General features: G+C 38.7%; 1 protein-coding gene across 1 annotated transcript; it reads right to left on the bottom strand.

Annotated features, from left to right (window-relative positions):
* Positions 1 to 6787: 6787 nt before the first annotated feature.
* fam20cb (FAM20C golgi associated secretory pathway kinase b) lies at positions 6788 to 58303 on the bottom strand. Its single transcript, XM_079845710.1, has 11 exons — positions 57040 to 58303; positions 56438 to 56613; positions 55261 to 55339; positions 19549 to 19641; positions 16585 to 16700; positions 14986 to 15166; positions 11337 to 11446; positions 11149 to 11230; positions 10993 to 11052; positions 8017 to 8494; positions 6788 to 7098 (listed from the first exon to the last, which is right to left on the bottom strand). The coding sequence occupies exons 1-10, from the start codon at positions 57555 to 57557 to the stop codon at positions 8248 to 8250; spliced, it is 1662 nt and encodes a 553-aa protein (XP_079701836.1). The 5' UTR covers positions 57558 to 58303; the 3' UTR covers positions 6788 to 7098; positions 8017 to 8247.
* Positions 58304 to 72089: the final 13786 nt, after the last annotated feature.

The raw sequence follows: 72089 nt of genomic DNA on the forward strand, positions 1-72089 counted from the left end.
TTGCCATCAAATTTGCATATTCCCTTGTACACCCTGCCAAATCCTCCGGATCCAATCATCTCTCCCACGTTATAGAGAGACTCAAAAGACTCTGAAATTTAAAAAAAAATTTGAAATATATGAGCTTGCTAGATCCTTTGTTTTATTTAAAAAATATCAGTGCTGGTTGTGACAAGAAAAATAATATTAATATGGGGAAAATAATATTAATATTCTCTGAAAACAAGCCGTAAGCCTTATTTTTTGTGAAAAACAAGATGACAATACTGTTTAAAATTATGTTGTAGAAATAATGACTGGCGATTTCCCATCATTTGGCTCGACGTCGGAGTGATCTGACGCAGGTGATGATGGCTCAGGATCAGTTAAATTCTCATCTGTAAACAAATCCAAAGTAATGGAAATATTTCCAAGCTCTCCGCATGACTTCTGCTTAATGACTGCATAAATGTCCCAAAATCTTATTTCACAATATTAATAGTCAAGATATAGTTATTTTCTTGTTATATCTGATCTTTTTGGCTTCATTTGGCCAACTCTGGCACATGTGGCTCAGTTCTGGTATTGGCAAAGATAATATGGGCCATATCTTAAAATATATTTATATTATATTAAAGCTGCTGTCTGTAACTTTTTTGTGTTCAAGATTTACAAAAATTATATAATGAGAATGTACAACATGAATCCATCTTCCAAACCGTGTTTTTGTCTTATCCTGAATCATTATGGTACACTTATAATAAGTGTTTATATTGGGACTATTTCAGACCGGACTGGTAGGAACCGCTGCGGAGGAGCACAGTCCCTGCGTGACTCTCCATAGACATAAACTGAAAGAAGTAATACTGTAATTCTGTAATACTAGGCACGACAGCCATTTTAACAATTTTGTGTGTATTTGACAATTCAAAAGCAATAAGTTGTGAAATAGAATTCTATTCGGGATTGTATGCTGTCTGAGAAGCGGCTTTCTGTGCGCATATTTCGGGTGTGTGTCAGACAGAGCAAGTACCACTGAGTTCATGACTTATTGAGAACGTTTTGCTAACATTACCATTAAATTAAGAAAACGTTATTTCGAAATGTTCCCTGAATGTTCAAAATGTCCAGTTTTGTAAATGTTTCCAAAATGTTTTAAAGGAACATTCTTTTTTATAATTTTGCATTATGGGAGTGTTCATTTTGAATGTTCTGAAAATGTTAGACGAATGTCCAATTAAAATACTTCTAAAAAACAAATAAAATTTCAGCAGAATTTTGCTGAGCAACAGTAAATGTGACCGGACATTAACATGATAAAAACCTTAAAGGTCCCATGGCATGGATTTTTTATTTTATTTTATAATGTATTCTGTGGTGTACTTATATTGTTAGTATGATTTTTACATCATAAAATGTCATAATTTAGAAATAAAAGGCATTATTTCTATATTGATGTTTACCCTCTGGCTGAATACCCTGTTTCAATGGGCGTGTCTGCTGTGAGACTTCAGTAAAAACGCCCACTGTTGTGATTGGCTGACATCTTTGCATTTGAAATGAGTATTAGATGTTATAGCGGAGGGGGCGTGGTTTAACGAGGTCTACGAGCCTGCCAGAGAGACGGATGGACCTGAGTTCACTTCTCATCAGTTCTCTCAGCACGTCTCAGTTCAGTGAACTGTTGTAGTTACTAGCATATACTTCAGGTTATTCGTTTATTTCTAGTTGGAGGGACTGTCACATATGTCAGAAAGTTAGTAACTTTAGTAAATTATGGATCAGCGCTGACTCGAGACGCGAACCGTTTAGAACGATTCAGTCCGATATGGTGAACTGGTTCGACCGGTTCACTAAAAAGAACCGGTTCAAAAGAACGATTCGTTCGTGAACCGGACATCACTAATGTACCAGAGATGGAGCGATTGCTAACAGAGTTATATTGTAACTACCGAGTTGTGAGAGCGCTGTCAGCGCAAGTTTATTTTGTTTGTATCTGAGAGTTCTGAATAAACACGAGTCCCAGTCACGCCGAGCCCGTCTTCCAACTTTGTAACACATGTAATGTAGCATTACAGCTTTCGAGATGAACGAGGTACGAGTAACTCGTAAGAGTAAGAGTTAGATATTTTCCTATCATATGAAAAGCGTCAGTGACGCATTGAGTACACAGCGCAAACAAAGACACAACAGCGCAGTAATCGAATGTAATCCAGTTTATTGTGGGGATAGCTGGCTAGCCTAGCCCGGATACCCCGCGCTTACCCCCCTTCTGCTTAATCTCGCGCCACGTATGGTGCCTCCGCTGTGGGCGAGATGCAGTACTGGGGGTCGTGATGTTGAAGGCCGACCGGTCAGTGCAGCCCGAGCTTCGGCGTGCGTGAGGTTTATCTCTAAAGATGTGCCTCTGCCGATGTTGAGCAGAAACTCACGACTGTATGCACATTTTAGAACAGATAGACGCGACGAGGATGTACAAAAACACTGACTCACAAGATAGAAAACACCGTTCTGCCGGGAGAGAGAGAAGCCGCAGCACGAATAATAAAGTTCTGTGTGAACTTGAATAATTAGCTACACATCAGAAATCACTGATCACAGATCAGAAGGAACTGAAAAAAGACTTATTTTCATTTGTACATCCAAAAACTGAGAAACTGCCAGCATTCACTCGTTCACAAGCCATGATCTCTCGAGGACAAACAAATATGGCACTCGCATGGGCGTGCCACATTCTCTGGGCGGAGGAAAGGGAGGTAACCGTTCCTGTTTTGACGTCATAACAGAAAAATTCAAGATCAGCTCATCTTAGCTGTCATTTTCTCAAAGGCAGAGAAAGACAGAAACTCGATTTACACCGATCAAAATTTCTAGCCACTTGGGGACAATATTCAGGCTAGGGGAACTCATATTAATGTTCAAAAACCTCATAAAATGAAAATGTCATGCCATAGGACCTTTAAGCAGTTATGCATGAAATAGCAAAATCTCTGTCTGTACACTGCACAGCCTTATTTCAATCTCTCACCTGTTGAGATCTGTTCACAGGAGAAGCCTACATTGCACCCTGAGCAGTTCGGCCATTTGAAGTCTCTGTTGGCTCGACAGGACCTGGCAGCGGAGGGCACAGAAACCCTTTGAGGCCGTCGGACCTGCCCTATTCGTTTCGGTTATCCGATCCATCGCCACTCCTCCTCCAAATGACGTTGTACGAGCCTCTGCTGCTAAGGGACAAGGATAATGATGACATGATGCTAGGTGAAGAATCTGTGGAAGCAGTTCTCCTGGATCTGGAGTCTGGGAAATTTCAAATCAGCCATTGAAAATAGAAATAGAAACTGAGCCATAACTGTTTTATTAAAAGCCTATTCTGACCCCTGCAAGAGCATTTAGATGAAGTGGATGGATGTCCATCATCTGAGCTCTGTTGGCTGCCGCTCTGCCAGTGGACACAGAAACAGACAACTCAGACATAGACAGATGTGCTAAATGCCTAGGAAGATCCTGGCTCTGTGCCTGGGTCAGGTCTGGCAGCGGATCCTGATCACGGTCATCAGAACAGGGTCTCCAAATTTCCTGACCAGCCATCTGAGAGAAAGCAGCTCTTCTGGATCTGGAGCAGCCTGAGGCTGGAATATTTCAGACATCACATAGTTAGTAATGTTTTAATAATAATCAATAAACAATGTCAGTGATCAATTACAAATATTGTTACTATAGTTACTCAAACTGAAAAACGAAGCACTCACCTTATACTTATTCTATTCGTGTGCAAAATCTTCATTAGCTATTAATTGCGCATAAACGTCCACTTTGCAAGGCACTTACAGTCATTTCTTCTGTTCTTTCCAAAATGCGTGCAAAAAGACACAAGGGAGGATTTAAGTTATTAACAGTTTAACTAATCTGCGCTGTCATGTGCCGATTCGGACTGAAATATTACGGAGGTAGAAATGTTAGGAATACTGTATGGTAATAAAACAAAATCATAAAAATAAAATTAACTTTAGGCTATATGAATAAAATAAAGTTTCAAAACTTTGACTTCACTTTTCTGATGGACGTCAAACAACGATAATTTGCCTCGCTATTTGATTCTATATCTAAACGCCTATATTTTTTAATTGAAGGGGTGTCAATAAACTGAATTAATTGATTGTAGTAAGCTTAGGGGCTATGATAAATATTTGAGGCTTTGCATATTAAAAATTCCACGAGTGATAAAAACATGAATTTAAAGGTGAAGTATCTAAAAACAAATTCCTTTAAATGTATGGTAAAAAAAAAAAAAAACACACAGATGTGGTTGCCAGAAATTTACCCTAAATTAAGGTATAGCAACATTTTAGCTTTTACAGATTTAACCTAATTTTACAGTAAGAAACCATATTTCATTAACTGATATAATGTTAATTTACCAACCTATGGAAGTACTACTATCTGTTTTGTAGGCCTACCTTTGTAATACACTGATAACCACCAAACATAGTGGTGAAGAGAGTCACATGATGAATCAAAGCTCATCTCAAGCACTTTTCCACGAGCTGAGAAGGTGCACAGTGTGATACACACAAACACTGAACACCATCATGTAGTGTTGTAGTACACCAGACCGCTCTTAAGACCATTTTTTGAAGGTCTCGGTCTCGACCACATTTGAACTCAGTCTTGGCCTCAGGATTTTATTTCAAGACCGGTCAAGAAAACAACTGCTGGGATATTACTAAATTGCTGGTGCATTGTCTGATTGATTTATTAACATCATTAATGCGATTAGATGTAAAACGTACTGCTTCAGATGCAAACTTACTTCTAATTTGATTGATTTATTATGCTGGTTCAGAAATTAATGAGAGATTGTGTCAAAAATGTCACCAAAATTAAATCAAATGCTCACAAAATTCAAGATATTGTTGCAAAAAAGTACTTGTATGAGATTTGGATTTTTATATTATAACGTGATACAATTAAGTAATATCACAAGAGCAAGAGAACTGTTTTCACAAATGTGAGCGACTGCAAATATGATAATGCTTTTATGCAAACATTCTATATTTAAAAAAACAAACAAACAAACAAACATTATTCTCAACATTATTTATGCATTTGTTTACCAATACAGATGCATCTTCTGTACCACCTCTGCAGTGCAAATAATAATTTTGAATGGTAGCAGCTCTATATAGTCTTATTCTAGTTATATTTATTGAAAAATAAGTCATTTCTCAGGCGGTAATGTGTGGATCTTTATGAAGTGAAGGAGTGCTGGTCTGATCTAGGACTTGGTCTCGGCTTAGGTGGTCTTGACTGCAACACTATTTAATACAATTATGAGCTAAATAACCATGTCATATTAACAGCCTAGAAATCTAATCACTTTACATGGCCTCTACAATACATTTTTAAGATCAAAAGTTTATCAAAAGTCTATGATAATTACACTGAAATGATTCAAAAAGATTATCTGTATACAACCATTTGCTTAATCTCTGTTTATTGCACCATAACCAAAGGGAAAAACTGAAACAAAAAGTCCCGTTAAGAGACAAAATATGACAGCAACAGCAAAACATACTGGAATCCTTTGAAAATGTGAAAATACCAACTGTAGGCATGAAGAAAACAACAAAAAGTATGAAATTGCAATGTAGCCATAGTATAATAAAACACATTTATTCTGCTGATTACTCTCACATCTCCACAACCGAGTATTCAAGTATTTCTCTAATTGCACAGGCACTGGATTCACATGGTATTTACAGAACGTTTTCAGCAGTTAATAGAAATGTGTTTTGTAGTACAACAAAGGCTGTAGAGAGCTGGACATAAACACCCACATCCTTCCCACCCTGAACTAAAGAGACAACGAATGATACAATGTACATGCATGTCTACACATACGCTGGAGCATTTCATATTTACAAAATTATACTAAGATCGATCAGCAAAACTAACATGACCTCTGTGCTACTGCCGACGACTTAAAGTGGTATTCATGTGTCAGTTAACTGTCATGTACTGTTTCTTTAAGGGCTGTGTCATTTCTAAAACCTTTCTATGATTATAAATGGACAAATGTTTTTTTAGTGTGGTCAAAAAATGTGGGAAAGCCAGAAACAGAGGACTAAAAGATGTGTATACCATCCATTAGATCTAAGGAACATCATTCACATACTCATCTGAGTACAACAAAACATTGTTTCAAAATGCTGTTTTAATATCATGAAAATTCTAGTCATTCGTAGATGACATTATTTAATCAGCATCCTTGTGCAATTTAAGGGCTAAATTAATAGGTCACATGTGGGTGAAAATGCAGCAGTTACTGACATTGTGGATAATTAATATTTGAATGTTGAATTTTTGATATTGCCTTAAATTTCACTGAAAACAGATCTTGATGTGCAGGTAGAGTAGGCAAAGCCAGAATGATGCCAGTTCTTAAATGTTAAGGACATTTCTCTGAAATGCAGTAAACCATCAACTTTTTTTCCAACATATACTGCACATTGTTACGCATCTACTCGCTAGCACAAATACTGCAACTTTTTTAACGTACCAGATGAATTGACCTCTGATTTCATGTAACAGAATGTATGAGAGGCATGTTTGGAACAATAAATATGAAACTCAATAAATAACCTCTGATCAGCTATAACATGACAGATGGGACACTTTTGGGAGAAAAATCATATTTCACTCAAAGCTTTTTGTCCTAAATGAGGTCAAGAAAAATACATTACTATTTGAACGCACATTTCCTCTTATTCCTCCTTGTATGGAGAGCGTATAAAGAATTGTATTTAAAGACATGAAAGTCCACATTTATTCAGACAAAGGTGCACATGTCATGTACAGCGGCGAAAGAGTTTGTGAAGATGTAGTTCCTCAAAAGTTTGAACCTTCTTTAGCTGCAAATATTTCAGCCGAACATTCGCTGTAGCAGTTGATCTGTCCTGCACAGCCTTCGCTCATTTCTTAAAAATAGCTGATATATCTCTAAAGTTCAAATACTTCCCCAAAGGGACAGCAAATAATGGTTAAATGATGTTCTGCAAAGACATGGAAATATAAGTGTTTTTGTTATGTATTTAGATCCGTTATAACAGTGGTTCTCAACTGGTTTTGCTTTGCAGCTCACATAAGACATTAAGTGACAACACAGGTCTAAAGTTATTTACCATAAAAAAGTAAACAAAAATATAATTTTTCCACTGAAAATTATTATTAGGCCTAACAGGAACTGCATAGGCCCAATGTGCCAAATTTTTAACCTGATATAGGTTGAAAAGGAGAAATTACTATTTTAAGCGTCTGTTTTATTTTTTTTTAATAAAATATATAAATAACAATAATAATAATAATAATTATTATTGCATAGACCAATAATATTCCAAATTATATGAATAGGAAAATGTTGAAAAAACAATAAACAATAAAATATTTATTTGTATAATAATGATTTATAATTCTTATTGTTTTTATTATTAATATGTATGTGTTTACTTTTATTATTTGCATTTTATTTTATTATAAGCTGCTATAATAATAATAATTGTATATAATTATTTGGATTTAAAGGTGCACGTTGTACATTTTAGCGGCATCTAGTGGTGAGCTCACCACTCAACCCTCCCTTTCGAAGCAATAGAGAAGCTACTGTGGCCGACACAGGACATCATCGTCTGAGACAGCAGGGAGTAGCTAGCGCTCTGTAGAGAAGTTTGTCCGTTTAGGGCTACTGTAGAAACATGGCGGCGCAAAATGGCGACTTCACTGTTAGGGGACCCGCAGTGTATGTAGATAGAAATGTCTCATTCTAAGGTAATAAAAACATGACGGTTTGTTATGGAAGGTCTTTATACTTCACTGAAAATAGTTATGTATATTATATTGCATTTCTGTCAATAGATCCTCATAAATTACACACTGCACCTTTAAGTGTAGTTTTTTTCTCCATCAGAACAAGTCTGTGACCCCATTTTTAGGTGACGCTGCACCAGTTGAGAACCACTGCTTTATAACGCCGGCTGTTACATGTGAAGATCAGCTTACATTTTGAATCAAATAAATGCAGGACTGCTTTCTCTGTCTACTGTGTGTCCTTATTTTAACACATGGTCCATTGGTTGAGGAATGAGTCTTTGGAATTCACTGAATTCAGAAAAGTTTATCAACAAGAGCATCTCTTGCAAGACGTTCATGGTCTATAGAGCTGCGGTGGGACTTCAAAGGACCCGCCGGGAGCAGCTGATCAGTCTGTGCCCACTACCTCTGTGGGACTGTGCCCTCTGTGCCCAGGTCGTCCTCTACTACGTTACTGTAGCCCTCCTTCTCAATGCAGTCGGTAAGTACTTGGAGCACCAGACGCAGCCGGCGGTCCATGGCCTCCAGATGAGGCTTAATGAGGATGGGCGTCAGCGTGTCAGTCTGTAGACTTTCCTCCATCAGAGCACTCAGTGTGAACTCCTCCTTAGCCAACAGCTGAAGCCGTAAATGAGTGGACTTCTTCACCCTGAGTCAAACAGACCAGTCAGAATCACTAATCAACAACTACAAAGTAATCAGAACATTTTGTGTGGGTTTTAAAATTAGGACTTCAATTGATTAAAATATTTGTAATTTCATTTAAATCACATAGTAATCTATAATAACAGTTCATAGAAATTATTTATATTTATAAATAACAATTTCAAATCAATTAAATAAGTAAGGGATAAGCAACGGCTAACTGTAGATTAAAAAAAAAAAACACCAGGGTTTTTGATCATTTTCACAAAAATGTAATGGCCATAGAATATTTTTTGTATGAATATCTGAGCATGCAATATATATACATATATAAAAAGCCTTTCTTTTCCTCTTTCTTCCCTTTTCCCCTCCCTACTCTAGCCTGTGCTACACTGAGCAATGTACACGGACTCAGTATTTCAGGCACTTGTTGCGCTTACTCGACTCTTCATGACCAATCGCTTCCTGTACTCCCAAGTTGTAAGTCGCTTCGCATAAAAGCGTCTGCTAAATACATAAATGTAAATGTAAATATAAAAAAGAGCAGACCCTCTACTTAAAAAAAAAAAATTAGTTTTATTCTAGCGTCATGCATTCCTTTTTTTATCAACACTTAAATACGGGTAAGTTTCATAAAAAAAAGCAACATTTTGAACAAAAAGCCGAGAAAATCAAGTTTTTGTCAAAGACTACATCCAGATCAGATTCAGAGCGATGATCAAACACAGAGGGAGTTTTGATTTATATTATGTTTAATGTTGATGATCACGTTATTTTACATATGCATATGCAGATATTTTACTTTATACAGTTTTAAATATGGATATTTTTCCTACACAAACGCATTCAGAAGGCCTTTATTAACCCCCAGGAGCCGTGTGGAGCAGTTATAAGATGGATAGATGCACTTTTATGGACTTCAAAAACGAGACAACAATTCACTGCCATTATAAAGCTTGGAAGAGCCAGGACTTTTTTAATATGACTCCGATTTTATTCGTCTGAAAGAAGAATGTCATATAAATCTAGGATGACTGGAGGGTGAGTAAATCATGGGGTAATTTTCATTTTTGGGTGAACTAACCCTTTAATGCACACCTTCCAGCCAATCAAAATCAGGTATTTAGACAGATCATGATACATAATAATATAACTTTTCCTGCACTTTATGTACTTAAAGGGTTAGTTCACCCAAAAATTAAAATTCTGTCATTAATTATTCACCCTCATGTCGTTCGACACCCGTAAGACCTCCGTTCATATTCGGAACACAAATGAAGATATTTTAGTTGAAAGCTGATGGCTGAGAAAGGCTTCAGATAGGCCTCCATTGGCATTCAGTACATTTATTCTCCCAAGACCCATAAAAGGCACTTAAAACGTCGTTACAAAGTCCATCTCACCACAGTGGCTCTACAATAATTTTACGATGCGACGACAATAGTTTTTGTGCGCAAAAAAAAATCTAAATAACACCTTTATCCAACTTGTTATTGTCTTCCGTGTATGCCTCCACGACGCATTCGCGAGAATATGACGTAGCGCCAGCGTTCGGGAATCCATGAAATGCACACTTAAGCCCCATTTTGAGAACTACGCCGAGACCTAAAGCACGATCAATGTAGAATCCAACAGCTTAGATACGCGTGTCTTCCTCTGCTTGTAAACAAATCGCTTCTGGGTCATGTGTCCGAACGCCGGATCTGCGTCATATTCTCGCGCATGCGTCGTGGAGGCACACACGGAAGACAATAACAAGTTGGATAAAGGTGTTATTTAGATTTTTTTTTGCGCACAAAAACTATTGTCGTCGCATCGAAAAATTATTGTAGAGTCACTGTGGTGAGATGGACTTTGTAACGACGTTTTAAGTGCCTTTTATGCGTCTTGTGAGTGTAAATGTACTGAATGCCAATGGAGGCCTATCTGAAGCCTTTCTCAGCCATCAGCTTTCAACAAAAATATCTTCATTTGTGTTCCGAATATGAACGGAGGTCTTACGGGTGTCGAACGACATGAGGGTGAGTAATTAATGACAGAATTTTCATTTTTGGGTGAACTAACCCTTTAATCTTACTTTTTTCATTCATGTTTGAGCAAATAACATTGTGTTTCACAAATTGGTGATATTTTATATTTGTTGAACTTTTAAAGAAGTTCCAAACGTAGGAGCCTAATCGTTCAGTTCTATCAATCATCATTATGATTGCGTCATTGCGCCGCCCCAGGGTACATTTTTCCAGCATCCCTCTAACTCCCCAGCTCCCCTATTCCTCCTATTCTCCCATTACATAGTACCATTAGAAGGGGTTGAGCTGATGGGCAGGCGAACTTATGAATTGATCATTAATTTCTACCATACAAAGTGAACTGGCTTTTGTTAAATGCCACAAACACATTGACACGTTAACTTTGACAGCCTTGATCTGAACAACTTTTGGGGATTCTTGCAGTGACATGACACATACTGAATTATAAATAATGAATAATTCTAATACTGACCTGCAGCACTGACTCAAAGGCACCAGTATGGAGAGCTCATCGTGAGAATATTTACCAAAGCTGGAGATTAAGAGACAAATCAGACAGAAATTACATTTGTATTAATTTAAGAAGCTTTTTTCATTGACAGTTGAGTAAAAAAAGAGAATGTCTTACCCTCTTCCATTATCAAGGTGAATAATGAAAGTTTCATTTCCAAATTTTTCAAAAGTCTCATAATGATGACGATCCATATTTCCTGTGAAGATATATAAATATTAACATTTATTAAATAAATAGCATTGATTAATTTCAGCTTAAGTTTTGTGTTCAAGTACAAATTATGCACTTCTGTGAAATCTTACCCATGAGGAAATCAAATATGGTCATGTCCATGATGTCCAGCAGGCGTGTGCCACTGTCATAGGGTGGCGTCTGCTTCACCTCTTCACAATAATCTGGATCCACCTCCCATCTACACACACACACACACACACACACACACACACACACACACACACACACACACACACACACACACACACACACACACACACACACACACACACACACACACACACACACACACACACACACACACACACACACACCTTATTAGCTAACCCTAACACACGCTCTGCACAAAGAAAAAAGTGCTGAAGGTCACTGTAATGAGACACTGGAGGGCTATCATGATAATCTGAGATGATTAGAATTGAGCAGACAAAACATGCTGCATGTTTAATACACTACTATTCAGGTGTTTTGTAATGAATACTGTATGTCCTAAATTTCAGCCTCTAAATCACTTATTTCCACACTGTTCCAATGAAAGTGCTTTATGTGCTGACAGCTTTCTGTCATTAATTACTCACCCTCATGTCATGCCAAAACCTGTAAGACCTTCGTTCATCTTCGGAACACAAATGAAGATATTTTTGATGAAATCCGCGAGCTCTCTGACCCCTCCATAGACAGCTATTTAATGAACACTTTCAAGGCCCAGAAAGGTAGTAAAGACATCGATAAAATAGTCCATGTGACTCCAGTGGTTCAACCTTAATTTTATGAAGCGATGAGAATACTTTTAGTGCGCAAAAAAACATAGCATAGGAGACTGAGACTGACACAGACGTGAAGAAATTGTTGAATAAAGTTGTTATTTTTGTTTGATTTTTGAGCACAAAAAGTATTCTTGACGCTTCATTAAATTAAGGTTGAACCACTGGAGTCACATGGACGATTTTAACAATGTCTTTTCTACCTTTCTGGGCCTTGAAAGTGTTAATTAAATAGCTGTCTATGGAGGGGTCAGAGAGCTCTCGGATTTCATCAAAAATATCTTCATTTGTGTTCCGAAGATGAATGAAGGTCTTAGGGGTTTGGAACGACATGAGGATGAGTAATTAATGACAGAATTTTCATTTTTGGGTGAACTAACTCTTTAAGAGTGCTTTCACACTAGCACTTTTGGTGCTCACCCAGGTCGATTGATGTCAGAGTTCAGGTTCATTTGAACGCAGTTTTCTGAACTCGGGTGCGCATCCGTAAACCATACCTAAGTCTGCATAAAAAGGGTTGTCTTGGATGCGTTTCCTGTGAACTCCGGTATGGTTCGCTGCTGATATGAAGGCAATTATACTCAGAAGTGAACCACTATTGATGAAATATGATTCGATAAAACTGTTTTCACTCACTTTCCTGACAAGCGTGACTAACACACTGCAACCAGAGAGAGAGAGAGAGTATATCTAATTTCTGCTCATTGAACATTTGCAGTACATTCAAAGAACAGACCGTTATGTGCTGCCACTTTGAAAACAAAACTAAAGGTTCAAAAATCGAAAGTGAGGTGAGCAATGCTATGCATTTTGCCGCCTTCTACTGCAGGGTTAAACAGCAGCTACTTTGAAGATGCAATTGCACTGCGGTAGGTCTGTCGCGATAGTCAATAAATCAATTAATGGCACGATAAAAAAAAAAAGAGCTCGATAATTTTTCCGGCTGCGATAATTTCCAGCGTCCGTTTTATATCCATTTTTGCCGAGCGTTACATTATATGATCACGCTCTTATGTAAAGGCTTCTAAGCGCGACAAGACACAAGAGAATGCGCTGTATGTCAATGTCGTGTGTGTGTGTGTGCCAGTGTCCTGTCTGTGTGGCTGCTCATGTCAGCTAATCGAGGGACACTCTGACACACACACACACACACACCCACTCGACGCACAGACAGACTCGCGTCCTGCTCACATCGAGTTCTCTTTTGCTAATGAACAAACAATAACAACAACACAAATAATTATTTATATTCTCATTTTAGGAGTCTTAAATTAGTTAAATAACGTCTTAAATTAACTTAAAGAGTTGTGAGGAAATGAGATGTGCGGGACAGCGCATCAGATCCGCGACATGTTCGTCAGCGGTCGTTCTTAAAGTGACAGTAGCACTGATGATGCCTGTCATTAATGTTCATCAAAGAACAACGGGAACAGAGAAAATTGTAGGTTTAATAATGATTAATCTATATTTCATTTATTATTTATGCAGTTAAGAAAGGTGTTTGATAACTATTACATTTCTGTATATGTCTAACAGGGAAGGCACAGGTAAAAATAACATTTATTATAATGGGTTTATGTAAAGATTGTTTTAAGTTCACTTAAATTAAAAGTTATTTTTTTAAAGCCTAATAAATGTTGAAATTGGGAGCTTTCAGTTATACTGTAATGTAACGTCATTAATGTTTCATAGAGACATCAGTGATACTGGCCTTCATTCATAAAAACATGACAATACAACACATATTTAAAATACGCTGTCAATAAATAGTTTCTACATTAATTTGGAGAGTAACTGAAATTATTACAATATCAAAATATTAAAAAAGTATTAATCGTGATTAATAACAGAAAAATTTGATTAATTAGTAAAAAATTTTAATCGATTCCCAGCACTACCTAAAACACAATCATCCGTTGCAGTTTTCCAGCTGTTTATTCAAGTGCATTTTTTTGTTAACAGACTGAGAGTCCACTGCTTTTTTTGTTTTGGTTGTTTTGTTCATTTATTGTGGATATTTAAAATGCTTTCCGTTTTCAGTGTTAAATAGTCTTTAGAAATAAAAGTTTATTGATCTTTGAAAAGGTGTACCTGCATTATTATGCCATTATCATTATTTAAGATGAAAATGGTCTCAGAACGACAATATTATCGTTTATCGCAATAATTTCTTGGCCAATTTATCGCCCAGCAGAATTTGTTATCGTGACAGGCCTACACTGCGGTTCAAATAATATAATGTGAACACAATCCAGCAGGGGCAGCCGGAGTGGGGTAGCCTAGAAATCTAGACGCACCCTAGCGGCAACAAATCTAATTTGCCGCGAGTGTAGTCTCGCAACTCTCGGTAGACATGCGAGCTGGAAAAACCAAACTCTGGTCAGGCCAATCACATCGTGTATTGAGTCGGTGGGCGGGTTTAACATAATGACGGCACGTCACGGCAGAGTTGCGGCAGTTCCGTGTGCTACTCGTAAACGAAGAAGCTGACGAACGGCGGTCTTTCGAATCGGCTTTGGATGCGAGTCCGCGACTCTGGAAGACTTGGAGTTAAGCTTTTCTTTGAGAAAAGAACAAAGAACGGCACTGAAGTCATTCTTAAGAAAGGAAGATGTGTTCTGAGTTTTGCCGACCAGATACGGCGAAAGTTTAATCTAACAACTACTTCACGTTGCTCTCTGGTTGGTTGTAGCGCTATCCTATTGTGTGCAGAGGGAATTTGAAAGACAACCGTTTGTCCCGCCCCTCGGATTGAGCCCTGCCAATGGTGAGTTCCAAGACCCAACATCTTGATGTGGATCTGGCTTGTCAGGCTAGGAGGGGGGAGCAATCGAACTCTGGTTGGGACCAGGCATTCGAACCAAGTGTGAAAGCACCCTAACACTAATTTGTAGATATATGACTGTTTCTTGGGTTGTATTTCTCTAAATGGCATATGCAGTGTATTCCTCACTCTGCTTTCTTGCGTTTGTGATATGATCGTCTCCAGGGGTTTCTCCAGGTCCTGCGCTTGGCCAGGGCCAGGTCGGGCAGAAAAGCTGCTAAAGAGCCCTCGATCTGGTCAGGTTTCCCACACAGAGCATGCTCAGTGGAGCAGTAGTACGAACATTCGCCGTAGAAACAGATGTTATTGGCTGCAGGGATGATAGAGCGTAATAAAAACAGACAGACAGTTCAGTATATTTAAAATTACTGCCAACATTAATTTTGTTTAATTGACTGTATTTAAAGTCAACATTAAATCCAAATGCATGTTCCTGGCATTATTATGCACAATTTCCAGAAATTAAATGTTTTAGTAAAAATTTATATGTATTGCTGTTTTGGTATATTGTTTTATATAAATTAAAAATAGAAATGATCATGCATCCTCCATTAACATTTAGTGAAAAAATGTGCCTAGATTATTTTTTAACTAGAAATGTAATGTGGTGTACTTGCATTAAGCATTTAAAGTCGACTTTACAACACTGGCTGTTTGGTTCATCTAACTGAAAGGAAAAATCACATGCAGTTTAAAAGCAAATTAATATTGAGATCAAACAACATTGTTGAATATTTGGTTTCACCTGGAAACCTATCACATTATTGTATTGGTAGTAAATAGTATTTCACATTGAATTTAAATGATGATTTTTCTTTTAAAATTCTGTGGCAGCATCAAATAACATTTAATCAAAAACTATTTTCATTGTGACATTGTTAATATACACTAGTTTGTGGAAAGATTTTGTTTCGTGAAAGAATTTTTATTCAACAACAATGCATTAAGTGACAGTAAAGACATTTATAATGTTACAAAATATTTCTATTTCGAAAGAATGCTGTTCTTTTAAACTTTGTATTCATCAAAGAATCTTGAAAAAATGTATCACAGTTGCCACAAAAATATCAAGTAGCTGTTTTAAACATTGATAATAAGAAACGCAAAATATATTTGTGAAGGATCATGTAACATTGAAGACTGGAGTAATGACTGCTGAAAATACAGATTTGCCATCATATAATTATTTTTTTTTTAAATAGAAAACAGTTATTTTTTAACTGTAATAATAGGTCTGTTTCACAATAAGGGTAATGTACATATCTTGGGGATAGTTCACACCAAAATGAAAATTCTGTCATTTTCTCACCCTCAAGTTGTTCCAAACAAATGTATACATTTCTTTGCTCTGTTGAACACACAGAAAGATATTTTGAAGAATGTGGGAAACCATTGACTCCCACAGTATTTTTTTTCCTATTATGGAAGTCAATTGTGCTCCAAAGCAGTCTGGTCACAAACTTTCTTCAAAATATCTTCCTTTATGTCCAGCAGAACAAAGAAATGTATACAGGTTTGGAACAACTTGAGGGTGAATAAATGAAAATGAAAAATTTGGGTGAACTAACTCTTTAATTTTAGTCTATCAAGGCGCTCATTTAGCTGAAGTTGGTGTCAAATGAGGTCTCACTTGACAATGAATTGACCAACAGCGCCATCTACTGGTTGCCTACAGCAGTAAGAGAAAAGACAGAAGTGATGAGAGAGTGACTACTGGATGTTGAGTACCTGGTGAAATGAAAAAGGTTCTCCATAGTTTTTTGTCACGGGTCACATCTCTGATCTCTTTGGTCATATTCACCAGTCGTCCAGTCACTGGCGGGACTCGGCGGAAATCCAGGATCCTGGTCATTAAGACACATTAGTTAGCTTTCACACGAATACCACATACAGAATGTTGAAGATAAGTAAACCTTTTGCCCCCCCAAATATGTACACATTTGTTTAACTAAATTAAAACATGTACAAATAACCAAATTCATATAGAGAATTGTGGGAAGAAATGATGGGAGGTAAAATAGTTAATAACTTTCACCAGTAGGAGGCGCTCAAAGTATACTACATTATGTGCACTTCATTGATTGTTAATATAAATCACTAGTCTGTCAAGGGATGAAGCATTTGTTTCTTATTATCAAAACCTTTTTATTTACTCTATATTTCATACTGAGGAAATAATACATTATTTGCAGAATTTACTGTATCTTTGACGGAACTGACCTTGCACAATGCTGAATTTATTACTGAATGTAACAAATGTGTGGGCTTTCTTTCTGACTGAACTAGTTGTGTGAGTGGGGCCTGCTCATCCATGTTTTAAAACATAATTCACTCTTCGTGCAAGTGTAGGCTCTCTGCTGACATGGCGACTTAAATAAAAACACCCTGAAAACAACTAATGGACGGGGCCTAAGGGATAAAAGCACTTGAAGCTACTAATTGCCCAGTCATGCTGACAGAGATGACAGAGAGAGTTTGTGTGCGGGAGCGTTTCCCTCCCCTCTCACTGTCCGATGCATTACTCTGTGGGAACTGTGGGGCAAATGAAAAGTTGTCCCTTCAAACCTCTCTTCTCCCTCAATCCAGTCTTCCTCCCCAAAGCCACGCTACAATAAGCGTTTCCCATCAACTAAAATCAGATAATTAATGGTACGTTGTCAGATATAGTAGTGGTGGGCTTGCGAGGACAGAGAGGCCCACTGGGTGATGGCGCTTTAAAATAGAAACAACAACCTGCACTTTTGTCTAACCCAGATGAACTTTATTTAGAAAAGCTGCTGTTTTTTTCATGTTCTTGGTTTGCGCTTTCTACCCACACACATGCCTGTGTGTTCTGACTAGATTTTACTCCCGGCCAGATGTGCAGAAGTGAGGCGGACCAGGCCGGTCTGGGCTGGGCTGGGCCTGCTGAATGATTATATTGTGCCCAAGACTCATGCTGGGTTCAGTCTGACTCACGCTCACACTGCCGGAGAGGAGGATCAGGGTACAGACCCGTGCCGGCTAGAGAACAGCACAGGACAAGACAACATGCCAATCATATGTTGGGACCTTCAGATCTTTATGTTTGGGCCTCCTCTCCCAAGAAACAATAAATAGACTATTTTATATAGAATATCAAACAGAACATTACACTCCAAAAATCATCTTCTTAATGAGTATTTGTTTCTAGCTATAATCAGCATTCTTAAAAATAGTAAAATAATATTTAAAAAAATATATATATATCTGAGAAGCAAAATTGTGTATAGATAATAAGACTGAATATAAATATTTTTTAACATGTATTTCTTATACTATTGTTAATATTTATTTATTATATCTTATTTGATCAAAAATACAGTAAAACAATAACATGAATAAATATTATTAAAATGTATCTGTTGAAACCGTTTTCTTTGATAATATTTTAAAAAATGTATTATTTATATTAAGAAAATATATTCCTCTGATCTCATGATTCTTCAGAAATTCTAATATGCTAATATATGTCAGCATTCTTTAGAAAGTTCAAGAGAACAGCATTTCTTACTAACATTATACATCTATTTACTGTCACTTTTGATCAAATTCAGAATCAGAATGTGTGTTTTATTCTCCAAGTGTGCACAAACACACAAGGAATTTGGAATACATACATACACAAGAGAATAGAGAGAAAGAATTAAATAAGTCGAATTCAATCAAAACTTAAAGTGAAAAAGGTGAAGGTAAAAAAAACTTTAAAAAACAGATATATAGATATATAACTATATCTATATAGAGTTGATGGAGTTTACTTGAAGTTCACATAAAGTATTTTATATACTTAATATACTGTATAAAAATATTATGCATTTACATGATAAATATTCTATTGCCTAACGCCTTGTTTGCATAAACATCATAAGGATTTTGTTCTACTTCTGCTACTACAGCTAGATAGTAGCAGGAGTGCTTCCTTGCTGAGTTTATATTATATAATATAATAGACTTTTTTCTCATATGTTTTTTGTCCAGTGGGCCTTCTCTTCTCTCCCCTTCTCTTGTTTCCGGCTTTGCACACCCATCACAATGATGGGGAGAAAATGAGATGAGAATGGAAATAAACCATAATGGCAATAAATCCCAGAGTCTCAGATCACAATCGGGGAAAATCTGACTCATATAGCAAACAACCAATAAACTCGGCTGAAATGAGCTGACAAGGACAGATGTACACGGGTTGTTGCGGCTGACACAAATTAAAGCCTCTCAATCACTAACTGACATTCATCAGAAGGGTAATCACCTATAAGCAGACATTGTTGGATGGAGCTCGATTGGTGATCAGATACTGACGGATGTGTTTGTGTTCATTCAGAGTGAGTCATTATGCTCTCTCTGGATTTGGTGTTTATGAGTGTTTAACTGCAGGTTTCAGACTGCTCACTGCCCTGAGATATATGCTCACATACTGTACTTTCACACATACATATAAACACAAGTTCAAACGTGCTGAAAACATGCAGGACACCACAAGCGTTATACATTCACACGCACACAAAACATTCTTGTGCAAACAAATGCGACCCCACAGGTTAATATACACAAGCAGACAACATATTTATAAGTGGCATGTGGTGCATGTATGCATACATACATTTTCAGGGGAAGACAAACCTCTCACACACACTCTATTCATGCCAGAGGCTGACATTTATGGTGCTTTACCTGTCTAGATGATATGCTGCGATCTCTGCATTGTGCCTCTCGAAATCGGAGAAGTAGAAGAAGTCTGGGGGTGTCTCCTGCTCCCGTGTCTGCCTGCAAGGCAAAGGTTAATCTGCTGTAAGCCCCTTTCATCAACACAGCCCCTATAATCGCCGCCCTAGCCCTTGAAACTAAAGCCAACCTGTCAAGAAAACTAACAGACGCCCCTCCATTATTTCTGGATTGATGTCTGGAAGATAATGTCTTTTCTTAACCCTATTTTTGAAAGATTACCTAATTTTATTCACAAAGTGTAGCCTCTCAAATAATTTACAGAGACAAATCTGAATATGTCTAAACATTAATGCTTGTATATTGAGGATCATGAAATTGCTTGAAGAACACAGTATTCCTTCCTGTATTGACTTATTTCCTATGGAAAGAGGATGTTTGGATGGGACACATATCAAATGGCTTGTCCATTTCTTTTTCTTTCTTAATAGTAATCAATAGGCCATGATCCATGATCTGCTAGTTGCTATTGTTAGCATTTGCAAGAGGTTTTAGGGGGAGGGACATTTTTTGTCTAAGAGAGCATTCTATTTGACAGAAATCTGTGTAGTGCAGGACAAGTCATCAATAATTTCCCAGTCATTTTTCACATACATTTTATATTTCAAAACGGTAATTCTATTTTGATTTCATGACAACATCCAAAATTATGATATTGTACATGAGCAGTTATTAACAGACCAAACAATACGAAAACAATATCATTTAATCAATACTCGTAGGTCAATGGAGGACATATCAAGTTCCAGGCAAACATTTCTCCACAGACAAGAGCCAGAGAAACTATTTTTAACCCAGGCCGACTTCATATGGTCCCACTGAAATGTTTTCAGCAGACTCCATTTCAAACATACTTGAGATTTCTCTCTTCTCTCTTCCCTTCTCTCTCTCTCTCTCTCTCTCTCTCTCTCTCTCTCTCTCTCTCTCTCTCTCTCTGAAAGCTGTCCGAATGTCAGAACAATTAAATCCAGCTGGGTTTCTTGCCTTTCTTAACAGTCTTAACATGTAAGGAGGACAGTTCAAAACAATGACTTCTCTGGGAACTGAATCTTGTCACGTCGCAACATCTTTGTGGCAAGGTAGCTGGCGAGAGGAGTGCCAGCTCTGTAATGGAAACAGATCCTTATCTTGGCGAAATCAGGCATTCAGTATCGTCCTCAGCAGGCGGCAGTCGTTCAAGGCGCAGCTGTAAGACTGACACGCTCACCGATCGTTAAATAACACAGCATGGGACCTGCCAAACGAGAGTCTCCAACTTCACATTCTTCTGCAGTTCGCTCCTCAGAGCCCCGGATAATATCGCTCCACTCGCCAACTGTGAACCTCTTTTCAGGCATGAAGAGAATTAAAATGGATTTGTGTTTCTGCCGGAAGAAACAGGCCTACTTCTGCAACGAACCCAGAAGCGTCCTGATGATGAACCCATTGGACGCTTGCCCTCAGACGCTCAGATGTGTAATTGGCAGTGAAGTGTGTATGGGTGTTTCTTCGGCAAAGGGCACTTTTTTGTGGAAAATAAACTCCCCTAAAGCACTTTTCACTCTCACTATTTTTTTCTTCTTCATTTGTCCACTAGCAACGTCTGACAGTCTATTTATCAAGGCCGTAACCATGTCTTGGGGTGGGATCAAAGTTTTTTAGGATTTTTTTGCGTGAGGAAGGGTGGGGTGGGTGATTGGTCTTCTTGATTTATTTAAAGGAATTAAATTATTAAAGGATTAAAAGGGATTTAAGAAAATAAAGAAAAAGAAAGAGGAACGGTAAAAGTTCCAGTTCTATAGCAAATATATATTTTTTTCAATATGCACAAATGCACTCTTATTTTCTTATGTCTGAATGTGTAAAAATGCTAAACATTTCTTGTCACGTCAAATTTTGTTATGATTTACATAAAACATATTTTCAATTCAAAATGGTGAAATTTCATAAAAAATATCACGTTTGCATCACTTGATATTACCGTTAGTCGCTGAACGTTTTTATCGTAAAACAGTTGCCAAATATTAAATGTTTAGCTACTTACATCTTACGACGCATTCTTTCACTGCTATAACTAAAGTTTCACGTTGGAATTCGCTCTAATAGCAAGCCCCGCCTTCTTTGATTTGATTGGCTATCTCACTGATCTCACTGACAGTGACGAGCGCTGTTAGACCGCTGAGGCAGACCAACCTAAAATTATACATTTGACTTTTGTCATCCTAGCAACAAACATTTAGTGCAGCAGAGCAGCATCAACACAATCAAATATTGGATTGGAAAATTTGGCCATTTCTAATTATTTGGGGGGACTTGTCCCCCTCAATGTCTATGGCGGTTATGGCCCTGCTATTTACAATTAAAAACATATTCAATATTCATTTACACATGAAATATTGTAACAAAAAATACAACTAGAAATGATGCACAATAAAAAATCTTGTTCACAGGAGATATTTATTCACACACAAGCTCTTGGCCAACACCATTGTCTCTTTGAAATACTGTAATTTAGGCAAAAATGTTGTTTGCGATAAGTTGTAATGTGGTTTATAGTTTATGTTAAATATGTTCATAATTCATAATTTTGACAAAATAGGCTACTGTTCAAAAGTTTTCAATAAAATTAGCACTTTTATTCAGCATGTATGCATTAAACTGATCAAGTAAGTACTTGAAGTACATTTATAATGTTGACTTTCTATTCAGCAAAAAATCCCCCAAATCGGAACATTAGAATGATTTTTGAAGGATCATGCTGAAAATTTAGCTTTGCCATCCTAGGAATAAATTACATTTTGAAATATATATTTTGAAATATCTTTTTTCATATTTTTGATCATATAAATACTGCCAACTTCTTTCAAAAACAAAAAGCTTGCCGACCCCAAACCATTGAACTATAGTCTATATCTATACATTTATACAGCATTTTAAAAGAACCCCACCCCCCAAAAGAGAAACACCTTCCAAAACAAAAACAAAAGTGAAAACCTGTGTGACAGTGCACCACAATTTCACTTGCTTTAGCTCGTAATTTCAGAGCTCTGGGAACCGCATCAGCCAGCAATTATGATAGCTCACTGTCTAATGCACTGCAAAGTAATATTAAGTCTCTAAGCACTCATTGAGCACCACTGTGCCCAAGGACTTGACCCAGCCGAGGCCTCCGCTGCGGTGACAGCACTTAACATCTGCACACATCTGCCTCTGTATGCTTTTCATCAAATAGGATTCCATCAAGGTAAAATTAATGCTTAACATCCAACTCCATAACACAAATGATCCCAACAGGAAGGGAAAAAAAACATACACAGGCTTTTTAAAAGCTTGAGACAGCAGCTGATGGCAAAACCCTCTGAGGAGTGTTCTGTGGGTGGAGAATTCGAAACCCCCTCCTCTCACGCTGGCACTCCAGACAACCTTGTTAAGCTGGAGCTTGAGAGCTCTCATTTATTCCCGTAAAACCCCAGAGAGACATGAGGAAAACAACATTCAACTGGCTGTTGGAGCAGAAAATTATAACAAAAGAAACCAGACACAGGCCAGCCTGTCAAAGGGTCAAAACAATCCGTCCGAAGAAAGCTTAGTTTCCTACATTTGACACAAACGACACCTCGGAGAGGAAAAATTCCCTCTGTATTAGTAAAACAAGTTTAAGAGGCACTAAATATAAAAAAGCCGCAATGTGTTTCTCTATTTTCTTCAAATGCACGCTTGGTCGATGTGGTTCACCATAAAAGATGCCATGTGAATGGTCACCACTCTTAGTACACCTAAATGAGCCAAGATGGACCTCTGGGATGTGTGCACACATCTTAAAACCAACTCAGCTGAGAGCAGGTTGTCTCTAGTGATCAAAATACGCTGAGAGAGCGCTCTCCATGACCCTGCATTTCAAGGTAAACACACGGTTTACTCCTGCAAGGCCAATAGATTATTGGTGCATGCAAACACGGGCTCACAAATTACACTAGTAAATGCTAGTCGTCGACTGATATAATAGCAATATAAATAGCAATATTGGCATAAGCAACAATTAATAATTAGGGATGCACTAAATTGCACAAATTATTCTGGATGATTCTGATATGCCAATAATTATTTTCATGTAATGGCCAATAACCAAAAATGAAAATTCAATAATATTTTGTGTAAATAAATTTAAAATAAAACAATAAAATCTAAAATTAATGCTACAACTTAGGCACCACAACATTATAATGCAAAATATTAAAAATATTTCTATTCTTTTTGAGATTTGCTGAAGATTAACATTTAATTTGCTTGCAATTACATATCCAGTGTCTGCCGATATACAGTCTTGCTCAAAAGTTTACACACCCCTTGCAGAATCTGTGAAAATGTGATTATTTTAACAAAATAAGAAGGATCATACAACATGCATGTTATTATTTTATTTATTTAGTACTGTTCTGAATAAGATATTTTACATAAAAGATGTTTACATATAGTCCACAAGACAAAAAATAAAGCAGAATTTATAAAAATGACGCTGTTCAAATGTTTATGAACCATTTATTCTTAATTCTGTGTGTCGCTCCCTGGATTATACACGGCTGATTTCTTTGTTTTGTGAAGGTTGTTCTTGAGTCCCTTGTTTGTCCTGAGCAGTTAAACTGACCAAAGTTCTTCAGGCAAATTTTCCTGCAAGTTTTCCCGCATCTTTTGCAAATTTTAACCCTTTCAAGCAGTGACTGTATGATTTTGACACAGGACAATTGAGGGACTCAAACACAACTATTAAACATTTTTCAAACATTTTTTCATTTAGTAGGGGAGAGCGGGGCAACAACATAATGCTTTTTGTCTTTCTCAATTTGTGCAAATCCACTTGTGGTTCAGAGTATTTATTTTTTCCCACATTAATTGCACACATGTCTAGTACAATTATGTGGTTTTGTTTCATTATACAGTGTATACTTTTTTCTTGATTTACCCCGGAAGAATGGAAGTGAAATGTGACAACAGGTGGGGTACATAGTAACATGTGATCTGATATAATCAAAAAATATCCAAGACAAACTGAAATATGTTGTCAATAAAACACAATTATTAACTTCTTCAAATAAAATAATGGCTTTTTTTAATCATAAAAAAAAGAAAAGAAATTGAGTTTGACAACAAACACATCTCAAAACACAGCTATACAGCATAGTTAAAAAAATAATAGTCTTTATTCACATTTTCCTCATGGTTTCTCAATAGAATTCATTAAAGTATGGAATATAATAGCATATTTCTAATAGGGGCACATTGTAATTCAGTGTTAGAACATGCCCAACCCGCACAACTGGGATTTAACCCCAGCTCGTGTCTACTGCTGGTTAGATCAGCATTAAATAACTCTCTCAACTGTTAAATAACAGATACAAGATTAAAATAATATCAGATTTGTCTTATCTTAAATAAACACAAAAAACAGAGATGAAAAATTTACTAAGAAATTAATTTTTGCTATGGTTAAATAAATGTTCATTGATATCTTCCAAAGATTTTTTAATTTTGACGCAATTTTTTCTCAAAATAATGTTGATATGGCAACTAGTAAATACGCTAAGTTTCGTCATCCTGGCATGTGTGGAAAGTAGAAGCAACAGAAGATACTTACATGTTTCCCGGAAGACAAATGACGTACAATTTACCTCGATCTTCAAATTCAAAAAGTATTCACCCCTCTTAATGCATTGTGTTTCCTTCAGGAGCATTAGTGAATGTTTGAACCTTTATTAATAGTTTTAATAGTAAAACTGCTCAGAACAAACAAGGGACTCATGAACCACCCTCAAAAAACAACAACAACAAAAAAAAAACAGCCATCCAGGGAGCGACACACAGTGTTAAGAATCAAGGGTACATAAACTTTTGAACAGCATCTTTTTTTAATTCAGCTATTTTTTTAATATGTAAAAATCTTTAATGTAAAATATCTTATTCAGGACAGTAATAAATAAAAATAACATGCATTTAGTTTGAGCCCTCTTATTTTGTTAAAATTATTCACATTTTTTCACTGATTCTGCAAGGGGTGTGTAAACCTTTGAGCAAGACTGTATATTTAAGATTTAAGAACCTTAACACTGGCTATTAGCGATACTGTACCTATAATCATTATTATTATTCATTAAACTAATTAACATAGTTCATTAACTTAATTGTAGGCTGTTTGAGGATGTCAAACAAGCAACTATATAGAAATATAGGACATAGAATTTAGAGTAATATAGAATTCATAGTCATTGTACAACAGTTTCTAATGGATTTCATTCAAATAACAAACCAGATTTTGGATCTGACACTAAACAGACACTAAGTACTTTTGTTAATTGGTCCAAATCAGGCACAAAATACCCAAATACCAGCCGATCAATCGCCCTGGCCTAGATATAACGGTCTCTCACTGCACACATATGGTTTCAAGGCCATGGCTACATGTAAAATCTGGCCTCGCAAACAATAAAACAGCAGCAGATGAGAAAATTGCTGATGGACAAAGTGCAAAAGCTACAGACAACCACAAAAAATGTGATCTATTAAGAAAACACGCAGGAGCAAACAGATGAATCAAACAGGACACGGTATCAGGACACTATATTCTGCCAAATCCCTTTGTTGGCTCTACACTGGACAAACATCAAAAAAGCTCACACAATAGCCATGAAAGCAAATTCATCTCACAAAGCCTGATGGCTGCAGCACTTGTAAAAGCTTATCCCGGCATTCTTAGGAGGTGTGTTGGTCAAACTGTGATGGCGAAAGAAGAAAAAGCGATGTTCAAGCAGACACTTCTGGAGCCTTAAAGGGACCATTTCAGCCAAAAATTGAAAAATGATTACTCATTATTTACTGATCCTCGCATCTTTTAAAACCTGAATGACTTTGAGTTATCTAGTAGCCGTATCCAAGCTGCTTTTTCATACAATACCAGCCATGGTCCCCATTCACTTTCACTATATGCAAAGGAACAGCTTGGACATTCTTCAAAATATCTTCTTTTGTGTTCCACTGAAGAAAAAAGCTGTACAGGTTTGGAACGACATGAGGGCGAATAAATGATGACAGAATGATCATTTCTGGGTGAACTTTCACTTAAAAGAAAAACTGTTGGTGCAACTGCAAGTACTAAAATTGGTCACTTCCCAAGCTGTTTTCCACAAGAGTCACTCTGTGACTTTTTGACTGTGAATCATGATCAAACGGAGCATTGTTTAAACTACAGAAGCATGCAGAAATGACCTTTGGAGCGAATGTCATGGCGTTGGGAGCAAATATTAGAGGAGGAGGCACCAGGACGGGAATAAAGCTGCATTCTGTGGGTTGTTTGTGATAACAGGTAACAGTTAATGTCAAGAGGTGGCTCATATTACAAACTTCAGCAGTCGCTATTTCTCACAGCTCTGCATAATAAAATTAGAGTTTAAAAAAGCCACAAAAGTGCAGAAACGCAGGTGTATATTTAGCCAGGTCTCTTTTATACTTGTTTTGCACCAGTGCAACAAAAAAGGCCAGGTTTTCTAGAAACCTGTCAAAGCAAACGGTGGTGTAATTTTTCTTTGTTTGAACATGTAAGTGGTTAATGCTTTTCCATCTCTGAAAGCCGACCTCTCCTGAATTAGGACTAAGGCCAAACCATTCCTCCTATCTGGCCTAGAAGTGCTACTGGCAGGTCACTGGGGATGTCTGGTATTTAGTGTTGCATCTGACAGTGGCGGTAGAGTTGTTGATGAGTGTGAGAGAGGAGACTGATGTCGGCCTTGAGCCTGCTTTATGTGAGGGGATATTCAGACCAGCTGTAAAAATTCCACAGAGAAATGCTTTTCTCTCTGCCTATGGATGCTGCTTTTGCATCTCTGTTTTATTTTAAACCTCTGACAGGTTTATTCAGGTACAAACAATTTGCTTACGCACAAGGCCAGCATATATTTTTGGGATATAGGCTTTATGAATTGAATGTGAGCGTTAAAGGGCCAGTTCACCCAAAAATGAAAGTTTTGTCATGATTTGCTCACCTACATGTCTCTCCCACACGTATGTTTGTTCTTTCGTGAAACTCGTGTTTTGGCATGAATGCAATTGCAATTGAGGTTTCAGGGAGTGTTTGTGAAAGCAGTCATTATTTTTTGCAATCTAGTCATCAACTCCAGCAAGATTAGGCAAAATTTTAGTTCCCCACTGTATGTGAATTTGAATTAAATTAACCACAACCTAAAATAAGCTGAATGGGTATTTGAATATAAATGGAAGGAAGAGGAATTTACAGAACTATAATTCAAAGAAATTCAACACAGGTGATGCATTCTGGGATCTACCATTCTTTCTGTCCACAGGGGCTATAAACATTCAAACTTCAAGTCTTTTTAAAGTTGGCATGAAGTAAAAAAAATCACCTTATCTGGACCAAAATGTCATTACTGGACCATCCAGTGAAAGCAACAGACTTCTCTCTGGTAACGCGTGGAGGACTTCTCCAATCATCTAGTCTGCTGAAACTAGCTCCTGCAAGCTTACCTTCATCTGCCATCTCAAAGTCCATAGAACTAAGTCCCAACCCAACATTTTTTTTCCTTTTACGATCTGCTACACTTGGATATATCTGTTTTTAGAGTAAAAGTGAAAGTGACATATGAAGGCCAAGTATGGTAACCCATACTCTGCATTTAACCCATCCAAGTTAGCACACTCGCATTAGGAGTAGCGAGTAGTAAACACAAAGACACTATGCACATTTAGGGTTTCAGGTAGGCGTACATTAGGTTTATTTAACAACAGAAATGTAATAATCAAATGTACAAATAAAACAATGCTTAGTCTTCACTGAATGAATTAAATATACACCGATCATACATAACATTATGACCACCTTCCTAATCCTAATATTGTGTTGGTCCCCCTTTTTCTGCCAAAACAGCCCTGACCCATCGAGGCATGGACTCCCCTTAAGCTGTACTGTGGTATCTGGCACCAAGATGTAAGCAGCAGAGCCTTTAAGTCCAGTAAGTGGCGAGGTGGGGCCTCCATGGATCGGACTTGTTTTTTCAGCACATCCCACAGATGCTCGATTGGATTGAGATCTGGGGATTTTGGCCAAGTCAACACCTCAAACTCATTGTTGTGCTCCTCAAACCATTCCTGAACCATTTTTGCTTTGTGGCAGGGCACATTATCCTGCTGAAAGAGGCCACAGCCACCAGGGAATACCGTTTCCATGAAAGGGTGTACATGGTCTGCAACAATGCTTAGCAAAAGTTGTACGTGTTAAAGTAACATCCACATGGATGGCAGGACCCAAGGTTTCCCAGCAGAACATTGCCCAAAGCATCACACTGCCTCCGTCGGCTTGCCTTCTTCCCATAGTGCATCCTGGTGCCATGTGTTCCCCAGGTAAGTGACGCACATGCACCCAGCCATCCACGTGATGTAAAAGAAAGCGTGATTCATCAGACCAGGCCACCTTCTTCCATTGCTCTGTGGTCCAGTTCTGATGCTCACATGCCCACTGTGGGCACATTCGGTGGTCGACAGGGGTCAGCATGGGCACCCTGACTGGTCTGCGGCTATGCAGCCCTATACATAACAAACTGCGATGCACTGTTTATTCGGACAACTTTCTATCAGAACTAGCAATTTGAGCTACAGTAGCTCGCCTGTTTGATCAGACCACACATGCCAGCCTTTACTCCCCGTGAGCATCAATGAGCCTTGGCTGCCATGACCCTGTTGCCGGTTTACCACTGTTCCTTTCTTGTCAACTTTTGATAAATACTGACCACTGCAGACCAGGAACACCCCACAAGAGCTGCAGTTTTGGAAATGCCCTTACTAGCTGTTGTCTAGCCATCACAATTTGGCCCTTGTCAAATCCTTACACTTGCCCATTTTTCCTGCTTCTAACACATCAACTTTGAGGACAAAATGTTCACTTGCTGCCTAATATATCCCACCCACTAACAGGTGCTGTGTTGAAGAGACAATCAGCATTATTCACTTCACATGTCATAATGTTATGCCTGATCAGTGTATACTGATTCTTATTAAAGCTACAAAATGTTATTCAGTCAACAGGAGTGAGTGATTTTCTCTCTGTCTTTTGTTGTTTGATTAACATTAAGTACACAGACAGAAGCAGGTTTATTAGGCTGCTGACTCTTCAAGAGCTGCACGAATCCAATATACTGTCACATGCACGCTTTCTTTGGTTTAGTCAACTTAAGACATAACTGACGGTTTACATGATTTTCACCAAGGCATTTTGACATACCTTTGTGTGTATTTGGCCATATAAGCTGTGGAAGACAACTGAATTCGGGATCACAGGGCAGCTTTCTGTGAGTATATTTTGATATCATGCAGCCCTACATAAAATACATATGCAATCTTTTTTTTTAGGATGGTTTAAAATATTTAGTCTAAAGGTTCAATAAAAGTAGATTTTATTTTGTCTGACTATTTCTATTTTATATGTCAGGCTTTAAAGGGTTAATCTAGATTCTAGAATCTAACCTTTAACAGTGAAAAAAAATACACTTCATCTTTAATATCAAGTGTAATGTTTGCACTTCACCTCTCTTTTTTCACACTTTCACAGCTGTGCTCAAGGGTATGAGATACAGATCTGTGAGCCAGCTGTTTTCTTTAAGTCCAGCAAAAATGTGGAAAAAATGGCTTGACGTGAATATGAGACTACAACTCGCAAGCAAAAAAAAAACAAAAAACAACACCCCTCAGGAACAGCTCTTTTTGCACAGAGCAAAACATTTTCTATGAGAAACTTGGCTAGGCTGAAAATAATGAAAGATCCTTTGCACATGTATTGTGTTTCTGAGATAAGCATTGAGTGCTCTCACAATCACTGAACATGAGACTTTTGAGATGACAATGGACTAACAGATCTTGACTGCAAAGAAAACCCAGGCGCTCACAGGAAACAGCACACACACACACACACACACACACACACACACACACACACACACACACACACACACACAAATGGAGTCAGAGTGGAAGAGCTGGGGGTTGATGAAGAGAGAGAAAAAGAGAGAGAAAATAAAAGAGAGCGCACACACTAAGCTGACAGAAAGGCAGGCCTAAATAAGCGAGACCACAGCATCAGCCTCTCATGCACATCATCCCTGTAATGGCATCGTGTAAATATTCCAGCCAGATCAACCGGCCATAAAGAGGAATCCATCATCTGCACATAATCTCTGACAGATTTACTGGCCTGGGCTGACAGGCTTCCCTGTATGATGGCACGTCTTGGATAACACCCCCCACATGCGCGCACACACACACACACACACACACCAATGAGCAACAGCACATCTCCTCTCTGGCAAGTGGAGGTGATGGCTGCGCTATCAGGTTAAAGTGTGCAGTGTGTGGACGGTGTGCTCTCAGCCTGGTTGTGGTTTGATCTGGGCTTTCAGATGTTGAAGGGGCGGCCACTTGATGTCACACATCTCAAAGTGGAATGGCAGAGGTGGAAATCACCTAGATTACCACTATATAATATTTGGCCAAAAATATGATACATTTAGTGATTAGTGATGTTTTGAGATGCAATAAGTATTCTGATGCATTGCGACATATACTGTTTCTTAAGACTTTCATTTGACAATTTCATGGGTCAATATAAATAGTCAAAGAAAAACTAAATGCATGTAAAATAAATTTAAAAAATAATACCGATATAAAAGTAAAAATGTTGCCAGGATACTTATCATCCTTATTCACTATAAACGAGAACTAAATGCATGTGTAAATTTAAAAATAAATAAACAAATAATTTAAAAATTACAATAAAAGAGAACCTGGATACAACACTTTTTTGTCAGAATTATTATGATCATTATTATTTACTATGACTGAAGATTAAATGCATGTTAAATATTAAAACAATAAAAAGACTGTAATGTATTATTTTAATCCATGATAATACATTACTACTGTTTATTTATTGTTTTCTTTCATTTTTTTTTATTTATTTTTATTTATACTTTATATTTATATTATCATAAGGCTCTGTAGAATCATTGCAGCAATACACATTGACTGGATCACAAACCTCTGAAATCATTGAAAGTCTCACTGGAGGTCGTCTCAGAAACTCTTTGAACGTTCTCTTCTTCCTCGTATTTCATTTCTCAAATTTAAGATGTCCAAGTTAATTAAAGTCTTTGATTTAAAAAATGGGCTTAAAAATACGATTTCCTATTTCACACACTGCCTTGAGAGACAGCGTACTAAAACGCCATGATCCACACAGGCCTAACATCCAGAGACAAATGGCTCCTATCTCTGCCCTGCAGGTCTGCTCGTCTCCTCTCTCGCTGACGAGAATCCCCCTCTCATTGGCTGGCCGACCTCATTGAATCAAAACTCTCACTCCTTTAGTCATTTATTTTGGTCATTCAAACATAAACCTATATCGTTTAATAGAAGGTCTATAGGGCGTTCGGCAATGAATGCTGCCCCCAAGTGCCTCTGATGTGAGAGGTGAATTCTGGTAGCGTGCACTGTGAAATAGAGCCATGTATCCATGATCAAGGCTGTGACCCTGTCAGTCTCTATTACCGAGCTTCATCACTTTCTGCTCGGTCGTAAAAAACCTCAGGGTGGGTTAATGATAAAAGGGTGAGATGGGACACATGATTTGTAATGACCTAAAATCAAACGTGACAGTAAACGCTAACCAAGAATAACAGTCATAAACCAGGTGACAACAAGGGATTCAAATCGATGAATCACACTGCCAATACAGCTGTCAAAATGACCAATAAAGTTTAAACATCAATCAGCCGCCAAATATATTGTAAAACATGCAATGATGCGATACTACTGTTTTCACCTGTATTGTTTAATTGGTTAATACTAATATGTCAAATACTACTTCCATCAATCAGAATGCTATAGACATCAATACACTTTTAACAACATCAACCAAAGTCATCAGTACAGTGCAAAGGTGGAACAGAATATGCATCTGACATGGCATGTTTATTTACATGTATTTACATGACAACTGCAAATAGCCTATGTGAAGTATATCAATTGTAAAATAAAATAAAAACGGGTTATTCGCACTGGGAATAAACTATATATCACTGAAGTGGTCCATGACTTCCATTGTCTACACTGCAAAACATTGTTTACATCGTATCTGAACTTCGTTGCTTATGAGGAGAGAATCCGCAAGAGCGCAGACTTCAAGTGAGTGTGCGCACTAAACAAAATTCTTTATCAATGGTGTCTAACTAAATTCTTCTGATTGGCCAATACATTCATATGCTCAACAAAAATGCCTCCTGATTGGTTATTCTAAACGCTACAAAAATGAATTTATAATTCATTTTCACATTTCGCTTTAATCTCAAAAGTCATAATAGTTTTAGTTTGGGGGGGGGGGGGGGGGGGGTTCTAATGCTATTTCATGCATTCTGACTTATTTAAACTGTTAAAGAGTTGTATTCTCATGCTAAATTATTTATTTTTAGTATGGCCCTGTATGAGGTCATAAAGGGCAGAATTCCTTGTATGGGCACTTCTCCTGTATGAGCGCGTGCGCACCTCAACCAGAGTAAGAGCAAGAGCACGTCCAACAACAAGCTTCGTTCGGGTTACGGTAGCCGTCAGCAGCACTGTCATTTTGTTTATAGACCATGAAATCAACAATGTCACTAAAGTAGTGTGTTTTTGGTTGCAAGGGAAAGATAAGCTTGTTCAGCTTCCCAAATAACCAAGTGTTAAGGGAAAAGTGGCTGCAGTTTGTTTTTCCGGATGCAGCAACTGAGTTCTGCAAGTGTGTTTGTTTGGTCCCTGTCACGAGTCGAAACCGCAGGATTTGAGAGAAATTGCATCAAATGTCTGTTTTGCTGGCAATCGGCACGTAAGTGCATATAATGTAAACACCACAAACATATAGTGAATCGAAAGTTATCCAGGGATAACGCCATGATGTATTATGTGTGTGTCATAGGTGTGTGTGTGCTCGTGACTCTTTAACTACGCCCCCTGCACTCCTCCACAAATTTGGCTGTTTTCGGGAAGAATCGGTACAGCGTATCTGTCTTTGAAATATGATAAAACTAAAGACTCGATGCAAGGACGCAATACTACTCTATAGGTACTCAAGATTAACATGATATTGGCAGAAACTGTGTGTGTTATGTTAACTGTATAGGGACTAGGCCTGTGTATCGCAAAGAATCTGGAGATATGATACGCATCACAAAACAGGGGCAATGATACGATATATTGCGATATTAGAAAGGTGATATATTGCCATAATTCTTGTTATTTTTAGAAAAACTGTCATAAAGAACACACCACCACATGCATAAAACCTGAGCAAAAACTTAATTTAATACTTTTATTTAATCAAAACAGTGGGATCTGCAAAGGCCTTGCAGGATATATATATATACATATATATACTCTTGGATCGGAGGTTCAAATGTTCACAGTATAGCAGTTTTTAATTTGTCAAGTATTTAACAAAAGAAAGTGCATAGTCCACTCCATGACTGCATGACACTGTTTATTTTATCGAAGTGCCACTCTCATAAGCGCGGATGGTGTCAAGATGTTAAGTGAGCTCTCAGATTCAATGTGTTTCCTGAGCATTGGATTTTAGCATATGTTATTTTGCATACCTTCATAACGCTTGACGATTTCCATATTGGTTTCTTTATAGTGAAAGCCAAAACAAGTCCACATTTACAGCTCTGTACACTGAGACAGGAGCCGGTATAATTCTATCGTCTTGTGAGCTGGAGAATGCTAATGCTAATGCTAACGATGCACCCATGGGCCTCTCCGCAACACAGTTTGTAATCTGAGATAACACTGCCATCTGGCAGTCGGGTTTAAACCGAACACAAAGCCACTGACACAAATATTGGATGTAAACAAATAAATAACTATCGATACAGTGTTTTTGAGAATTCATAACAGTGTTTTTGAGAATCGATACAGTATCGTCAAACATAATATTGCAATAGGGACCCTAATAGGGACATTTTGGTGGCATTTTTGCCCCAAGCCCCTGTTAATTTCCGACTCTGCTAATGGGTCATGTCAAGTTTGCGCAATACTGGAGTTCCAAGCACCTCCATGTAATTGGAATTGACTGCTCCATCTCAGCCACTGCTTTCAGGCAGCAAGAAAACATCTGCCATTATCATTTATAATTACAACTGACCCATGGGATCGGTGAGTATTTCTCATTGATTTCCGGTGCTCGGCTATGCTTTTCTAGGCAAACATGTCCTTTTCATTGCTTGTAAAAATAGAACAAAGCCCTGACGAGGTCAATGTTAAATGCATCATCCGAGATTTAGCTTTCTGTTGAAAAGAAGTATATTCCCATCAAACAAAGATCTCAATAAAAATATCATTTTTTTCTCCTTAACATTTTTCAAGGCACTTTAACGGTTGACCAGTATCTGGTGCAACCTTGTATAAATCCATTCTCTTTATTTTCTTGTTTCTCTACACAGTTTTACAAGCTCCATGAAGTCAAAAATTAAGAGTTTTATGGCTTTTAGATTTTCGCTTTGGAGTCATCTACAGTATATGCTATCCCCCAAACAAAGACCTGGGGTGCTTAATATCCCTCCTCGTTTCCTCACTCCTCCGTCCTCCATCCAATGACACGGAAACCGACGAGCTCAGCCATCTTGTAGGACATCTCAATTCTCCAATTGTATCGCGAGGAGGCGAGGATCGAGGAGTGAGGAGGCTTCCTGAGGAGTCATGAGCGAGGATACACGAGTGTATCCTTTGCCGAAGTGTTTTATCGACTAAACATGACGCACGTATTAATTCTCCTCCCCCTTTACATCTTGGCACAGTTTATTGACACAAATGTATGTCAAATAACAACAACTGACAGTTGCAGAATTATATCAAAGCACAAGAAAATGAAAGAAACAAACTGTAATACTATAAACAACAAATAAAAAGCAGTTAATAACTGGTAATAAATAGTTGTTATTAATAACTGGTAATATTAAATAAAATATGGACAAATGTGGTATTTTGTAGGGGTTGAAACTAGTACAATATAAATAGTTATCTCTAACGTTCAAGAATCCCTATGTGCAAACTAAATCCAGCGGTGTAGAGTCATCATTATTTGACGACGCTTTGAAGTGACGCTAAAGGGAGCGAGGATATATAATTTCACTTAATTCAATTCCTCCGTCCTCCGTATTCCTTGTGTCCTTCCCTTGCATCCTGAAGGGGTGGAGATAAGACGCGAGAAACGAGGATGCACAAATAAGAATTGAGAAGCACCCCAAGTATTTTATGCTCTTTATTGAAAAACAAGGAAAAACCCCCAGCAAAAATTATGATTTTTTTAATCCAAATAATAAAATAAAATTAATTAAATAATATGAAAAATATATATAAAAATTAAATTATAAAATTAAATTAAATAATAAAATTAAATAAAATACAAATGACCTGCAAATAGCAAATTATCGTTCATGGTTCTGACATAACTTAATCTTATTGGCTATTTTTTTTTTGAAGGGGGATGAGCACTTCATTAGTGTGACCCCATGCAAAACAACACAGGACAGAAAAACGAACGATTTCATGCTGTATTTAAAATGTCAGGCAAAAAAAGCTTTATGAAACACAAATGTAAGGATCAGACAATACAACACCTTCTCAAAAATCCCTTTAATCACTGTTGTCTCTAAAACACTCGTATGTTAGCACGGTACACTTTAAAGCTCTGAAAGGAAAGTCGTGTCTTTAGATGTATGACTTACCGTACAGAAGAGAAAACAAGCAAATTGCTTTGCCTATACAGCAATTAGCTCTAATTAGTCAGGCTGAGTCCTCCATTTTGGATTTGGCTCTCAATGCACGTAGCACACCTTAATTGTCTCTCCTCAGACTAAAGCCTGCAGCTGAGAACACAAAGGCAATTCTTCAACCGCAGAAAAACAATGCTAATGCTAACCCGGGGAACAGCAGAATAACTGCACAGGGGATGACCAACTCTTCACTTTACAAGGGGACGTTTGCTTTATTGTTAAATACAAGCTACCACATCAGCCTTTGTCTTACAGTAGAAAAGCCTTTTACTGAGGCGAATATCAGTCCGCAGCATTGGGTGTTATCTTCTGACGGGAAAACAACACAGAGTTTGCTGCAACGCAGTCAAAAGTGAAACAGCGGGATGACAGAGCATCTCGGGAGAAGGCTTTACATAATTTATATTCCATATTCCCCCTCCTCTCTTAAGGGGCATTACCAGGAATGTCTAGCATTCCAACAGCCTAATGGTCATAAGCAGCTGTGTGTGTTGTGTGTATGTGTGCATTTAAAGGTCGATTATTTACAGCGCAGGATGAGTCAACTAGACATTTTACGATAACTAGGCCCACACGGAATCTGTGCCTGCAGAATTCTGCAGAAAGCTCTAGAAATTAGTACACAATCTCAACACTGTGTTTATGCATTTGACATTATGGCTTTTTTGTTGGCTACTTTCAGCTACTCTTAGCTCTGTTTAATGCAGAAATACAATTCCGACTGGGATTCCAGTGCAATCCAATAACTTTTTTTGTCTCCAGTCTTTTGTACAAGATATCCCCTTGAAAACAAAACAAATCAAAACCAGCAAATGATCTTAAAGTTCCCCTATTATGCCATTTTAAAGGTTCCTATTTTTGTTTTGGAGGTCTCCAACATTAGGTTTACATACATCTAAGGTAAAAAAACATTTTCCCATAATATACATTGCACATCACATCATTTTTCAAAACGTCACTGTGTGATATGAACAGTAATAATGGTGTCATTTTTTTCAGTATCAATTCCAGTGCAAGTCCTCACCCCTTATGAAGTGCAATGCAAAGTGGATTTGCAGTGCTGAAAACAGCGTCTTCTCCACATGTTGACAACACAAACCAAACTCTTCCGGGCCTCAGCTACAACTATAGTGTTTGAGGGCGGGTCAAAATAGACATTTGTGGGCAGCAAATGAAGACTATAGACTGCCATTATACAAATTTGTTACATTGTTATGTAGGTATATAACAGGAAGTGAGACTGAAGTTGATGATGATTCATTTAAGCAGTTTAAAAAAATCGATTCTTTCTTAAATGTATTTGTTGTGTACTTTGACCTTTAAAACTTTGCAGACCTTTTACATTCACAAACAGCTATATTAAACACTGCATGAAACGTAATATTCGAAAAAGAATAATGGGACACTTTTAATAAAATGATTACTAAAATATGTGAACTGACAAAATCTCAGTGTTTAGCTGATATAATAGCAATAATTATTCTTTTTATCACTATGTATTCAGTGAGCAGTTTAGGAGTGCTTTAGGATAAATGTGTATAAGCGCATGGGAAAATGGCTTAGAAAAGTGCACGTCTGTGTTGTGAAGGTAGGGATTATCTCTAGACGGCATTCAGAGAGTGTTTTAGGGCTTTACACTGAATATCATATCCACCCCACTCTACCTTCCCTTTAATAGGATAACCCCAACGTCTAATAAAAAGCACATAATTTGTGCCATTCCAGCGCCCACCTCAGCCATGCAGCAAATGCAAGCCCCGTGGAGGGCAGATACACAGACGGGCAGGTTAATGATGACACAGCCAGAATGTCAGGGTGCCGAGGGCACTCCATTCCTTCATATTACAGAGCTGCTGGAAACAGCTTAATGGACAGGATCCGAGGCCAGAGCGCAGCGTGAGGGCAGAAAGACAGCGAGAGAGATCGAGACAGACACAGACGAGTGGGACACGGGAGTGAAAGAGAAGAAAAAACCTCTCCGGAGGGGATGGTCATTCTGAAGGCAGTGATATCCCTCTGGGCGGGAAGAGAGAATGGGTGTGGAGAATAGAGGGATGCTGTTAAGAGCCAGATTTGGCTCAGATACAGAACATGAAAATACACACACCAGACCTCTCCCTGGGAATTAGGACTCAACAAAATAAAAATGTTTAAATATTTTTTTTAGTCAACATTTTTTATAAGGTTTAAGGCAAAATTATTAACACTATTCATTCATATTTTCTTTATCCAAAATATATATAGAAGGGCCAGTTCACACAGAATGCGCTTTTAATTTCGCTTTTAAAAACGCGAGACGCAGGAGAGTGGAAAGTTGAACTTATTTTAACTTAAGTGTCACATTTTTAGAATGACGCAAGATGCTGCAAAAGACACAAGACGTGAACAAATGGTTAAACAATTAAAAAGTAGCACAGTGGAATTAGAAAAAAAACTAAGGCCCCTAGGGTCATTCTCGAAAATGTTGTTCAGTTTTCTCCCATCTAAGCTGATGGTAAAAATGTAACATCTTGACATTATCAAAACATAAAGAACACATTTTGAACAGCCTCTTCTTACTTTGAACTTTAACCCGAAAGTATTTGTCCACATTTTATTTTATTAAGTTTATAACATTGATAACACCAACTACAAGAAATCTAGGGACATCATTTAATTTAAATAAGTTTAAATTATTTATATTCCTATTTACTTTTTTTTTTTTTGCTTTGTCAGATCTTGACTACTGAAGAAACAGATAAAGGGGACAAAGGTCAAATGTATTTTAAATGTGCAAAACAATAAGAGTGAAACAATTTAATAATATCCAATAATGCCTTTCTTGACTGAAAAAGTTCAAATGACTCAAAAGCCAATGCACCTATTCTACAATATGATTATAATTCTTGGAAAACAGCTTGAAACACTTTGGCTGGAAAATGTTGGCATATTCTGGAAAACATTACTGATTTGTTTATCATTAACAACCTATTATTACTAAGAATATTATTACTTACAGAATTCCAATAAACAATATTTAATGCACCACAGACACTTAAAAGCCATACAAGCATAGTTACATAGTGCTTACATACAAAGCATTTAGTGATTGCTGCTCTAAGGGTGGCAAAACTGCCGTCCACATGCAGAAACAGAAATATAGCGGCGATAAAACAAAAGGGAATCAGCAGGATGTTTAAATGCTTTTCCCTTCTATAATACCCTGTCAACGGGCTTCAGGATCAAGCACTTGACATTTATCGACATTTCAAGAGTTTTTCTCAGGTCAGGATGGTGTCAACCTCAGCTGCAGCTGCACAGATAATTCAGAAGATCAACTGCGAGTAAAAGGCATTTCCTTTTTGCTGGGATGCTGGTCTCTATTTTCCTTGTAAACAGCTTGGCTACTTTGCCCAAAGGGATTTACTGAGGCCACGCTGAGAATGGGAGAAACATCTGCCTGCAGAAGGGTGTTCTGTTGTTTCCTGTCCTTGGTGCTCCGACAGCAGCGGTAAAAATGTCACTGCTGAGAAAGACTCATACAAGAGTCCTTGTACCGTTTATGACAAGGAAACTTCTCTGCTCTCAATATAACATAATCACACTATTACATGTCATCTCTTGTTATGCTCCTAAACCTAGCAAGCATATTAAGGGGATTCAAACAGGATCCAAGATGGTGAACAAAAGCAAATGTAGATCAAGGGTGCGTTCACACTTGGCATGTTTGGTTCGATTAAATGAACCCTGATGTGATTGGTCTGTTAGTGCGGTTCATTTGATTAAGTGTGAACGCTGCCATCCATCCGAACACGGTGCGCACCAAACAAGTGGACCGAGAACCCTGAAAAAGATGGGTCTTGGTCCGCTTCCAAACGCAACTGTTGCCCCTCACAGTTCGGTACAGGCATCAGAACTGCATCTCCTCGCAACAGATCTCCCCTTGTGTGTGTATTCCTGCTGCTGTTTTGACTCTTTTACACATTTTATAAGCTCTTCACAAATTCTCAGCGGGTCAAAATACCATCATATGCTACACACATACAATGAGAGCATTTATCACAGCACACAGCATTGTTTTGGATGTTCGGTCATTTCCGTCTTGGAAAAATAGGCAATACATCATAAAATCCGACCAATCAGGTTGTGAACGTATCCATATGCCAACAGGTTCGCTGATAAAAATGCAAATCTGAACACTAAGCGGACCAGGACTAAATGTTTTTCTTTTAGTCCAGACCAAACAAACCAAACTACAAGTGTGAATGCACCCAAAAAATACTTATATTTTCCCTAAATACCGAAAAGTATCAATAATGAGAAATGGGACTCACCTACAGAGTTGCTAAAAGGTTAGGGTCACAGACAAAATCCTGTCATTACAATAGAAATTCGTGTGAGGGCAAAAGTTTTCCTCAGGCAGTTTTTGAAACGGGTTCAAGTTGGTCACACAAATTCGCTGGGTTGACCAACAGAAAGCTGCTTGGTTTGAAAGTGACTTTGAAGCAGTGCTTCATACTGTACATTGACAATACACTATTGACAATTTTTTGCCCAAGAAAATTCACAGAAACATCACTAATGTGACAGCACCTTAGCACCTAAAGCATTGTTAGTCACTTATGAGGATCAATTTCAGTTAACTTATGCTGCTGCCTATGTAGACAGCGAGGCAGCTCACTAGCTTTTGAAACTGAGCTAAAATCTTCACCCCATGTCTTCCGCTGTCTCATTTTTCTACTATGGTGTGCATTTCCCATAGGCGGGCAGACAACACCCCACTTCCTGATTCCCCAGGCTCTGACGGGGAGCAATCAGAAGACAGACAGTAGTAGCACACTGCACCTGCAGCAGAGACACTCTTCTGTCCCGCCACAGAGGGGGTGGACCCTCAAGATCAGTTTCCTGACGCCCGACTTGTTGCGCACTGAAATTCTTGATGACAACAACATATTGCACTGGAAGTGCTTCAAATGCTAAATCAATCAGCTTTCCTGTGAATGGAAATGATTAAGACATGGGAACAAGTCTCTTTGTTTTCCACTGTTTTAACAGGTCTTCTGAAGTGAAATGAGGCTTAAGCTTTGGCACATCAACAAACTCATGAGACACAATTTTTTAAGCGTTCCTACCAATATTTTAAAATCAAACGTTCCCCAGATAAATTCTATATAAAACATCTTTCAGTTGCTGAGTGCTTATTTGGTCCCCACTGAGTATAATTAAAGATGTTCCTTGAATTCTTTCATGTCTGGCTTCAGATTTATTGCTGAGACAATTAGAGTAATTATACCGCTAGAGTCTGGTCTGCCTGTTGGTGGCAACGGTGCTGGCAAGGCCTGACTTGTGCCTGACATGTTTTCTTATTTTCTCATACTTAATTGCAAAAGCAGCATCCCTTTATTGTATATGTTTTGTATATAATGTATATGAGGCCAACAACCCCTTTGGTGGACAGCCAGAGATCCCTGTTACATAATATATAAAACTGAGTGTCACATTTTAAGCCTGGCCTATAATACAATGCGTAAACTAGCATATTAATGCATGTACATTCTTTGTTATGATGTTCACATTGCAAAGCAATTAAATTCATTCATTAACTCAGGGGAGCAAGGGAAGGAAGGAAGGATGGATGGATGGAAGGAAATAAAATATCCATTACTGAAATTATTTATGAGTAAAGGACAATTACACATTTAGCTAAATGTTAACTTCTTAATTAGAGTGAATTGAAGTGGTCGAACATAATATTCTACTTTATTTAATGCATACTTTTATTTTTTCCACAAAGCTTAGATCTAATAATAATAATAATTGCCAGACCCCCTGCAGTACAGTTGCAGACTCCCTAATTGAGACTAATGCAAACCTCTTCTCTATAAATACACATTAGGTTACTTTCTGTAAAAAGTCAACACATCACAATTGCAGTTCTTGTATCCAGAGTAATATTTAGTATTCCTTCCAGCCCCATAACAAACATCATGCTCAGGTAAAATGCAGCCGTAAGCAATGAACAGGGGAAAAAAAACTCCCTGAGTCTGTGGTAAGCATCCCACCATGAAATTAGGTAAATTAGTGGGTGGAAAAGTAAAGCGAGAGTTGATAAGCAGAGCTCTATAAATTAAAGGGCAAGAAAAGGCCCAGCCCTGGTTACAACAGTCTCACGTAAAACAAACACTGGGTGTTTCGCAGACTTTGCGCTTTCCCCTTCAGGAGCATTTCAAAAATAATAATATTCCATGTTGAGTTAAGATCAGTAGACAGTATGTGTGGCATAATGTTGATTAACACAACACAATTCGATTCATCCATCATTTTCTTTAAAACATTTTTTTTTTATTTTATTTTACTTTTTATACAGAATGGATGCATTTAACTGATTAAATGTGACTAAATAGAGAGACAAATACAGAAATAACTGCAAAAGTTCACAACACAACCAAATACAGAAACGTGCAGGATTCTGGACTTTCGTATTTGGTTGTATTGTGAACCTTTGCAGCACATGTGTTGTAAAACTGATGAAGATGTTTTCTTAATTTGCTGATGTTTTTTCTAATCGCATGTGTTTTCTTCAGATGCAGCACGTTGAGCTCTCTCGGCCACCATCGTTTTTATTTATTTTTGATCAAATGAAATGACTAGAACTTTCAAAAACATTTTAAAAAATCTTACTGACCCCAATCTTTTGAATGGTGTACATAATTTTTTTCTGTTAAACGTGTTCAATTCTTAGAGTTGTAAAGCTGTGCTAGTTGTTTATGCTGTTGTTTTAGTAAAAAGCTATTGAGGCACTATTGACCCAATTTACTTCTATTGAAAGTTCCTCAAGCCGAAATTATTTGTGTGGTTATCAACTTTTTTGCCACAAATGCAGTTAATTGATAACTTATATACTATATATAAAATGACGAAACTTCCTTTAAAGCGCTCTGTAGAGAAGTTTGTCTGTTTAGGGCTACTGTAGAAACATGGCTGCACAAAATGGCGACTTCACTGTAAAGGGACCCACAGTGTATATACATAGAAATGGCTCATTCAAAGGTAATAAAAATCGGTTCATTATGTAAGGTCTTTATACACCACTGGAAACATAGTTATGCATATTATATTGCATTTCTGTCAATAGATCATCATAAATATTACACACTGCACCTTTAAGTTTTATCTGATTCTTTTTTAGTTGTGAAGACAGACAACTGTAATTAAATCAACACAGACTAAAAGAGACAAAGGCTTCTGCACTTCTGAGATCTCACACGATGAAATATAGCTTCGGCCAAAGGGTCAAAATACTCTAAAATTCAATTGAAATCACATGCTATTGACCGTGTGGTGAGAACATGGAATCCAGTAGCTGGCCGTAGCGCAATAGGAAACATATCGGCCACACTGAAGAAAGCAGTGCCAGAATCGAAATCATTAAACATTTATAGGAACAGTCTGAGATGCTTTATAGAGGGGGGAAAAAACAAGTTTGTGAGAGAAAGCTTGGATTAACTACAGTTTTGATGCTGGCTTGGTTTGAAGAGTTCACATTTTCCAGCTATGTAGAAGTTCCTTTCATAATTCCCAGGGCATAGACACAAAAGACAGGGGAAAGAAAGAAGAAAAAAAAACACAAAAACACATTTGCTAGGCTGCAAGCCCTGAAATCCTAAGCAGTCCCACTGGTAGAGTGAAGTACGTGGCATTCTGCCTTTCTGAAGAGCAAGAAGATTACAGGCTATATAGATTATAGAGGAAGGGTAGACAATAGAGAAATATCCTGCATCTCCCTCACACCATATACAGCATGTGCATATATACAGAATTTTTTCCAGTGATATATACGTTTTCATTGAATTTCTGACCCAACAAAGAACTTCATACATTTTACTCTTGGAATGATTCATTAGGCTTATATAATGTGTGTTGGTTAGACTGCTCTTATAGGAAGGACTGTTTGTAGAAACAAGGATTATGGAGAACTTTGAGACAGTTTCTCAATAAGAGCTTTTTGGGTGTTGGCTATTGTGAAGGTGTGCCTGTGAATATTCTATGGCACTCCTCCGCATGACAAAAGCCATTTCCTCTGAATCCTCTAACTAACATCATTATTCCAATGCCTAAAATATAATGGCTGCACACTGTTTTGCATTATTTCAGATTAGACACAAAACCATGTGCATCAACCAAAAATTAGATTCCAAAGCTCATATTTGCATATGCCGTACCACAAATGGGGTCACATGTTTTCTCAGGTCTATTGCCTATTTCTGCAATCCTGAGTAAACAGATCAATGTGTTCCTGCAAGCTGTTTTTGCTCAAGTGCTGTTCAGTCATTCGTCTACATCTCTTAGTCTAACAGGTTAAGATGCAGACTTTGTCACTCATTCAATTTTAACAGATGTTAATCTATTGTTAGGTCATTCCTGTTATGCAGTACCTTTTGACTTTTAAAAATGTAAAATATTTGCGTCTATGAAAGGGTATGGCAGCCAGGCTATCAAAAAAATATGCTCTGGTCAAGCTCAGCTACTTACACTTTATTAATTTGGTCTTGGCAATAAAATGAACAGGATGGAATCTAACAGGGTGGAAATAAAGAGCTTAAGTTAACCATTTCTCAGTGAGGATTGAGACTGAGAGGATTGAGGTGTCAAGATCATTTTGATATATTTTTAACTCTCTTTTGAAAGGTTGGTATTATCAAAGCAATATTATCTTATTGATTTATGTGACTTTGTCAAACAAGATTGAATGAGAAAACAATTAATACAGTAGAACATTAAAAAAAATTAATTCCTAGCTAATACGGATGTTTGTGCTGTAGTTTTTCCACTTAAAATGATGTCACTTCCTAGAATATGATTAAAGACCTGATTTCTGTTAGTTAAAGGGTTATTACAAAAGATGAGGGAATATATATACACATTACCATTTAAAAGTTTGAGGTCAGTAGGAGGTTTTTTTTTTTTTGGAAGACAGAAATTACTTATACTTTTATTGATCAAGGACACAAATTGATCAAAAGTGACAGTAAATACATTACATTGTTACAAACATTTCAAATAAATGCTGTTCTTTTGAACTTTCTATTCATCAAAGAATCCTGAAAAAAAATCCACAAAAATATTGAGCAGCAAATACGGTTTTCAAAATTGATAGTAATAAGAATGATTAATGAAGGATCATGTGACACTGAAAACTGGAGAAATGATGCTGAATTCAGCTTTGCCATCACAGGAATAAAATATAGCTGCAAGCAGCAATTGTCGGAGCCAAGCGCAAGACAATAAGATATTCCAACATGGCTGGGAGTGTCAAACCAACTGCAACAATGAGCCATTATAGACCTATTAAGATTATTTTAGATAAAATAGCTGTAAAATTATAAATACAGTCAATTATAATGATTTAAAGGTTTATCACTTTTGACCAATAGGTTACAAAATTGATGTGGTGTGGTCAGAATAAGGGAACAATGACACATGCAAAGTTTGGTGTCAAAATGTCAAAGCATTGCAGAGATACAGCCTCAGAAGTCATTTTGGCATCATGCCTCAAATTCGTTGCAGCGCTATACGAGAACGTTTGGTCTATCATTGCAAAATCCATAACTTTTTGTTGGCACGATCTGAAAATTATACGATTCAATTTTGGTGAAAATCGGACAAACGGTCTAGGACGAGTTTGAAAAAGTAGGTTTTTAACAAATAACAAGATGGAGGACAGGAAGGTTTACCAAATATGGCAAAATGGGTTTCTATGTTCTCGGCATGAGTCACGGAATGTATTATGACCAGTTTCATTACAATAGGCTAATTTAATAAAAAGTTATTAGCATTTTTGTAAATTTTGTTATATCTTTTGACCACAAGGTGGCACTGCCCTGAAACTTTTTGAGTACCTTCAAGGCATGGTGCGGAAGACACATACCGAATTTCGTAACGATGCGCTAATGTGTTCGTAAAATATAGCCTTTTCTGACAAAATTCAAAATTGGGTATCGTATGACTCAGTGTGATGTTTTGAATCTACAGAGACCAGTTTTGTGATTTTTGGCCAAAGCGTTCAGAAGTTATATGCAAAAATAGGGTTCAAAAGTTATGAGCACAAACATAAGTCAAACTTTGGACAGGTGGAGACGCTAGAGGGATTGAGTTAGAGACTCCAGATTTGCTATGGTGACAGCTCAAACTGTCCTCTATGAGTGTGCCAAGTTTCACAACTTTTTACCATACGGTTCTATGGAATGCCATAGACTCAAGAGCGGAAGAAGAAGAAGAAGAATAGGAACACCAACGATTACAATAGGTGCCTTCATACCTTCGGTGCTTGGCCCCTAATTAAAATAGAAAACAGTTATTTAAATTGTTTAAAATAAATACAATTATTATTTTAAGATATTACTTTTATTTTGACTGTATTTTTAAACAAACAAATTAAGCCTTGTTCAGCATAAGAGACTTTATATGATGAAACTAGAATATGTTTTATTCTAGGAACTGAATCTAGCATATTTTCTAATAAACTGTACATTTTTTATGTCAGAAGTTAGTGTATCTCGGGACAAGTGGCATCCGCTCAAAGCAAACTGGTGAAATGAATAAAATATTACCCCATGTTCACATAACTGTAGTACCATGATAGAAAAACTAATATGAATTCCAATATATTAAGACATATATGATGGGGACATAAAAATGTACTGCACAGTAGGAATGACCCTATGATGATATTCTCTTTGCTCTTGATCCTTCACTATGAAAGTCTATGGAGAGGAGCAAAGAGCCCCGATGCAGAGGCTTAAGAGGTACAATGCTCTGTGCTTTTCCTGGATATAGTGAAGCGCTTATCACAACACAAACAAGTATCTGCGGTAATCCTGGAAGAGGCAGAAGGAGAAATAGAAAGAATGTGAGAGAATAAGCGAGAGAGACAGGGTAAGAGGGAGGGAGTCCGCCTGCTAACACAGATTAGTTTGTGGGCATTTGAATCCAAGGCCAGTTACATCATTTATTTTGTCTGCCCAGCCTCGCCGTTACTCCAACACAAGCGAGAGGAAAGTAAAGAGGAAAGTCAAGGCCATTCAGCCGAGCAGTCCACATCCTCCACAGATCAGCTCTATCTGAAGCTGTAGAACAGATGTCTTCAAAGCTTCGGGTTGAGTTTATAGGAGTTAGTATTAGTGTACTCTGTTGTCCCCCAGTTGTGTGTTGTCCCCCAATTATCTCTTTCATTCAGTGTTATGTGTCAGATACTCTGGGACTTTCAGGGCCAATTAGTGAGTTTGTAACTACTAAGAACAGATAAAATGGTGCATGTAACGCCTGTGCTGTTATAATTAAGAATGACAATCAAGAATTTTAACAACTGCGAAAACAGTATTTTACCTTGTGCCTCATTATCAGATAATTATTCCCTGAGGTGCGCAACTGACAGTAACTACAGGTTATAAAATAGATCAGTGTTCTGCTGTTGTGCTCTGTGTTGCTGCTTATATACCCATCTGCTTTTAAAACTACACCAACAGAAGACACAACATAACAGAGATTGACTGATATAGTTATTTTTTTGTAAATGGCCAATTTAAAAAATAAATGGTAACACTTCACAATAAGGTCTCATTTGTTAATATTAGTTAATGCATTAGCTAACACGAACTAACAGAGAGAAATACATGTATTCATTTATTTATTAATCTTTGTTAATGTTAGTTAATAAAAATACAGTCGTTCTTTGTTCATGTTAGTTCACAGTGCACACAGTGTGTTTAGTAAATGTTGATATTAACATTAGCTAAGATTAATAAATGCTCTAAAAGTATTGTTCATTGTTAGTTCTTGTTAACTAAAGTAGTTAACTGACGTTAACTAATGAAACCTTATTGTAAACTGTTGACAAATAAATAAATAATAATAATTAGTAGTAATAGTAGTAGTAATACATTTCAAATCCTTAGTACCACAACAAAATAAATAAAATGCGTTATAAATATTATTTTTCAGATTATTTTTATTTTGATTATTTACAGGACAAGACTTTTTTATTATTATTATTTTAAAGACCAGAACTAAGCAAAAGCACTATAAATGCGAGTGAGCTCTGAGATGTCTTACGGAAGACTTAAGCTCTGTCATGAGAGTCATATCTTGGAAGGGAACAGATCTGTGGAAACTATACTGCCAGGGTAGATATCATTAACCTTGTGGATGCACAAAACCTCAGAGTATTCTGAGAGTAATACATTATGACAGACACCCCTGAAGCACATGCTTCCGAGACTATGAATCGAGCATCAGTATAAACCACATGAAATAACTAAGACGCTTTCAGCAAGATCCTGTGGCTACTAAACGGAATAAACACAATGCATAAAGACATGTTAATGGCACCAAATGGACAGTTCGAGTGTCTCGCCTTAGTCTGCAACTGGTAAGTCAAACATAGCCCCATCCGAACTCAAGCCAATGTGGTTGTGTTGTGATGTGTGGAATGCTCGGGACCACAGTGATAACATTTTTCAGGAAGTGAGTCTACAAAAAAAATTACTTATTTATATAAATCTGGGATTTAAGAAAGGATTTGTACATAACAAAATTACTTCAGCTTTATAGATTTTTTCATTTGTTGTGTAATTTAATTGCACTGCCTTTCCAATGTAAACATGCCTATTTCACACACAGTACAAAATCAATATCAACTAGAAAGTACAGCAGGCAGTAGTTTGTATTATGTTCATAATTGATACATTTAGTGGGAGATTATCTGCTTTGTGTTGTGATGGGCCAGCATTGGGCTTAGGCTATTTTTCAGTCTCAGTCCAGCCAACGCTATCTCACGACCAATTCGTATGCATTTTATGAGGTGGCTAATTTGTACAACCTCACTCGTAAGAATTTGAACGATTTGTCTAAACCCCAGTGATGGATAGGTTTAGGGGCGGGGTTAGGGGGAGTTCATTCGTACAAATTCATATGAATTAGGCAACTTGTAAAGTACGTACAAATCACCATGAGATCGGGTTGGTCCAGCCCTAGTTAATGTTACAGTAAACATAAATGTAATTTCTCATAGTTTGGACAACATAAGGGTTGTCAAGTAGTGGCTGGGAGCTGTTTTCCTCCTTTTGTCCTAAGGCTAAAACATTATTGCCATTTTATTTAAGAAAAAAACTGACATCCACAATAATAAAAAGAAAATTACAGTCATTACAGTTCCATGTTTGCAAATGCTGAAACTTCATTGAAATCAAAGCATTTATTTTGGTCCACTGTCCACTGGCCTATCGTCATTTTTTTCCATTCTGAATGGAATCAAAAATCCCTTCAAGGCAACGAGAATGCAAGGGAAAAGAATGAAATCTCAAAAAGTGCTTGTCAAGATCACTTTTCAATAATATACAGACTTTATACACTCCACTCTTGTTTTTAGGGTGACAAAAAGTTTTAAAAGTAAATTTTTCAAGATAGTCTGCTTCAGTGGTCTAACAGTTCTCATCGACAAAATGATTGAGATCAATCAAATCGAAGAAGGCGGGCTTTACTGTTCACTGAAGCCAAATGTGAATTCCAACATGACTCTTCATTTTTAACAGCGAAAGAGCGTAAGGTAAGATAAACAGATAAGATAAAGATTTTTTTTTCTAAAGTAAACAAAAAGCTGATTGGTTCTTTTAACTAAGGGGCGGGACTTCCATTCTTTTCTCCACGAGTGGTCCATCTCTTTCTCCTTAATCCATTGGTGGTGAAATTCATACGCAACCCTCTAAATCATGTGCATTCATACAAGGTTATTAAGTTTTAGTTCTAATTACTAAAGTTCTATCATTAAATAGTGCTTGATTATCATAATATCAAATCAATATTCTAATTTTCTGAGATACTGAATTTGGGATTTTCCTTAGTTGTCAGTTATAATCATCAAAATTAATTAAATATATCAGTCTGTGTGTAATGAATGAATATAATATACAAGTTTCACTTTTTGAATGGAATTAGTGAAATAAATCAACTTTTTGATGATATTCTAATTATATGACCAGCACCTCAATATATATATATATTAGTGGTGGGCATAGATTATTTTTTTAATCTAGATTAATCTCACTGTAAACTTGGAATTAATCTAGGTTAATCTAGATTAAAATGGCTCATTTGAATTCTGCCGAAGGCATTCAGAATATGTGTGCTCGTAAGTGATCGTTTGTCTTTTTGTAGTTTGAATAATAAATAACTTCTGTCCCTCTAAGAACTGACGCATGCATGGATCCCAAAAACTGTTCCTGTGAGCTGGTTACGACTGTGTTTACGTTAAAACTCACCAAGATGGGCATTGAGACATTTTTGAGTGTATTTGACAATTAATAAGATGGAAAAAGGAGCTCATTTTTGCACTTGTATGTCAGAGGCGGCTTTATTGCGGTCTGTGTGTGTGCGCTTCAGATGCGAGCGTGAAATCTGCGGGAATTAGTAGAATTAACGTTATGTGCAACCCCGAGCGAAATTCAGACTGGTCACACCAATACTAACACGCTGTCATGAAGAAAAATCCAGCAGAACACCCGTTCGCAATGTTCAGAGAGTTAACTGGACTGAATGAGAGGAGGCGGGTGCGTGTCAACTCGCTGTCGTCGGAGAGGAGAGTAGAGCGCAGCTGATATCGATACAGTAGAAAATGAGTATTGTATCGTTTCAGATATTTCAGTATCGATACATAGCGAAATATGGATATTTTTGACAACACTAGTAGGCATACACACAGGTTCGAAGACTCGTTCTCGCACCCCCTACAGTGCAATTCGGCTAGGTATACATCCGCGCTAAAATATCAAGGTGAAAGTCATCATAGCTTGCGTAGTATAGACCCAGCTCCCAACCCAACTTTGAGAATAGATTAACGGCGATATTTTTTTTATCGCCCGATAAGAGTCTCACGTTAACGCAGCACGTTATATACACATATATATATATATGTGTGTGTGTGCGCTGTCAAACAATTAATCGCGATTAATCCAAAATAAAAATGTGTGTTTACATAATATGTGTATAATTATTATGAATATGTACATGCACATACATATACATGTATATATTTAAGAATTATTTTATATATATATATATATATATATATATATATATTTATATATAATATAAATGATTTATATGCAAATATTTCTTATTCAAATATATACATGTATGTGTGTGTATCAAATATACATAATTATTATACACAGTACACACACATATAGTACACATGCATATTATGTAAACGCAAACTTTTATTTTGCAAGTGATTAATTGCGATTAATCATTTGACAGCGCTGATATATATGTATAAATACATATATATTTAAAATAGTATATCAGTCTGGTGAGCAAACTAAAAAATGTACTTGCCAGTGGCAATTCTATTGCCAAGGTGTGCGTACGTCTAGAATATATTTTGCATTAGCATCTCTCTTCAGTCAAACAGCTAAACGAGCAGCAAAGGAATGACTCATCAGATTAGCTTAATCAATGACAGCATGTTTGTCCAAAAATCCTGTCTAGTGTGACCAGGGAGGAGCTAATTATGGATGAAGCATGTCAGTGTTTCTGAGGAAGTGGGGCTGCAGTCAGCTACATGGTGGATCAACACTAATGGAGGTTTCATGAGTGAGAGATAACAGGTAAACACTCATTCATCTGATTCATTTAATTAAAACTCTCTGTAACTCATAGTCATGCACATGTTCTAAGATGCTATTTATCTAGTTGTTCTCAAGTGGTGGGCGCAGACAACATGGGGAAAAAACAATGCTAAATGTGAATAATAAAAAGCACTTAACCCAGGGTTTCTTCACATTTTCAATTTCAAAATTCCATACTATTCTCAGACTCAACATTTTAATTTTATATTTTAGAAAACTGAACAGGGGCCATAGTCTGGAAACACAAATTTTTTTTATACTCTTTCTTTTTCCATACTTGAAATTACTCAAATAATATTGCATACTTTTCCAAAATGCATAGGAACCCTGTTAATCGTATAATCAACCATAGGATAACAAAATAAATACGTCAAATATGCCTGAAAAACTAAGAACAGATCTACATAAGGTAAAAAAGAAAAAAAAAATTATATATCTTTTTTGGTTTTGCCAACCACAGATTTATTATTTATATATATATACTTATTTACACACCTAAATACAAGATAAAACAAAATGTTCCTATTCAAGCTATATTAGAATAATCTGTGTATTATTTGTAATTTTGCATATTTTTGGCCCCTTACAGTTCATAGTAATATTAATACATTTTCAGTAAAAACAAAAAAAATCCGTAAAACCAACCCCATCCAGTAAACTTTTGGCAAATAATAAACATTTTCGGTACTTGAATGGACATTTGTTTTCCACTGGACAATCTGGGTCAAGAAAAACCTGTGGAGAACCACTGCTCAAAGTCAGTGATGTAAGCTTGTCATGTGATATTTACAGACAGATGTCAAACAACGCAAGCAGATGAGAACAATTGTGTTGTTGTCCATTCGCTTCTATCTCGGGACAGAGGAAGATCCATTTTAAGCATTTCATGCCTCAGAGAGCAGCCTTTAATACACGTCTGTTTGCTATTGAAATCTCCTTTATCTTTAAATAGTGCTTGAGCAATGATGCATTCAGAAGAGCTCGCCTCTCCTACATTGAGTTCTTGTATCTTTTCTTTATTAAACCTTGAAGAGCCCTACTGTGGAAGTTCTTAAAAAACCACCCCCTCTGAGTGGTCCACCCACTAATCCACTCACGCACCCATTCATGACAGAGTTTCATTAATTCTGTTAAATAGCCTAAGTACTTCTTCATAAGCAGAACCAAATTACCTGCTTTCGAGGCCAATCAAACTGCTTTTATTCTATCAAATGTTCATAGTGAATTTGATGACAATCTAGCCAGTTTTCTATTTCAGGAGCTCAGTTACTCTGCCAAAAATACAAGGTACAAATGAATACATGAAAGAAGCATTTAATGCCTTTCCACACCTGCATAATGTTCTTTGTTCTGTAGATCATAAATGGAGATGTTATTTATGGTTGTGAGGTCGCTCGTTTCCATGCAAGGAAAATGAAAGGCAACTATGGGCCAAAAATAACTTTAAAAAATCGTTATCCCCTTCGCCATTTGTCTCTCATTTGGATAAGAGGAGCAGGAACATTCTGCTAAACATTTTATTTTGTGCTCCAGGGAAGAAAGAAAAATGTACAGGTTTGGAACAACATGAAGGTGAACAAACGATGACAGAGTTTTCTATTATTTCTAAGCTAATACGATTAAGAGAATTAAAGCTGATTAGGCAATTTCCTCAGGCTGTACAGTAATAAGGAAGGTCTGAGTGTGTGACATATTAGAACACGCGAGCATGAATCAAACGAAAGAAACTTGTCCAACTCAACCACACATGTTGCAAGAACACGTCCTTGCCTGACTTGTCAGAGAAGGCATGGAAAGCACGTAGACAAATCAGTTCATGAAAACAATATTTACAAAATGTAATTACAAGCAAAGGCAGAGATGAGTAAAGACGTTTGAAGTTTCATTTGGACTTTGATTATATTAGCAAACATCTGAGATCTTGTCCTCAACAAAGGTCGAGCAAGTCCTGGCTTTTAAACTATCAGAATACACAAGGATCTCAAAAGCAAGATGGGGGTGAAGTGTTTAGCTCGTGGCTAGAAGAAATAAGTGTGTCTTTGTTGGTCTGTGCTAATTATAGCAGGAACTGCCTGGGCTCAGACCTCCTCTCTCTAATAACATTTATCAGCTCCTTGTCACCAAAGACCCATTGTTCTCATCTCTCCTTAAATACTCCCCAAGAACAAACCAAGAACATCTCTGAACTGAATCCTCTAGGACACGTTCATACGCCTGCTATTTGGCTTCCTTGTCGAAGAATACAGAAAACAACATGGACATTTTACATTCATCTATATAAAATTCAAGAATATTGATCAGCTCTTCGATTTCATGCTCACACACGGAAAAGCATCTCATATTAAAGTTTGTCAATGCTAAAGCGTGTCTTTATGAATACAGGATGTCTGCAGTCTGAACACCAGCTTCATGGCCAATAAAGGCACTCAGCTGGCAGGACATACGGTCGACCAGCACATTAGTAATGATTCAGTCACCAAGGCTCACATCCTGTATACATTACTCTTTAACTGGTGGTGCTACGAAAAGCCATTGAGGAAACAGAGTGGATCTCGATGATAGTAATGAGACCACTAAGACATTAAATACTAATCTGCCAGAGAAAGCATAAGCAGTGTCTGTGAAACCGATAGTTAAGGCGCATGCAGATGGAGGGGCGCTGCTCTGAATCTGACAATGACACCAAAGATTTACTTGCTGCCATTTATAGATCCGGAAAATTACAGGGAGGCAACTATTATTTGTGCTGAGGGGTTGTCAAATCCGTAAAAAAACAACCTCCCTCCCTTTGTAACCTACATTTCAAATGGGATGTGATCCGTCCATTGTGGATCACTACGCAGACGACTATAAATCCTTTTTCAATAGCTGTGATCCCAGCATAATATCACACGATTATAATAACGGACTAGAATAGAGCAGATGAGCTAAAAGTACCACACAATGGTGTCCGTCACAAGATTTAATAACAGAGTATAGACAACTACAGTATATAGCACAGGAAATATTCCCATAAGACAATTAGATGACATCTAAATCTGGAACACAGGAATAGTAACTAATAAAGATGTAAAAATCAAAGCTGCTGAGATTATAGATGTTCAAACAACTATAATATTTAACCACGGGGAAGTTAGCAATTTCATTAACATTACTGTATCACTTACTTCATGGGCTTGAAGAGCGCCTGGCCATAGTTCTGGAATGTCATGATGAGCTTCAGCTGCGTGCCTCCGGATTTCATTGCTACAGAGAGAACAAGAGTGGCGCTAAACACTCGTCTCAGGAAAATAACTTGAGCTTTCTTACAATCAACCATTTAAGATAAGACTCATTATGCAAGTGGCAATAACAATGTGAAAGTTCAATTGCGAAAATTATTTGTCCTGTAATCGCAGATGGTTATAGTCTTGTATTTTGTTTTCTAAGTGTATTTTGGCCATACACACTGTCCTTTTAGGGAAGCTGATAAGACTTTTTTTTTTTTTAAAGCTTGTTGTAATGAATATGCAGGCAATCACAAACAGATGAAGGAAAACAAGGGGACACCGCCTCAAGTCACTTAAGAGGCTGCTGTGCCATACCAGTTTTTTTAAAGATCACTATCACCATAGATTAACATGCAACTTCCTTTAGATATAAAATTAAATAAACCATGATCCAAACCAGAGCGGCCTTTGTTCCTGAATGGATCATCCTAAATGGGTTTATTTTCTGATAATGGCCTAGTTACTGTGCATTCTTTAACTTATTACTCAGCAACTTAGAAAATAAGTAAATAAGTTGACATTAAATATTGATTTGAAAAATCATTTTATCAAAGAGAGTGTGGGTTGATATAAGTGAGATTGGTTGTCAAGGACACTGGTCAAATATGCAGTTTAGTGGTTATTATACAAAAATATTCTGACCACAGAATACAGCGATCATCCAATCAGAATCAGGTATTCAGAAAAGCCGTGTAATAAGTTGAGAAATTGACCTTGTGGCTTCACATAATTGCAGCCCATCAAGCACAAGACGTTGTGAATGCTTGGTGGGCGATACTTTTCCACAGCATGCCGTTTGATTAAGTCTAAATTGCACACTCTTCTCATTCATTTACTCTGTTGGAATCCACTACCAGTGAATCTCAGTCCAATTTTATTGATGCATCCGCAGCCAGAGTGCAGGAAGAGTCTAGCCATTATCTTGGAGAAACTTCATTCAAAGAATCTATTTAAATCTGTTTGGAGGAGCAGCACTGAAGGATGCATCACAACCACTGCAATCCTAAAAACACCTCCCTATTTATTTGCTATTTACTGTGTACTGATAATTGTGCTATCTTAAATATTGTCTTACCAACACTTGTGATCCTTTGCGACACCAGATCCTTCAGCATTGCGTCAATGACCGGGTTGTGCCTGGAGTAAAGCTCATACCGGTTTATCCCAATGTGGAAGCGGAGCCAGTTTGGGTACGAGTCTGAGGACATCTCGCCAGTAGGAGCATAATCCCCATCTTTACTTTCCCCATTCCTACGGTAAAACAACCCAAATGCAATGAACGATGTGCAAATGCATTTTTCATAAGCCCTTACAGAGATTAATCATAAATAGGGCTTCATGTTACGAATTGCATGCATCAATGCATGATAATAATAATAAAAATACGCTTGATTTAATTCACATTTATTTGTATAGCGCTTTTCATAATACATATAATTTCAAAGCAGCTTTACAGAAAAATCTGTTATCAGAGGTGACTCAAAGTAATGTCCAAAATGTAGAGTTCTAAGATAACACAAATCATTCAGTCAGTTAGCGAATATCATGTAATTATTATTAGAAATATTATTGTTGTTGTTAAAATTATTATGAGGAAATCTATATTATTTGGGGGAAACATGATTCTGTGCATTTAAGAGTTTTGTGTGTGCTATGTGAGAGAAAACCTCAACCTACCACTCTGGGTTCTCTGCAGCTTTAGGGTCAAATCTTATATCAGTGTTGACATTGAACAAAGTGTCTTCGTCAGTTAAAGTAGGCAATGGCCTGGTGTATAAAGGATGCTCAAAAAGCGCAGGGAGCCTCGAACCCTTCACAACTGCGTTCTTCAGGGTAGAGTCCCGTGTCGCGTGCCTCTTCTCGTCACCTGTCAACTGCTCAAATCTTTTCAAAGCCTCGGATCTCTCTCCAACGGTGATCTTTTCCAGCGAGTGAGAGGACAGGTTTGAGTTCGGCTCGTTGCTGAAGTCTTGAAGTATTCTGAGTGTGTGTTTATTAGGCCAGCCGGACTCTGATCCCGGCTTGGCTCGATGCTTAGCCCAGTTCAGCGGCTCTTCGCTGGGTGTGTGCGAACACGAGCACGCGCTACTGCTCCGTCTCTCCAGCTTCGGTAACAAGTCTATCATAATGTGCATAGAGCAGGCTATGAGAAACACCATCAGAATCAAGACGCGGAATTTTCTAAAGAGGATCATCTTCAGGGTCTCCTGTTCGAGAAATGACTTGTTTGGAATGGCAGGGATAAAAGTGAGCAAGCGCACTACATCGCCAACAGTACATAAAACACGGGCTCCCAAATGTATGAGAAGAACACATGGAACGTTTTCGTTTTCATTTGCCAGTTTAAGAGCAGAAATGGGGATTTATTTAGCAAAGGGCTCATCCACATCCATGCGAAACAATAATCCAGTTATTTACGTGCGCTCGCGATTAAATTCCTCCCGTGCAGTCAGTTGACGAGACGCGAGAACAATCTCCGACACAACCGCGTATAGTCTATTTTAACATTTAATAGCCTAACTGTTATACTGCAGGTATTTGCGGAATATAATTAAGTCAAGCCTCGTCAGACAAATGATCCACAAAAGTGCGTGTTCGCGATACCGCGGTCCACCTCACATCTGACGCTATTCATACAACGCACGAGATCTCTTTCACAGCTGCACAAGTTCATTCGCTTTTCTTATCCAGTACAAATCGAGGCTGTTCAGTCGTTGAAAGCGACGAGACGCATTGGCAGCCGTCCGAGGCAGGTTTCGAGAAAGTCTGGCATGGCAGCTCCTTCCGTCGATAAATGTGATTTGTGGAGAAAGTTTCAACGTTTCATCCTGAACATCCAGCTCGTATGGAGGTGATGCCTGCCCGTTGACAGGCGCTTGAGGAAATACCTCTGTCGGAGTTCAGGGTGGGTGTGTTAAATATCATGATGCTGAAGCCCCTCGCACATAGTGGATTGGCTGAGCTTTAAAACAGACAGCCCAGGCTCGCTTCCTGTAGCGTCAAATTGTGCAAGAAGAGGGCGTCTGAACACACACTACCACCCATTATTGTCTGAAATGACTTTTTAAGATGTACTTAACACGCACGCCCTAACCACTCTCTACCACCTATTTCGGTGGAAAATTTCTGGACTCTTTCTCCATGTGGCATGTCATGGAGCAGTTGACAAAGAGGCATCCTGCATGATGAGGTAAAATAATACGCTTAAAAAGCGTCAACGGGTTCATCTTTGTGTATGTTACTAATATAGACTGAGAAGAGGGATCACTCATTAAAGTGAGTTCGCCTTAAAATGAATATTGTTTACTGTGTTAATCCTAACATTATTTTCTTCCTTAAAAAAAAAAAAAAGGATGACTCATTTGTGAAGAAATTGCCCAGACCAGGCCATTGTGAACTGAATCATCTGATTCATTAATTTGCTCACCAATCACTGTAATGGAGTAGCCAACTACAGTGATACTTTTAGGTGTTTTATGTGTCCTTTCTGCATTATAGGATGAGTAATGATGACATTTTTGGGGGTTGGTCTATCAATTTAAGGCATATGAGTTCCGACAAGATGATCCAACCCTAACTGATTTTACCTCTAAAACAGGGGTTCTCTACTTTTTTTAATCCAAGGCCCTGTTATGCCTGATCGGTGTATATACACATACACATACATACTGTAGCTTATATTTACACACACACGTATATATATATATATATATATATATATATATATATATATATATATATATATATATATATATATATATATATATATATATATATATATATATATATATATATATACACTGATCAGGCATAACATTATGACCGGTGAAGTGAATAACACTGATTGTGTGGTATATATTAGGCAGCAAGTGAACATTTTGTCTTAAAAGTTGATGTATTAAAGGAAGAAAAATGGGGACGCCTAGGGATTAGAACGAGTTTGACAAGGGCAAAATTGTGATGGCTAGACGACTGGGTCAGAGCATCTCCAAAACTGCAGCTCTTGTGGGGTGTTCCCGGTCTGCAGTGGTAAGCATCTATCAAAAGTGGTCCTAGGAAGGAACAGTAGTGAACCGGCGACAGGGTCATGGGTGTAGTCCGATCAAACAGTCAGGGTGTCCACGCTGACCCCTGTCCACTGCCGAAAGCACCAACTATAGTAAACTGTTAATTTCAATCAGTTTGGGGTTGCCAGTTGGGGACTAGTTCACCACTGATGTCCGGTTAGAGACATGAAGAAGCAATAGGGGTTCAATTTCTTTGCTCTTTATTTCCAGCACATTGCTGGTTCCATATGTTTGTCTATGTGTGTGGTCTAAAACAAAGCATACAATACATAATCAATATAACATAACAGAAACAATTAATCAACTAGATAAATGTATTGAGAGGTAACAGAAACATTTAAAGCACCATCATGTGAATACATGAACACAAATGAATCATTACTTCAATGGAAAGTATCATTTAAACAAGGGATATCAACCAAACATAATAAACTCAGTTCATCAAACAGTTAACATAGACTTCATAGTAAGTACATAAATCAACTTACTTCATACTATATACGCACACATCAAAGGTGAAGCAAGCACAGAGTCTGTTTGAAACACTCATGCCATGCTGAGCTATTCACTAACATTAATCAATGCCACCTGCTGGAGATGGGCGGAGCAAAGTGTCTGCTGCTCAGACAGTGCGCTCTGACATTGGCTGATTGCCAGAGCAAGTCTCTCAGACACAACTTTCAAAATACAAGTCCCAATGGGCCTTTTTAACAGCCGCCCCCAGATTTCTAAAGACTGAGGAAATCTGCCCATTATAAAAAGGTCAAAGTCCAATTTTAGTCTGGAATCTCAGGTAGCTGTATCACCTTAGCCACAGGTCGCACATAAAACTTGTCCTTAATTCTCACTTCAACAGTCCTGATTCTGTTATCCACCCCAGGGAATACTTGAGAGATCTGCCCAATGGGCCACAGGGCCCTGGTGAATTGAGGGTCCACAATCATAACTGTAGTTCCCACCTTTATATCGGGTGACTCTACCTGCCACTTGCTACGAGTCTGAAGACCAGGCAAATAAAACTTGATAAACCGCTTCCAAAAGTGATCTGCTAGGACTTGGCTATGACGCCACCTACGTCGACTCAATAGTTCACTTTGAGGGTATATCACTTGAGGAAGGGACGAATCAGGCCGCCCCATAAGGAGCGAATTAGGAGTGATAGGATCTGGATCAGAGGCATTAGAGGAGATATACCCTAGGGGTTTAGAATTTAAGATCCCTTCAATCTCAATGAGTGTAGTGAGAAGAGTTTCCTCTGGTATCGGCTGAGTTCCCAGAGTGACCTGTAGAGCTTGTTTCAGGGACCGGATCTCCCTTTCCCAGCACCCACCAAAATGTGGGGCATGAGGTGGGTTGAAGCGGAAGATAATCTGCTGGCTGGCAAGCTGTTCCCGAAGCTCTGGAACTAGTTCAGCAAATGTCTGTTGCAGCTCCCTTTCCCCTCCTTTAAAATTGGTACCCTGATCAGATAAAATTTCCATAGGTCTCCCACGTCGGGCTATAAAACGCCTGAGGGCCATAAGGAAGGAGTCTGTATCAAGTCTAGGCAGGAGGTCAATGTACACTGCACGTGTAGTCATGCACTTGAACAGAATACCCCATCGCTTTTCACTTCTGCGCCCCATCTTTACCAAGTATGGCCCAAAACAGTCAATGCCAGTAGAATAAAAGGCCGGTTTGAATAGACGTAGCCTGGCTGGAGGCAGATCGGCCATTCTGGGTATCTGTGGATTTTTACGAAATTTCTGACATTCTGGACAATCTTTGCGTTGATAACGTCGGATTGCTTCCCTACCCCGAAGGATCCAGTATTTTCTACGCATTTCCGCTAGTACTCTCTCAGGTCCTGGGTGAAGCAGCTTTGCATCATAGTCCTTAATGAGAAGCGAAGTGACAGGATGATGGGGGTCAAGCACAATAGGATGCATAAACTCAGGCTCAATCTCTTCACAACGACGAAGGCGCCCTCCTATCTTAAGGAGTTGACTTGCAGAGTCAAGTTCAGGAGCGAGGCTAAGGAGTCGACTGTGGTTATGCAGTTGTTTTCCCGCTGTCAGCTGTGTCACATCGGAGGGAAAGCTTTCCCATTGAGCTTGCTGAAAGATAGCCATTTCAGCCCGTCGAAAGTCTTCAGCTGAGAGATTGGCCCCATTTTCCTTGAGAGATTCTGCAGTGGCGGTCAGTAACTCTTGAAAGGTCAGAAACTTGCTTGGATCTGGTATGGACAAGCGACGTGCAGTATTCATCAGACCACAGAATGTAGAGTTTCTTAGTTCATCACTGTCAATAAGAGAGGATGTGGGTGTAACCGGCCACTGGTCAGGTGAGAGATGAATGAATGGTGGCCCTGTATTCCATCGACTTTGTGGCCCTAGTTCTGCCAGCCTTTTACCTCTGGTGATATCATCTGCCGGGTTACTATCGGAGTCCACATAGCGCCATTCACAGTGGCTGGTAAGGTCCTGAATCTCAGTAACTCGTGTACCAACGAAAACCTTGAAACGACAGGATTCTGATTTAATCCAAGTTAAAACTGTGGTGGAATCAGTCCAAAGGAAAACTTGTCGAATGGGCAAAGTCAGTTCATTCTGCAGGATCCTGGCCAACTGGGCACCTGTTAGGGCTGCAGATAGTTCTAGACGAGGGATTGACAGACGTTTTTTGGGAGCCACTCTTGATCTGGCCACAATGAATGTGACTTCCACTTCTCCCTGCTGGTCTTCTGTTCGAAGATAAGCGACCGACCCATAAGCTGACTCTGACGCGTCACAGAAGATATGGATATCTCGTTGGCTGGATACATCATCCTTTGGTGCACTGCAATAGCATCTGGATAAAACTATCGTTTGTAGATTACCGAGCTCCTCTGCCCATCTGTTCCAAGCATTCACTAAATCCTCAGGTAACATGGGATCATCCCAATCTCTCTTTTTGTCCCATAGTCGCTGCACTATTACCTTGGCACGTGTGATGTATGGGATGATGTACCCAAGAGGATCATATTGGCTGGCGATCACTTTATAGATGTTACGCATCGTAACTTTATGGCACTCTATAGCACGGAGCTTATATGACAAGGTATCATTTTGACAGTTCCACTGGAGTCCAAGCACTGATTCATGATTTGAAACATTACCCATGGCGATCCATTGCTCAGCACTGTCAGACCTGGATGCCACTGGTAAGTGACTGATGGTGGAAGGTGCATTACTGGCCCATTGCCTAAGTTCGAATCCTCCTTTTGCCAAGACACTCTGCAACTGGTCTACCATGTGCCTTGCTTCATCTACAGAGGGCAGACTTTGCAGGTAATTGTCGACATAAAATGCCTTGTGTACAGCATCATGTACCTTTTCACCAGGCTGACTGTTGTCCAGGACATTCTTTTGCAAAGCAAAGACAGCGCAACATGGACTACTAGTGGTCCCAAAGGGAAGGACTTGCCATTCATAGACTCTGGGCTGCACTTCTCTTTCTTGATCTCTCCATAAGAAACGGAGAAGGGGTCGATCTTCGGGAAGGAGTCTTATCTGGTGGAACATTCCTTTAATGTCGCTGCTGATGGCGATTGAATGTTCTCTGAATCTTAGTAGCACAGCCAGTAACGAGGAAGTCAGAGTAGGTCCTGGAAGTAGCAGTTCATTAAGATTGTTTCCTTGGAACTGGAATGAACAATTGAAAACCACCCTATGTTTCCCGTTATGTTCAACCATATGGTGTGGGATATACCAACTCACTGGAGTGTCTTCTGCTCCTGACTGTAGTTCAGCAATGTAACCCGCCTGCTCCAGTCGTTTAATTTCAGCCTGGTAGATAGCTGCTTGATCAACAGACTTACTGAGGCGACGCTCTAGGCTTCTAAGATGAGGCATTACTGCTGCTTTAGGTGCATGAAGAGGGGGCATATTTTTAACTCTGAGCAGTGGGGTAGCATATCGCTGAATCCCATCGACTTCAACTCTGTTCGTTTTTTGTTCCAGCAATTTTAGTGACTGCTGGTCTTGTACTGATCGAGTACTCGTCTTCGCATCCCTCCATGGAAGGACATCCATTTGCCAGAGTCTTTCGACTTGTTCATGCAAAGTAGCAGAAGGTGACAAACTTGTGAACAGACATTGCTGCTCTGTGAAGCGATGTTGCAAAGCTTGAACTGGTCCTTGTAAAGTCCATCCAAGGAGAGTTCTAATTGCAGCAGGACCACCTGGTGGTCCCAAGCGAACCGGTTCAACTGGGGTAATTAAATGAGGGCAGTCTGATCCAATGAGCAAAACTGGATGAGCTGCTTCAATGTTTTGGAGGGGAAGTCCTTTAAGGTGACGGTACCTTTCCCGTAGAGCCTTAACAGGATGACAATGTACTCCAAGCCCCAGCTCTGATGCAGTGAAAGCTCCACTGATTGGATATACCTTGTTTGGTTGACAGGCTGGTGAAAGGTTGAAGGAAACAGCCGCCCCATGCAGGACCTTTAACTCTTGCCTGACTGTGCGCAGGGGCAGGTCCTCTGGCTTCCCTTTCAATTTCAGCTGGTTAGCTGCAGCGTGCAACAAGATGCTCCTTTCTGAGCCATCATCAAGAATGGCACAAGCATTTATGGATCGATCTCCATTTCTCAGAATGACTTTACACATTTTCAACAGTACCTTCTGACTTCCTAGGGGCTTGTCAATGAATAATACATCGTTGGCGGCCTCCCCCATGATAGGGTTTGCAGATGAATCCTCTCCTTCCACTACTTTGTCCTTGTTCCTTACATTAACCTCATGAAGAACAAGCAAGTGGCGGCCATTACATGATTTGCAGCGCATCTTGAGGTTACACTCTGATGATCTATGGCCCCGTCCACAGCGCCAGCATCTGTTGTGCCCCTTTATCCAATTTTGCCTCTGAGATTTGGAGAGTTGAGAGAAATTGGCGCAGTTATTCAAAGAGTGTTTGTTGTTATCACAGTAAGGACAGTAAGGATTTGCCATTGTGGTCTTAACTGTGACAGGTGATGGAGGTGCAGAAGGGTATTTCTCAGTGCTGAGTAGGACTTCGGTCCCTTTGTGGAATGGGTTTACCTTCCTTGGTGGGTCCCAAGATGATCTGGTTGAGTACCCTCTACCGGAGCGGCTTGTATATCTTGTGGAATCTTCTTGCACTTGGATTTCATATTCTAACCAGTCTGAGAAGTCAAGGAGGTTAGGAATCTTCACATTCAAGGGATAGATGAATCTTCTGAAACTGCTTCGCAGATCATGTGGCAATTTACTCAGTAGTCTGGACACATGAGATCCACATCTTAATTCCACTTTGCCAGGCTTACCTAATTGTCGCAACATTCCCACCAAGGATCTCACCCTCAGAGCAAACATCCGGAAAGTTTTGATGTCTCCAGTGTTGATGCTCGGTCCCTCCATCAATTCCACTATGCGCTGTAACGCCAATTGATGTGGCTGGCCATACTGCTTATTGAGGGCATCCATGGTGTGGGTATAAGGATGACGTGAACTGCTGTATGATTCAGCAATTAGCTGTGCTTCCTCAAGCTTCAGATGTTCTAGCAGAATATGGAATTTGAAGCGCTCTGTGGTATCAGCTGGCAGAATGTTTTCCAAAGCAATCTTAAGCCTTGCAAACTCTCTGGGGTTTGGGTGAATCAGGTCGGGAATCGTAGGAGTAGGTCCACGATATACTCTTTCTTGGTCAACCAATGAACTTGGAGAGTGGTGGTGCCTTCTCCTACTCTTAGATGATAGCTTATGCTGTTTTCTGGAGGAAGATTGTTGAGGCGGAGATCGGACATGACTTCTCGGAACCATGTTGGCCTCATGTCCCCCATCCTGCCTCCTACTAATCGTTCTTCCAGTTGGTGGACCGGGGTTAACCTTTTGTTGCCTGGTTGAGCTCAGGTGCAGGTTTCTCATGCCATCATCGACAGAAGAGAAAATACTTTCTTGACTGCTTGAATCCTCAGAGCTTGCCCAACTTTCCACTGAGCTACTACATTGTGATGTATCATGAGAGGCTTGTGCATCGCTTGGATTCGACCCCGGGCCCGTTACTTTTGGCCTCCGTGGGGCTGGTACTGGTTTAGGGCGGTCTAGGGTCTTTGATGGACCGGGTACAGGAAGTGAAGTTAATCTTTGAGGGAGTTGTGGCTGCTGAGTTTGCCAACTTAACAACTGTTTTACCTCTGCTTGTAGTTGAGACATCTGTGACGTGAACTTACTGTTGACCTGCTTGAAATCATCTCTTTCCTCCTTCAGCTGCTGAACTGTGGTAATCAGGTCACTATGGAGTTTCCTTAAATCAGCATTTTCCTCACGTAGTGCTTCCACATGCTGGTCCCACCGATCTGTGGTAAACCATCGTTGTGGACTGTGATAATCACCATGATATGCTGCTGCCTGTGGGGTCTCCATGCTGGCATCCTCTTCGGCTGATGGAGCACAAGGTGAATTTCGGGAATAGCTGGGTGGTGTTAAGGGTTTAGGTAGGTTATAACCAGTCAAGTCATAATCCTGCAAGTGTGCTGGAAGAGATGATTGTCTCCTGGGCCGCTCAAGGACTTCAGCTGATGGTTGCTTCTCCATAACTGTGGAAAACTCTGGCTCCGGCTCGAAGGACCATATAGTAAACTGTTAATTTCAATCAGTTTGGGGTTGCCAGTTGGGGACTAGTTCACCACTGATGTCCGGTTAGAGACATGAAGAAGCAATAGGGGTTCAATTTCTTTGCTCTTTATTTCCAGCACATTGCTGGTTCCATATGTTTGTCTATGTGTGTGGTCTAAAACAAAGCATACAATACATAATCAATATAACATAACAGAAACAATTAATCAACTAGATAAATGTATTGAGAGGTAACAGAAACATTTAAAGCACCATCATGTGAATACATGAACACAAATGAATCATTACTTCAATGGAAAGTATCATTTAAACAAGGGATATCAACCAAACATAATAAACTCAGTTCATCAAACAGTTAACATAGACTTCATAGTAAGTACATAAATCAACTTACTTCATACTATATACGCACACATCAAAGGTGAAGCAAGCACAGAGTCTGTTTGAAACACTCATGCCATGCTGAGCTATTCACTAACATTAATCAATGCCACCTGCTGGAGATGGGCGGAGCAAAGTGTCTGCTGCTCAGACAGTGCGCTCTGACATTGGCTGATTGCCAGAGCAAGTCTCTCAGACACAACTTTCAAAATACAAGTCCCAATGGGCCTTTTTAACACCAACAGTGGGCACGTGAGCATCAGAACTGGACCACGGAGCAATGGAAGAAGGTGGCCTGGTCTGATGATTCGCGTTTTCTTTTACATCACGTGAATGGCTGGGTGCGTGTGTGTTTCGCTTACCTGGGGAACACATGGCACCAGGATGCACTATGGGAAGAAGGCAAACCGGCAGAGGCAGTGTGATGCTTAGGGCAATGTTCTGCTGGGAAACCTTGGGTCCTGCCATCCATGTGGATGTTACTTTGACACATACCACCTATCTAAGCATTGTTGCAGATCATGTACACCCTTTCCCTTTCATGGAAACGGTATTCCCTGGTGGCTGTGGCCTCTTTCAGCAGGATAATACACCCTGCCAAAAAGCAAAAATGGTTCAGGAATGGTTTGAGGAGCACAACAACAAGTTTGAGGTTTTGACTTGGCCTCCAAATTCCCCAGATCTCAATCCAATCGAGCATCTGTGGGATGTGCCGAACATACAAGTCCGATCCATGGAGGCCCCCCTTCGCAACTTACTGGACTTAAAGGATCTGCTGCTAACATCTTGGTGCCAGATACCACAGTACACCTTCAGGGGTCATGTGGAGGCCATGCCTCGACAGGTCAGGGCTGTTTAGGAAGAAAAAGGGGGACAAATACAATATTAGGAATAATGTTATGCCTGATCGGTGTATAAGCACTGCTCTAAATGCAATCTTCATTCTGTCAGTGAATTTCACAATCCCAAGCTGTAAAGCTCCAAATAGGCATTTAAAAAATGTATAAGATAGACACAAACAATAAAACATTAGCAGCAAGGATGAACAGGAACAATAAAGGAACAAAAAAGACCAGAACCATCAAGATAATTAAATAAAATATGTAATTAAAATTCACTTTAATCTGATCATGAAATGAACATGTATCTCAATACAAAGAGCAGGTTCAGTACAAGACAGAGACAAGTAGACAGCACTAATCACTTAATTATAATATATTAGGTCAAATGTCACATTTCAGACAAGTTAACTGATGACAATGAATGGCTGATTGTCTTCGGAAGGAGTTTTTCTTAAATTCCCTGCTGAATTTGGTGACAATGCTCCAAAAACAGTGTTGTTTGGGTTCTTGCCTAAGGAAAGAGCTAATTAATTATCACTGATTTCGAAGGTTCAAGGTTCGATTTCACTGTGAGAGAGCTTCTGTTCTTTCCTCTAGTCACAACATCATTGCATTTCCTATGATTCTATGATAAGAACCTGAGCTCTAACTTTTTTTTTGTTCTAGAAACCATAACAGTTAGCCTCCTGCGGGGTCTGGCTGAACACAACCATAACACCCTCATAACAATAACTCCGCCGCGTCCTTCGCCAATGTGTCAAGCAAGGATGTCAAAAATGACTGAGACAAGCCATTCAAACCAGAAAGCACAGCTTGTGTCAACACTCGGTCCACCTCCGTTGTATCTCTCATATAGCGAGCAGGCCAGCAGAATGGCACTGGCTTGAGAGCTCTACAGATGGCAAAGGCAACACAGAGGATTTGTTCCTTTCAAAGCGCTGACTACAGCAGAGGCTGTAAATAAGCCTGAATAGATTTATGACCACTCCTGTATGTCTCTGCAAGGTATCAGGGTGGACCATTAGATACAGTTCTGTAGACAGAGATAGGGGATTATACTGAAGATAGAGATACAGATACAGATAGGGCGAGGGCATGAAAGCATTGGCTGACATGTCTATTCATTATTTAGTCAGAGATTTATGCTACAATTTGCTCAGATGGCGATAGAGAGTGAGAGCGTGGGTTTGATGGAAGTTGAAATTAATTTAAAGTATAGTCAATATGCTTCAACTTCAGTCAATGATCAGAAGAGAACAGCGAGGAGGTGTAATGGAATTGATTTTATTTTAAAATTAGCATTAAATTAAGACACATTTCAGTGGCAAGAAAATGCTTATATTTTTACTTGACCTACAATTCCCAAACTCCCCAAAGGGATGTTTCTGTTGCATTCAGTTATTATTCATATTATGAGACTTGCTTTATTATGCATCCAAAAGACATACTGAAATGTATAAAAACACAACTTGATAATGACATTTGAGATGGATCACAGTACTTTGTTCATTTTAAGTAATGCTACTTCTGCTTTTTGTTGAAGAGACTGTAAAATGTATGGACATAGTTTATGCACATTGCCACATTTTGTTTTTAAGAGTACTGAATCCACGAAGCTGATGTAGCAAGGACTGAACTGATGCAGAATATCTATATTAATGATGAACTAATGGCACCGGTTAACTAAGCCAAATAAATTCATTTTTTTATAACAAAACATAATTTTTTAACATTCGTTTTGAAGCCCTAAAAGAGGGAGAAACAAGCAGTTTATATATACAATGTTATAACCAAGGTTGTGACTAAGACAGATTTGAGGTGTGAATTAAAACTTGTTTTCAAAGAAATAAACACCATGCATGTGTAAATTAAACACTTTTGAATGTAAGAATTAATGTGCAAATTTAGGTTAATTAGTAAATAAAATTTAAATAAATTACAAGAGCCAAAACATGATAACTGCATTAAAACTACACTCACCTAAAGGATTATTAGGAACACCTTTTCAATTTCTCATTAATGCAATTATCTAATCAACCAATCACATGGCAGTTGCTTCAATGCATTTAGGGGTGCGGTCCTGGTCAAGACAATCTCCTGAACTCCAAACTGAATGTCCGAATGGGAAAGAAAGGTGATTTAAGCAATTTTGAGCGTGGCATGGTTGTTGGTGCCAGACGGGCCGGTCTGAGTATTTCACAATCTGCTCCGTTACTGGGATTTTCACGCACAACCATTTCTAGGGTTTACAAAGAATGGTGTGAAAAGAGAAAAACATCCAGTATACCTTGAGGCGGATGGCCTACAACAGCAGAAGACCCCACCGGGTACCACTCATCTCCACTACAAATAGGAAAAAGAGGCTACAATTTGCACGAGCTCACCAAAATGTTGCCTGGTCTGATGAGTCTCGATTTCTGTCGAGACATTCAGATGGTAGAGTCAGAATTTGGCGTAAACAGAATGAGAACATGGATCCATCATGCCTTGTTACCACTGTGCAGGCTGGTGGTGGTGGTGTAATGTTGTGGGGGATGTTTTCTTGGCACACTTTAGGCCCCTTAGTGCCAATTGGGCATCGTTTAAATGCGACGGCCTACCTGAGCATTGTTTCTGACCATGTCCATCCCTTTATGACCACCATGTCCCCCTCCTCTGATGGCTACTTCCAGCAGGATAATGCACCATGTCACAAAGCTCCAATCATTTCAAATTGGTTTCTTGAACATGACAATGAGTTCACTGTACTAAAATGGCCCCTACAGTCACCAGATCTCAACCCAATAGAGCATCTTTGGGATGTGGTGGAACGGGAGCTTCGTGTCCTGGATGTGCAACCCACAAATCTCCATCAACTGCAAGATGCTATCCTATCAATATGGGCCAACATTTCTAAAGAATGCTTTCAGCACCTTGTTGAATCAATGCCACGTAGAATTAAGGCAGTTCTGAAGGCGAAAGGGGGTCAAACACAGTATAAGTATGGTGTTCCTAATAATCCTTTAGTTGAGTGTATAATTCTGTCACGTTTAAAGTCCAAAGATGATGAAGATGGAGACAGTTTAAGAGTTTCAAAATAGTTCGAAGGACCCTAACTGAGCAAACAACTCGAGATGCCAACAATACTGGACCAAGACAGAAAGGAAATGAGGAACTTAAATAATCAATGACAATGAACTCAATAATAATAATCAGCTGTGATAATTATCAATGGCAACATGACTGGCAGGAAAACTAGAACAAAGGAAACAGACGATAAACAAACTAAAAGTCCATGAAAGGGAAACCAAGTGAACACAATTGTGACAGAACAGCCTTGTGCTGTAAAATGGCTGAGGAGGTGGTTCCAGAGGTGGATGAGGGACTGGTGAAGGAGGAAGCCCTGGTGGAAGGAACCAGGGTGGCAATGATGGTGGAAGGAAACAGGGAGGTGAGGATGGGAGGAGTGGCCAGGTGGTACACTTGAGCACAGCCAGGACGATAGCCCACAGTGGAAATCGACGGGGGGAGCAGACATGGTGGAGCTTTGGCTGACGACACCCATGGGATGACTTAAGGAGATGAAGCCACAGGAAATGGAGGTCAGGGCCCAGACGGGGACAGCCGACACCAATGGTCTAGAAGGCAGAGCCAGTGCTACTGAGGACCAAGGGGTAGCCGGAGCCAACTGGAGTGAAGGGGTGGAGAGAAGGAGCACAGATGGATGGCTTGAAAGTCCGTGGAACATGCTGACCAAGGTGAAGCCGGAGGGATGAGGGAGCCCAGTGGGGCTGTACGGACGATGGTCTCTGGTGGAGTCGAGGGAGGGAGGAGCCAAGGTGGAGCCGACAGGTCGAAGGACCAAGGTGGAGTGACAGGATCAGTGGCTGGAGGCGTAGCTGGGTGATCCACTTGCTTGGACGAAGCTAGTGACAGGAAGACCTGAGGCTTAACCACATAACGGCATGGGGTTAGGGGAGAAGTTGATGGGCTGAAGGGAAGCAGTGGAGGCGGGACTTACAGACTTGCTGAATAGTGGAGGTGGGAGAGGGAGGCTGGGCGGGATCAGCGACGATAACTCCATACAATACAAGACAATGAAGCAGGCTTATGCTGGGCAGGACAAGCAGCGACGATGAAGGTTCAGAAGGTACAGGGCAGGGCAGGGTGGGAAGAATTACCTCTATTTCCCAGTCTATCAAGCACTTGTCATTGTCCAGCTCCACCAATGTCCCCTGTCACAGATGTTGCCAGCTCACACACCTGGTCAGACTTACTTTGGGGCGGACGTGGTGGCAGGCTCAGCTGGCATTGGCTCTGGATCAGGGTCCGTGGTGGGCGTAAGCTCCCCGTCTGCGGTGGGCTCTGGCTTTGTAATCTGTGTGCTGCTCTGGGCTTGGCTGCATGGTGGGCTTTGGGCCTGCATTGGCTGTACCAGATGTTATCAGTTTGAGGTAGGCATACTGCAAGACACCGGAGAACTGCTTCTCTCCATGTTTCCACCTTCAGATCAGGTTCAGGATCAAGTCACAAGAAAAAAAAAAACTGCCCAAATCCAAAAAAGAGATTTTAAAGTCTCATTATCAAAGTCTGTTCATTCTGCAATCTGGCAAAAGCAAAATAAAAATTCAAACAATGGAATCCCAGAAAGGGCAAGAAGCTCTTCGGCTTGAGCCATAATCATTTTTAGGTCCGGTATTCTGTCACGTTTAAAGTCCAAAGATGATGAAGATGAAGGCAGGATGAGAGTTCCAAAATAGTAACAAGGTTTATTAACAAAAGCGAACAACTCGCATAGCAAACACCAACAATACCGGACCAAGACAGAAAGGAAATAAGGG

This window comes from Gobio gobio (assembly GCF_949357685.1).
Source record: "Gobio gobio genome assembly, chromosome: 20".
Lineage (NCBI taxonomy): Eukaryota > Metazoa > Chordata > Actinopteri > Cypriniformes > Gobionidae > Gobio > Gobio gobio.

Excerpts from the sequence above, each read along its gene's own strand:
- fam20cb (XM_079845710.1), bottom strand. The coding sequence starts at position 57,557 with ATGATCCTCTTTAGAAAATTCCGCGTCTTGATTCTGATGGTGTTTCTC. Across the intron at positions 56,614-57,039 it reads GCTGCAGAGAACCCAGAGTG|GAATGGGGAAAGTAAAGATG; the intron begins GTAGGTTGAGGT and ends GTTTTACCGTAG. Across the intron at positions 8,495-10,992 it reads CCTTTGAGTCAGTGCTGCAG|GGTGAAGAAGTCCACTCATT; the intron begins GTCAGTATTAGA and ends TGTTTGACTCAG.